The 72,089-nt window shown below is 30.6% G+C and overlaps 4 protein-coding genes across 5 annotated transcripts; 3 read left to right on the top strand and 1 right to left on the bottom strand.

Annotated features, from left to right (window-relative positions):
- Nucleotides 1-4,641: 4,641 nt before the first annotated feature.
- LOC133671240 (serine hydroxymethyltransferase 4-like) lies at nt 4,642-7,485 on the top strand. The gene is made up of 4 exons (XM_062091941.1): nt 4,642-5,403; nt 6,258-6,648; nt 6,735-6,836; nt 6,953-7,485. The coding sequence occupies exons 1-4, from the start codon at nt 4,726-4,728 to the stop codon at nt 7,195-7,197; spliced, it is 1,416 nt and encodes a 471-aa protein (XP_061947925.1). The 5' UTR covers nt 4,642-4,725; the 3' UTR covers nt 7,198-7,485.
- A 4,065-nt stretch (nt 7,486-11,550) lies between these two features.
- LOC133670586 (3'-5' exonuclease-like) lies at nt 11,551-15,524 on the top strand. The gene is made up of 7 exons (XM_062091107.1): nt 11,551-11,946; nt 12,530-12,709; nt 13,675-13,805; nt 13,916-14,077; nt 14,792-14,902; nt 14,984-15,060; nt 15,194-15,524. The coding sequence occupies exons 1-6, from the start codon at nt 11,634-11,636 to the stop codon at nt 15,056-15,058; spliced, it is 972 nt and encodes a 323-aa protein (XP_061947091.1). The 5' UTR covers nt 11,551-11,633; the 3' UTR covers nt 15,059-15,060; nt 15,194-15,524.
- A 15,304-nt stretch (nt 15,525-30,828) lies between these two features.
- Nucleotides 30,829-32,876, top strand: LOC133671242 (UDP-glucuronate 4-epimerase 6-like). The gene has a single exon (XM_062091944.1). The coding sequence runs from the start codon at nt 31,109-31,111 to the stop codon at nt 32,477-32,479; it is 1,371 nt and encodes a 456-aa protein (XP_061947928.1). The 5' UTR covers nt 30,829-31,108; the 3' UTR covers nt 32,480-32,876.
- Nucleotides 32,877-59,547: 26,671 nt separating this feature from the next.
- Nucleotides 59,548-61,898, bottom strand: LOC133670460 (glycine-rich RNA-binding protein 2, mitochondrial-like). 2 transcript variants are annotated; one of them, XM_062090958.1, is made up of 5 exons: nt 61,739-61,898; nt 60,841-60,976; nt 60,658-60,726; nt 59,929-60,035; nt 59,548-59,847 (listed from the first exon to the last, which is right to left on the bottom strand). In XM_062090958.1, the coding sequence occupies exons 2-5, from the start codon at nt 60,962-60,964 to the stop codon at nt 59,752-59,754; spliced, it is 396 nt and encodes a 131-aa protein (XP_061946942.1). In that variant the 5' UTR covers nt 60,965-60,976; nt 61,739-61,898; the 3' UTR covers nt 59,548-59,751. The 2 variants fall into 2 exon arrangements, with proteins under 2 accessions (XP_061946942.1, XP_061946943.1); XM_062090959.1 differs by having other exon boundaries at nt 60,841-60,969; nt 61,739-61,895.
- Nucleotides 61,899-72,089: the final 10,191 nt, after the last annotated feature.

The raw sequence follows: 72,089 nt of genomic DNA, 5'->3' as shown, positions 1-72,089 counted from the left end.
CGCTTCTTCACCCTCACAACGACACGGTGTGCACATCGTACAGCCTTCATTTAGAAGAGGCATTATGGATGCGTTTACGTGGATGATATAGTTATTTTTTAAAATAAAAAATATTAATTTAAAATATTTAAAAAAATATTGTTTTTTTAAATACGGTTAGATATCAACGTCAAAATATACCACGTTACAACCAACCAAAGATAGATGCCCTTACCTTGTCCATTACTCAATTTTCAGCAAAGAGAGTTTGCAAAGATTTCAACCCGAAGTTGAGGTTGTTAGGTCCATTCGTTGATATAATTCAGTATGGTGTGGTTTGTATTTTATTTTAAATATAGATTTGAGAATATTTAGTTAATTAAAGCATACTATAATTTTATATGGGTGCAACTAAAAACTCTTTCTTGAAATATTACTTCAAAAAAACTATAATTTATCCTTTTAATTAAATTTATATTTTCAAAACGTATTTATGAAAACTACTATGATATACGTGTTTATTTGTGTGACCAACCGCTAAATTGATCATGGAAACAATCTGATTTTTAGATCCTGTTTGGGGACGCGGTGCAAACCGCATCCCTCAAATTTTAATTTGTTTCTGTTTAAAATGATTTTTTTAATGTTTTCAGATCGTTTTAATGTGCTGATATCAAAAATAATTTTTAAAATATAAAATAATTTATTTTAATATATTTTTAAACAAAAAATATTTTGAACTACCATAATTACTGCTACCACAATCACAAACACATTTTAGATTCAAATAGTTATGTCATGACTAAATTTCTAAACGTAGGTCTTCTTTTCTTTTTTTGTTTTTGGAGTGGGGATGTTAAGCTTCACCCCTTTTATTGTTTACCAGATTGAATAGGAGTGATTTTTCCGATAAAGGTCAGAATTTTTCTCACTCATCTAAATCTATAAAATACGCTTTTTAGAAAGTGAGGTTTTTTCAAATTAAAAAAAAAAATTTCCAATAAGTTTTTATCGTAAGGATTTTTCATATTTGTCCTCTTATTTTTAACCATGCTTGATTAAAAAAAAATTCTTAATATTAATTATATTAAATTCAAATACTTTTGAAATATAAAAATAAACTAGTTATAATATTAACGAGGTCACCATGTTTAGTATCCATGGGTTGACATTTGTATTTTACATGATAGCTATGTGTTATGGTGTTGCATTTGAGTTGAAATTAAAAAAGAAAACTTAATATACATTTGGTATAACCTATGGAAAATAATTTTTTATTTTAAATCATAATACAGAAATATAAAAATAAGTAAAAGTTACTTTAAGTATTAGAAGATGACGTTATTAATTTAAATAATTGATGCGTTATTAATTTAAATATGACGACGTGGATCCTCAATGTGTCGGCTACTCGGCTTTGTAAATCTAGCCCCTAACATATCTACTTTTGTCCCCACTAGCTAGGAAGTCAAGAGTTAGATCTATAATTGTTGAAAAAAATTAATAATAATTGAGACACTAATACAGTAGATCGAGACCAATTATATTTAACCTGTAAAATTTTTAATTTATAATATGAATCCATGAAAATATTATAAAGTTTAAATTAAAACAAATTATGAATTTAAATTTAAATTAATTAAATATTTAAGACCTGAAATGAAAAAAAAAATCAATAAAAAAATAACTCGAGCAAATCTAAAATGGTGTCCTACACTATGATGTGGCTTGAACAATTAAATAAGAACGAAAAATTCAAAACTTGGGTGATTGACTTGACATGATTCATTAAGTTAAGTTAATTTAATAATATAATTAAAAAAATAATAATGAATGATAAATAAAAAGACCCGAGATAATTCATATCATTTTCAAAATGAATGAAATTATATAGAAACAAAAAAAAGAGTTTAATATTCAAATAAATTAAATGTTGACGGATAAAACCGAAAAAATATGAGCTTTAAAAAAAAACAAATGACTTAATACCTTATACTACGTTGTGGGTTAAATATTTTTTTTTTCTGAACTTAAAAAATGTTAAAATGAATGGATGGTGACATATTACATGATATATTTTTAAAAATACATATTGAGCAATTACTTTAATTTAATTCAAAAAAATTCTTCTAAAACAAGCTAAATATAATAAAAGAAAAAAATAATAAACCTTAGATAACCCAAACTATTTCTAAAAGCAATGAAAAACTTTGTACAAAGAAAAAACATTTATATAGTCAAATCTCCAATTAAATCAATTGCTAAATGAAGAAACTAGAAAACATGAGCTTTTTTTTATAAAAAAAACAACAACAAATGAACCCTTAGGATCAACAAACCCAGATGATTTTTCTAAACCTAAGTTAATTAAATTACCAAATCATCCTTAGGATCACTGATGATTACAGAAAAACCAATATAAAAATACCAACATGCCCCTCAAGCAAAGCCTATGACTTTTGTTAATTCTAAGAGCAATAAAGTAGCTACTCGAAGGGTTTAATGTGAAATGTTGCAAGGGCAATATGGAAACCAAGAAAGAAAGGGGAAAAAAAAGCCAATCGCGGAGAATTAAGTCACACGTGCCACATGAAAAGGTAGCCATTGCCATTGTGAATAAGAAAATACCAAGGAAGCTAATTTTTACTTGCCGAGAGCCATAACATACGCCGCTTGAAAATGACGGAGTGACGCACTCATTGGTGCTTTCCATGAGCGCACCAATAACTTTTTTTTATTATTATTTGTTTATTAATCAAATTACCAAATCACCCTTGGACCACTTGTTAATAACAAAAAAAATCAATATGAAAATATCAACATGCCCCTAAAGCAAAGCCTATGACTTTTTAATTCCAAGAGCAATAAAATGGTTACTTGAAGGGTTGATATGAAATGTTGCAAGGGTTGCAACATGGAAACCGAGGAAGAAAATAAAAATAAATAAAAAGCTAGTAGCTGCCAAACCTTTGAGAATTAAGTCACACATGCTGCATGCATGGAGCGGTAACCCTTGTCGTTGTGAATTAGAAGACACTTAGAAAGATGATTTTTACCTGCCATGAGTCATCAAATGCATTGCTAGAAAACGACGGAGTGGCGCGGTCGTTGGCAAATTTCATGATGTGCCAACAACCTTTTTTTTATTTGTTTATTAATTAAATTATTTAATCATCCCTAGAACCACCCAATAATTACAAAAAAACCAATATGCAAATATCAACATGCCCCTCCCTAAAGCAAAGTCAGTGACTTTCTAATTCTAAAAGCAATAGAGTAGATACATTACGCATGTCAAAATGAAATTCCAAAAAATTCCTAAATATTAGTTAATTTCCTTTTGTTTTTAAGGATAATCAAGTAATTTAACTGTATAAAAAATTATAAAAAATTAAAATACCCTAAACAATTCTAAAATAACAAATGAATCTAGCAAAAATATATCATTTTACACCTAAAAGACATTAGTGAGTTTTTTTTGAAAGAAAAAAACACTAATTCACTGTTATAATTAATCTACCATCAGTCGAGGCTAATGTACAGTGTTTACTCACATTAAGAGCGTGTTTGACAGTGTGGTTGCGGGTGCTTTTCAAATAACTTTTCGTGTCAAAATGCATGCCAACGATTTTTTTTTATTTTTTAAAAATCATTTTTGACATCAGCACATCAAAACGATCCAAAACATACAAACCATATTAAATTTTAACAAAAACAAAAAACAAAAAATTTTCAAATTTTTTGGGAACGCGACCGCAGCCGCGTTCCCAAACGGTGCCTAAATAGTTTATTTTAATGTGGTATGCTTTTAACGTGTGAAGTACATGTCATGCCATGTATTCCTTGGAAATAGCGAAACGGAAACCCGATTCCAACTAACTAATTTCTTATCCGAAAAACTTTTGGATTTTATTTTTGAGAAAGAAAAAAATAATTTTTGAAAATTGGAACACGATGAAGAAAAAAAAAAAAAAGTTGAGGTGCTGACCTCAATTGGAAGTGTTCATAAATATAATTAGGTGAGGTTTTTATAACCAACCTAACTTTTTTTATTTTACACCCATAGCTATAACCAACCTAATTTTTTATATTTTACACATGAAGTCTAATTTTTTACAAATTTAAATTAATATATTTGCAAAACCAAGCCTTTCAATTATTGCGGACAAAATTCGATTCTCTTTGTTTTTTTTTTATGTATCGCTATTTATTTTTGTATTTTAAAAATATTTTTTTAAAAATTAAATATTTTATTTTTTTTAAAATTAAATTTTTTTATGTTTTTAAATCATTTTAATGTATTGATGTTAAAAATAATTTTAAAAAATAAAAAACTATTATTTTAATACATTTTTAAATAAAAAATACTTTAAAAAACAAAACAAACACCAACCTAAACAGTAATAAATAGCCAAATTATCTATAGTAATGTATTAATTTTTTATTTTATTTTGGGTAATGGTTTCTTATAGTAAAAACCATTTGAGTCAAACCTCCAAAATGACGTAAATCACAACTAAGCCATACGTAAAAATAACCAAACTGGCTTGCATGAACTGGCGGTCCTCTTAGGCTCTTGCCACCTCATACCACCTAAACTAAATCAAATAAAAACCCCAAAACAGTAATTCCCCACTTCTCCTCCTCCCTTTATAAGCCCCCACAAGACCGTCCTCTCTCTTTGCCAGCCACGAAGCCACTACCCTCTGCGAAGTGCAAACCCATTCCTTCCCCCTTCCCTCGAACATGGATCCAGTAACTGCGTGGGGAAACTCCTCCCTCCAAACAGTTGACCCAGAAATCCACGACTTAATCGAGAAGGAAAAACGCCGCCAATGCAGAGGAATCGAACTGATCGCATCAGAAAACTTCACTTCTTTCGCCGTTATAGAGGCTCTTGGAAGCGCTCTCACAAACAAGTACTCTGAGGGTATGCCAGGTAACCGCTACTACGGCGGTAATGAATATATTGATGAGATTGAAAATCTCTGCAGAGCTCGGGCCCTTCAAGCTTTTCATTTAGACCCCACTAAATGGGGTGTAAATGTCCAGCCCTATTCTGGTTCCCCTGCAAATTTTGCTGCGTACACAGCAGTTCTCCAGCCCCATGACAGAATCATGGGCTTGGATTTGCCTTCAGGGGGGCATTTGACTCATGGGTATTACACATCTGGGGGTAAAAAGATTTCAGCTACCAGTATTTATTTTGAGAGTTTGCCTTACAAGGTGAACCCGCAAACTGGGTTTCTTGATTATGATAGGTTGGAAGAAAAGGCTTTGGATTTTAGGCCTAAGCTTATTATTTGTGGTGGAAGTGCTTATCCTAGAGACTGGGATTACAAGAAGTTTAGATCTGTTGCTGATAAGTGTGGTGCTCTTTTGCTTTGTGACATGGCTCACATTAGTGGCCTTGTTGCTGCTCAGGTATGCATTGCCTTTTCGATTTTTGGCTGTTGGATCTGTATTTTCATGTGATTAATCTGTCGTGCTAGATTTGATCGTGTTTTGTTCCTGGTTATCTGGAGAAGCTTAAGCTCTGAAAGATCTGTTCTGAGTTTGGTGTTTCATGAGCTGCATTTTAAAATTCTGATCCGGGTTCTTTTGTGGTGATCCAGAATGATTTAATGTAAATTCAGCTTTAGATCTGGCTTTGGCATGATGTGGTGCCACATGTGTTTAATGAATTTACTAGATTGGTTGGTTTATGGGATTGATTTTGTAGATTTTTTACTTGTCCGTCATTTCTTTGCAGTTTGTTAAATGCATGCAAAGCTTTTAAAAGATCAGAGTTTAAAATCTAATTGATTTGCATCTGCATGCAGAAGATGTTAAAGGAAATATGTTCTTAATGATCATGGAGTCAATTCCTATCTAATTAATCATCTAATTTGATTAAAGGAATTAGATTCGAGCCTGTTGTTTATTTAGGTGACGAGAGCTATTTTGAACTAGTGGAATTCTTGGATATGGAGATGTGTGTGCATGTATAAATGCTCGAAGCTTAACATGAAATGTTAAAGCTAATGGTATGCAATGTTTATCCATTCAATTGATGTTACGATGAAGTCTCTCCATGTAATTATCATTCGAGTTTAAAATGTGCTGCAGAATTTTAGGTTCTACTCTGATAATCCAAGAAATAAGCTTGCATTATTTATATGCAAGCAATTCTGTTGCAGTTGAAAGATTGGCGCTGTCACTTTTTTTTTTCTTTTAACATATTCAATGTAAAATGTCTAGATCCGGTCTAAATCTTTACTGTTCTTTTTTGGTTGTAGGAAGCTGCCAACCCGTTTGAGTACTGTGACATAGTCACCACCACTACCCACAAAAGTTTGAGGGGTCCCAGGGCTGGTATGATCTTCTACCGCAAGGGCCCTAAGCCACCCAAGAAGGGTCAGCCGGAGGATGCAGTTTATGACTTTGAAGACAAGATCAACTTTGCAGTTTTCCCATCTCTTCAGGGTGGTCCTCACAACCACCAGATTGGTGCTCTGGCTGTTGCATTGAAACAGGCCCAGAGCCCTGGGTTCAAGGCCTATGCTAAGCAAGTCAAGGCCAATGCAGTTGCCCTTGGAAACTACTTGATGAGCAAGGGATACAAGCTTGTTACTGAAGGCACCGAGAACCACCTTGTTCTGTGGGATCTTAGGCCCCTTGGGTTGACAGGTAAAGAATTGAATTGTAAAGTTTCTGGGTCATGCATGTTGGTTTAATCTGACGTGAAATTGATCCTTCAAATAATGTTCTTCCAGGCAACAAGGTTGAAAAACTATGCGACCTTGCAAACATCACTGTGAACAAGAATGCCGTGTTTGGTGACAGCAGTGCTTTGGCACCTGGTGGAGTGAGAATCGGTAAGAACTTACCCTACGGATGCATTATCTAGATAATGATGATATTGGACAATTTGAAATGAGAACCCTCTTCCTCTATTAGTTTGGAGCTATTAATTGGAGCTTTTTGTTGGCAGGTGCCCCCGCCATGACTTCTAGAGGTTTGGTTGAGAAGGATTTCGAGCAGATTGGAGAATTCCTCCACCGTGCTGTGACCATCACACTGAGCATCCAAAAGGAACATGGAAAGCTCTTGAAGGACTTCAACAAGGGTCTGGTGAACAACAAGGAAATCGAGGCCCTCAAGGCTGATGTTGAACAGTTCTCAGGCTCCTTTGAGATGCCTGGCTTTCTGATGTCTGAGATGAAGTATAAGGATTAGTCCAACTATTCAATTATCATTAAGCTTTTCTGTTCTGGTCTTCGCAAATACCATTCTTCCTGGAAAGAAAAAGCTTCCATCTTTGTCTGTTCTTATAGTTAGCTGTCAATTTTTCATTTGATTTTAATTTGTTGCTTTTGTCCTTATTATTTACCTTCTTGGGATGAATGGTCCTCGTGTCATTCGAGCTATGAAAATGTTTCACTATCTCAATGACTTGATGATCTATTATGATGTATCTGATTCAATAAATCAATGATAAGCTTTCGTGCAAGTGATGATTGAGAACGGTTCTGTGCCTTTGAATTATCTATGCCCACTGTCAATTATATATCTGGAAGCATTTGGGAGTTGTATATCATCTCATGCTACAGCTGTGTCTTGCAACTCCAGTTGAAGATCAAAGAGGGAAGAATATTTGAATTTGCTCAAGAACTTCCTAACAAATCTAGAAATAAAGATTAAAAAATAGACCAAATTAAATTGAATAGACATATAAACACACTATTCAAACAAGAATATGAGGTTGAATCACTACAATAATCAAGTAAATATTATGATTATTTGATTTTATATAAAAAAAGTAAAACAAATAAATATTAAAAAAACTATTAAATCTGTGTTTTTAAATCATAAAAAACTTAAATTAAAAATAAACAAACATGCATGATTACATAAGAACCATCAATCAACAGAAATGACTTAGAAAACAAAGAGCTAAAACAAGTTCAACGGATGAATGTCAACATAGAAAAATTAGCAAACTCAAAAACTCCAAAAAAGATCTAAACCTAAAAAAATGCAATAAAACTCATAAAAACAATCTAAACCTAGCAACCTAAGTTTAAACATGCTTACCATGAATTGTTGGAATCATCAAAACAATAAGAAACAAAAGACTAAAGACAAAAACAACAAGTAAAAACCGTAATGACATCATGCAGAAAAAGCCTCTTTTTATGCATAAACAATATTTTATTGGTCATAAATATTATCTTGAAACTTAAACAATATACCTATAACTTCATCAAACTCAATAGACTAACCTAAAACAATCTAAACCACAACAATATCAAAATCTAAAACATATTGTCATAACTTCAAACAAGATTAACCTAACATCAAAGCATGCAAAAATAACATTCTATACTAACATTTGTCATTCCATAATTATATTCCAATACATTAAAACAATGTAATAAATAAAACTTGAGCATACATTATCTATATTCAAAGCATGTTTAAACATTTCAAAACAATAATCATTGCTTTCAAAATAATAAATGACTTCAAAGGATGTATAACAAACATCATAAATGATAATTTTAAAGAAAAAAAAATAAAAAGGGAGGGGGTGTGCTCATTGAGCTCTACTCCCTATCAAAGTTTGAAGGTTTACTTAACAATAAAACAATTGATTCTTTCTCTTGATTTTTAGCTTCTTTTCAATCTTAGATTGATTTAGATTCCCCCATTTCTTTTTAAAACACAATATTTGTTACCTTTATTTTCTTTCTATTCTATTCTAAGTATTTTATTGATTTTTATGTATTTTCTTTCTTTTTTCCCTGTAATTTTATCAATAATCTTTCCCATGATCTTTTGGTGTGCTCAAAAACAATTTTTTATAAGCTTAACAAAACCTGAAATGGCAAAACCATGGTGGTTTTGTTGAGATTTTGTTAGAAAAAAATGTTGCTCATTCTCTCCTTTAACCTTCCTAGAAAGGTGCATTCTAGTTTGTTTTGTCTTTTTATAAGCTCAAACCTGTCAAGAGAAGATAGCCACGAATTTTAAACAATCATGATGCTTTTTTTCTTTAATCATAATTGACCGAGTAAGGTACTTTGGAGAGATCATTTTGACAAACTGGATGTAAATATAGGATAAACGTAATTGATTCTTGTAAAGGGATTGTATATCTACCATAGAGATCAATTCTCATCTGATTTGGAGGTCCAGAACTCCATATTTATTAATAAGAAACTGAGCTCTTGATCAGTCTAGTATAAAGCAAACCCAACCTTTTCTTTTGATTCCTCAGTAGTCATAAACACAATGTCTTCTCTCCTCAATCTTTAGTCTCCACCCATCAATATCCTCCATTAAACCCGTACCAAAACAACCACCAATCTCACTACCAACAACCACTATTGACTCAACCACCATCCAAGCTTGACAACCCATCTTGATCCTCTCTCCATAATGACATTTGAAGAAAGAGAAAATAAAAAACAAAGGCAAAAAGTCATTTCCTTTCCTCATTATTGAAAACCATCCTTTTTTTTCCTCCACAGCTGACCATCCATCCTCCTTTTATCGGCTCCTCCACTGTCAACCAACCAACACCACACCAATAACGACATCTCTCCCATTAATAGCCATTGTCCAACCTATCACAGTCTTGATTGTCATTACAACTAACAACCCTCACGCCATAGTAACTACCAACTTGAAATGGCTAGAAGCAGCCAACAATAACTATGCACCTTCCAGCCGTCTACCATAACAACGTTGTCAACAATTTTCTCTGAGTCTAGCCATCCAACACAGTAGTGTTGTCAACAATCTTCTCCAAGTCCAGCTGTGGTAGCATCCCTCATCTTCTCAAACGGTAACATCCTCCACCATTAGAAAAGTTCTATCAACCTAACTTTCCCTAACCAATGTTTCACCCACAGATCTAAAACAACCAGCTCTCCTGTGACGACCAACAACCTTTCTCTTAGAATATAAACCACAACCACACACTCCACCATATACTCGTCACTTGCCTACAACAAACCCTTTGTTTGCCTGAAATAAAAAAGAAAGGAAAGAGGAAACTAAGAGAAAGATAAGAGAGATAAGTAGATATGAAAAATAAAAAGAAGGAAATGACCTAACCTTCAAGTCACCAGATCACTCTCTAGGATTGGCGTTGTATGACTACTAATTAGGAAGTGAAAAGGGAGCAAAGGAGCTTAAGATACAACAACTCACGCTCCTCCAACAGTAACAGCGCATGAATCCACATGTTAGCAGTGGTGGAGACACATGGTACATGCGCTGCCACTGTTCCAGTAGTCTTCTAATGTCTATTTCAGTATATCCTGGACATTTCAAACGCCTAGAAAAGTCAATATACAAACTCAAATTATTTTTGGATAAATTGCTATAACATTGAGAAATTTGGGACAAATTGTTTATTGTTGTGTATATTTTTGGACTATTTGGACATTATTTGATTTAAATTCATGTGTGTTTTGGGTTTGATTATTTGCGTTAAATTACAAATTTATTTTTTGGGTTATAATTGCTTTTTGGACGTTAAATGTTGGTTTATGATTTATGTTTGGGTATGTGTTGATTTATTTGAATTAACATGAAATTTAAATAAATTTCATGAAATTAATAAGATTTGTGTAGATGTTTTTTGTTATTTGGTTTTGAGTTGATGAATGATAATTTGCTTTAAATTGATATCATGGTTAAAATAACATTGATAAAAATATTTTATTTGCATATTGCCAAACATGATATTCATCTAGTTTTTTTTTATATAAATTTTTGAAAGATCATTTTGCAATTAATTTTGAATTTTCCACTTTTTTCTACCCTCACATATTTCATATTTGAAATTGTGACCTACATGCGAGATATTTTTTTGGTATTAAACGAATCGGTTTCCTTCCACAAAAACAACATAAAATCTTTATTTTAAAAATACAATTTTTATTTTAATTTGCATATGACTAAGTTTCTCAAAAATTAAAAAAAAATCATATTTCATAAAATAAAAATAGATGACATGATTTAGCATCTTTAAATAAAAAAATCAAGAAAATAGTTTTGTTAATATATTTGCACATATTTTTTGGATTTAATAATTAATTTATGAAATCCATGAGAATAAAAAAATTATATTTCATAAAATAAAAACAGATGACATGATTTAGCATCTTTAAATAAAAAAATTAAGAAAATAATTTTGTTAATATATTTGCATGTATTTTTGGATTTAATAACTAATTTATGAAATTCATGAGAACTCAGTTTATATTTTAAAAATAAAAAAATTATTTTATTTGTTCTAATATTAAGAATTACGAATTTATACGTAAGAGTTTTTGATATTAAAAAAAATTAAAAAAAATGTTATAAGGACTTAACTTAAATTTTAAAGACATAAAAAAAATTAATTAATTTATTTATTTTAATGTTAAAGATTATAACTTCCATGTAAGATATATTCTTAATATTTTAAAAAATAAATACAAAAATATATTTTAGTTTAGAACAACTATCATCCGTTCTATAAGGTAGACCAACTTTATCTAAAAGATCAATAATTTAAAAAGCATAACAATATCTTATTAATAATCATACAAATAAACAATTTACCTTCCTTGTATATTGTTTAGCAGGGGTGAACTCAACTAACAACAGAAAGTCCCATGAATTCCAGACAACACGAGACGAACAACAACTGCAAAATAAATTGGAGTCCAATCCTAGATTGGGACCAGCCTCTGACAGACCAAGAACTTGAAGCCATTGATGAAATCGAAGCCTCATTTCAATCCTCCACACCATCTTCATCTTCATCTTCATCATCATCAACTCCTGCTGCAACAACTCCTTCCTCTTCTATAATCAAGAAACGACATTCAAGTCCACAAAAGGATCAAGAACCTCCAAAAACCCGACGCCAATTGCCCAATTCTATTTTCTCTCTCTCCAAACCTTTTTCTCTTTCTCCTTGTCAAGGTAACTCTTTTAGGCCCATCTTTTCTTCTCTTTTTTCTTTAATTCTCATTTATAATTGAATTTCTTTTCTTTCTAAAACCCGTTTTTCGATTTCTGTAAAAACATTCTGGGCTATGGTTTCTCCTTTTAGATGTTAACAGTAATACGTTTTTTTGTTTGTGGGTTAAGTTATGATGTTTATTGTTAGTATTTTTGCAGTCCATTGTTGTAAGGTTCGTGTGATAGTTAAGGTTTAATAAGAAATAAATAGAATTTAGGATTTAGAAATGATGCAGTACTTCATTTTTGGCAGCTGATTATGTTAATGTAATGATTTCAATGTGGGTTATGTTGATATAATTTTAACCAAATTTCTGTTTACATATTATCATTGCTCATATTCTATTTAAATAATGTATGGAAGCTCCCTCTTCTATGAGCATTGCTTATGAATTGTCACTGGGGTCCATAATTTGGTACAAAGCTTTAAACTTTTCAGTAAGCTTTAACTAACACGATTTTTTTTTTATTCTTAACCTCAATTGGAACTCAAGTTGATTATTTTGTGGGACGGCAATGTGTTTGTTGTGTTTTGTGTAAGCAGGTAATGTGAAGATGAGATACCCGGCAATGAAGTTTGGGGGTCAAATTTTGTATAGCAGAACTTCTATAGAGGTAGAAAAAGCTGCAAGGGAGCTTTTACAGAGTCTTGAAGCTGAAAAGAGAGAAATGGATCGAGTTATCATTGGTTTTGATATTGAGTGGAAGCCCTCATTTACAACAGGTTTGTTTGTTACTCATTTTGGTAGTTGTTTTCGTCAATTTAAGCCAGGCCTATCCAAGCAAGTTCATGGATTCATGTTGTTTGAGTTCTGATAAACCTATGATGATGCATTATGCTCTGCCATAACAAGCAGTCCAAGCTGGCAGTGTTGTAAATATTCTGTTTTGGAAAAAGGGAATTACAAGATAAAATGCACATTCTCTTACTCTATAGAAGCTTTTTCACTTTTAATTTTAGATTTATTCAGGGAACAATTGAATTTGCCTGTTTTTCTTTCCGTTTTCTTTTAAACATCCTTGTCACTGATTTTGTGTTTGCTCTCTCTCTCAATTATGCTTATGCAATTATGATTCATCAAATCTATGGGAACATTTTCTTCTTGTTTAATGTTTTATCCTGCAGCTTCCTTGGAGTCGGAGGAGATCTTTGGGAATGTGAACTTTAATTACAAACTGATTAGGCTTATTGATTATTGTATGCTTAAATTTATTCTCCTATGGATTTTATAGTTGTAGACTATGTATGTTTACTATTCCATTTGCCACTTCCTCTTTTGCTTGATGGAAATTTATCTCTTATTCATATGCTGCAATCTTGTTCTTTGTTGATGCTCAATTTTTATCATGGATTGTAGCTTGGTATAAACACCTTCAGAATACACCAGAAACATAAAACTCATGGCATCAAATAAATGCAGTTGACTTTTGCTCTTTCATTTCAACCTTATGTTATGTACCCCATTTTCTTACAACCAGAGTATTATTACTTAGAATATTAGTTTTTTCTTTCTTGATTTCCCAGTGCTTCTGGAAGAGAAAGGTAGGGTTCCATAGCATTTTGTTGTAGTACTTAAACTAAATTAATGAAAAATAAATCAAAATCTTGTTCTCTGCAAGCGTGTTCCTTCCCATGCTGCCTCTCCCTTCATGAAATATATTTTTCTTGGATAATCTTGGAATCTGCAGGCGTGTTGCCTGGAAAGGCTGCAGTTATGCAGATATGTGCGAACACTAGTCTTTGTCATGTGATGCATATTTTTCATTCTGGAATCACTCAAAGCCTGCAGTTTCTTCTAGAGGATTCTAAACTTGTAAAAGTTAGTGAGATCTTGCACTGGCTTCTGTATTTTCTTTTACATTTGGTTTCTTTCCCCCTTTTTTTATGACAGATTTAATTGTCTACATTGAATGTGTGGCATATGTTCAGGTTGGAATTGGCATAGGTGGTGACTGTGCTAAGGTTTTCAGAGATTATAGTGTCTCAGTTAAATCAGTGGAGGACCTTTCTTATCTTGCAAATCAAAAGCTTGATGGAAAACCTAAAACTTGGGGTCTTCAAGCTCTGGCAAAGATTCTTGTTTGCAAAGAGGTATCCATTACATTTCACTGGATGCCTAACAAGTATCTTTGAGTAATATATTTTCAAACGTATTCCTCATTGATTATGTTTGTCTTACAATTTTATCAAATCACTGGACTCTCCCTGGACCATCAACAGTTTTAAAATTTTGGGAGCGCAAATTGATGCCCATACTGTGCTTTGGCAGTGTTGGATCAGCCTATTATAGTGATAAATCCAAACTTGTCTTTATAGGTCAGCAAATACAGATCCTATGCAGTTCTAGTAGAAAATTTTGTTGCGTTCTCCATAAGGGGAAAAAAATATGAAACAGAAAGGAAAAGCTTTGATTGTATTTCTTATGCAGAGTCTATGCAACGCATCACTAAAGATTTAAGAACTACAGGGCATTGTACCCTGTCTAGAACACACATATATTGGCTGAATGTTACATGCACATTCTTCTTTCATCCATATATTTGTTCTTCAAATAAAAAAGTTATGGAGTTACCCTAGCTCTACAGGTCTTCCTGCTTTCTCATTTTTGTTTTATCCTCTTCTGGTCTTCTATTTTCCCCATCTGACCTTGGTTTGGGGTTTTTCTGGTTGACATTGATCCAATACCACTTTCTCATGGTCATAAACAAGCGCTTCATTTACAATGTAGTTTACTGGCATTTAATTTTCTCGAGTTACGTTGTTGTGTTTCTCAGAAATTCTAAAAAAGTTGTTGAAACTTTGCAGCTTCAAAAGCCCAACAAAATCAGACTTGGAAACTGGCAAGTTGATGTTCTATCAAAAGAACAACTACAATATGCTGCTACTGATGCTTTTGCTTCTTGGCAACTATACCAAGTAAATATCCGTGAATCTTCTTTCACATTTACCGCTGTTGTTGGTGATGTTGCTGACATCAATTTTCTTGTTGTCACACAGGTGTTAAAGAGCCTCCCAGATGCAAAGGATGCTACTGACTCTACAAGTAAGGAGCTGAAAGTTGAATCAACATAATGGTATGTATACAACTGTACAAATGACCGCATTGAGTTAAATTCTTTCTGAATTTTTTGCACCATTATTTGTTTATCATTAAGAAATATTGCCTCGAAAGGAGTTTACTCTCATCATCCCATTTTTTTTTATCAGTCTCAGTTAATAAGCTTAATTCCTGGACTGACTGCATCCTTCTATCTTTACTTCAACTGGGTGGGACCTCCATCCGTGCCTAGCTGGGCCTTGGAGTGGAAAACTGATGGGACATAAGATCCGATACATTATTTACGCACGTGTATGATTATCGACGATGGAGGGTAGCCTAACCCGTTGTTTTTTGGTTGGGAGATTGAGTCCATTTAGACCTATTTCATTGTTTTATGTTATTTATTTGAGTTATTTATGTTAGATAATTTTAATTGATGGGTTGAGCCTAATAGTTAAATTTTCTAGGGGTATACTATTTATATGTTTTTCTTTGACAGATTTTTTCTCTTGAGTTCTCTTTTCTTCTTAACTTTTCCCTTTCTATGCTTTTAATTCTTTCACTTTTCCCTTTATATGCTTTTAATTCCCAGCAGTCAAGATGGATTCGTCTGTTACTTTACTAGGGTAATAGTTTTTTTTTATTATTTATTTAAAAAATCATATATAACCATTCCATTCCGACAGTAATGATGATTTGTCTCTTTTTTCAAGTGTAGCTGTCTAGTGTCTTCTCTCAAATTATACATTTTTGTTTTCACGTGTCGCCATTTTAGCAGTAGTGAAGATGAATTTCTGTGCCGTTTCTTCTACCCCACTGCTCTAGATTCATGGTTCTTACCCCCCTCCAAGGGATAAATCTGGTTAGTTTCCACTTCTGGACTAGACTGTTCTCTTTTATTTCTCTTGGATCATGAGAGATTTGCATAGAACTTCTAACCATGCGCGCTCTGAATACAGACCTCAAGATCTCCAATTTTTTACAAAAGAAATAACCAATCTAGTTGTGTTCCAACATCATCACAAGCCATCAAATAAATTGAGTTCTTGAATTTTAAGTTCTGACAGTCGCATTGTTAATCACACGCTCAACAATAAATTCAGAATGTGGTTCTCATAAGGTTTATAAAAGGGGTGGAAGGTCATGAAATCCTCCTAGTTTTGAGTTCAACTAGTGTGGGAGAGATGTAAGAGAGAGGATTGTAAGAAATTAGGAGGCCTTGTATCTATAATTAGCATGTAAGAAATTAGTGAGAAAAGGACATGACAACAAATCAGCTGACTTTTTGTATCCCTTTCATTCGGTGTCAATATATTTCTCTTGACAAGATGATTATTATTGAGGTGTTTTTAAGCTTTAATATAGCTAGAAAATGTATATTAAGGTTTAAAATGATTTTTTTTCAATTTAATTTTGTGTTCTTGGATATCTGTTTTGAGTTGATAAATTAATTATTGAGATTCCATGGGAGTTTAATATGTGAGAATAGGTTGGAAAAAATAGTTTTTAGGTCCAAAAAGCCTCAATTTGATTTTTTGATCACCTGAGGATGATTGAAATCTAGGTAAGTAAATGATCTATTTTCTGCAACTATAAACGACACGTCACATATTTATTTATTTATTTATTTTTAAAAAAAGGCAAGGCACACTGACCTTTTTTTAGCCTTTGTTTTTTTCCCATCAATCTTTATTATTGTTCATTGAAATAAATTGCTTAGAAATCTATTTTGGATATTATTATATTAAATATTATTTAATTTTTACTTTCTTTTCTAATAAGATTATAGCATTCTTTTTATTACATTAACAAATTCTTTTTTTGTGCATTTTTAGAACAATAGCAATATCCTATTGAGATGAATTTTTTAATTTTTTTTGTTAAATTTTTTTTGATAAGTTTCATGATCATGTTTATTTTTATTATCTTGTAATTAAATAAAACAATAAATTAAAGATTCATGACTTGGATTAAATATTATTTAATTTTTACTTTCTTTTCTAATAAGATTATAGCATTCTTTTTATTACATTAACAAATTCTTTTTTTGTGCATTTTTAGAACAATAGCAATATCCTATTGAGATGAATTTTTTAATTTTTTTTGTTAAATTTTATTTGATAAGTTTCATGATCATGTTTATTTTTATTATCTTGTAATAAAATAAAACAATAAATTAAAGATTCATGACTCGGATTGCGAGTTAACTAAAGTTGGATATATGAGATCGATGATGAGATAAAAGAGTTTTAATTAGAGATATACATTTCTTATCCTTATTCTAAATGGTCCAATTTTCTTTTTATATTTGTTTTTATTGCTTTTGATTTTTATTAAATAAAAAACATAGAAAAAAAATAATAAGAAAAGAAGAAAGTTTACTAGCAAATCATTTTGTTTCAAAATTTCTTCAATTAATTATCACTCTACTTAAATTTTTTTTTTTAATTGTAATATAATTAAATAAAAAGTTTAATTTACAATTAATTTTTTTTTGACCCTAGAAAAAACGTGTTGATGGTATCCATGCATTACTTTTTTATGTGACCCGCATAGAAACAGAGGCCAACTCGCTAGTAATTTCCTATTTCTGTGCGAGTAGGAATTTCCTATCTCCCATACGTGGCATCTTTTTAGACCCTTTCTACAATACTTGTCATGCACGCTACAAACTTGTAATAAACTCTCGATCCAACCAAAGCCATAACTTAATTAGCAGTTAATATCAATCACTTCAATCTCTTGTTTTCAGTCTATTTCCTCCTTCATCATATCATGATCATTTGTTATAACACAAAATCTCTTAATATTCTCTCTGATTTTGTTTTTTTATCAAGAAAATCTTGTTCTTTCCCCTCAAATAATTAACGGCTCCATAACGAAAGGGATCTTGGTAGGGTTAAAATGCTGTACGTAGTAACTCACAAGATGAAGAGAAGAGGAAAAAAGGAGGAAGAAGAAGGAAATTATTAATGAAGAAGAACCCTAACCCAGAAAACGAGAGATTAAGGAAATTGCTACGGCAGTAAGCACTTTTCTCTGTGCAGCATTCTTGCACAGATACGAAACACATGCCTCTCATCTGAAGTTCACCATCTTTGTCCTTCGAAATCAAGGCGGAAAATGCAGGTGATGAGCTCGTCTTCACATGTGCTTGCCGGGGGGGCTCCATGTTATCTCATTCAATGCAGCTTTCGCGCTCTTTTAGACGTTGAGGTTACCATGTGACTGACAGCACGAGATGCCATGCCTCGATGGGCAAGAAACTATTATGACACAACAAATTAAGAAAAAGAAAAGTTTCTGATACAATATATCAATCATAATAGAAAATCAAAAGCAGCTTTTTCTCTGTATACATTCATCCAATGAACAGATTATTATCATCCCAATTTCTACCAGGATTATATGTTTTCAATGCTCTCCTCCAATGGAAACAACATTTTCTAATGGTTATGACACTTGTTGTGTAAATCCATTCCATATTTACGCACGGTTGTTTTTGATTTGAAAAAAATTTAAATTAATATTTTTTAATATTTTTCAATAATTTTGATATGACATTGTTAAAAATAAAAAAATAAATATAAAACAAATTATTTTAATATATTTTAATAAAAATACTTTTTAAAAAACATTATTCACACAGCTTCCCACAAATACTTAGATTATAAACAAGTTTTTATTCTTTAGGGTGGATGTATAATAGTTTGAACCAACATATGCAAATCATCATACCCTTGAACTAATCCACAAAATCAAATGCATTGATATGATTTCAGTAAAAATAAATAAAAATAAACAGATCGAGTATATTAATATCTTGAATTGTTGGTTATGCCCACCTAGATTTCATTTCCTTTTTTTTTCTTTTTTCTGCAGACAATTCCTTGCTTTTACAGCACTAATTCAAGTATCAAATGTACATAATGACATGAAGTTATATGTAAAAATATTGAGCATTAATGTGTATATAATAACCCATTCCATATCTACGGATCACTTGTTTTCGTGTTTAGAACCGTGTTTGAACAGGTTGGGCTTCAAAAAAATTAAATTGATTTTTTTTTGTTAATGTGTATGTAATAATGTAAAGCCACAAGGATTTTCAATTGCATGTTTTTATAGCCAAATCCTATATATTATGGACACCCATGCCACCACCATTAGTGCATATATAGCAGCATACTTCGTGCATAAGAAGGCTCCATTGCCATTTTACATAGCTCAGCACACGAAAGGATCAGAGGCATCTGGATTCTGCCATTCTGGCTGTTTTCTCGAACCAAGCATTTACGATAGTTAATGTTCTAGCTCATGTGACAGGTGGACTAAAATATTCTCCATTGTTAGTGTTTCAAGCACGAATCCAGCTCTCCATATATTTTAATTTTCCTTTTCAATTTTCTAGCATCCATAAATCTTCCAAGTCAAAGGAAGCTCATCTGTTCGGCCAGAGTGCAACGACAAGAAGGCTTCTAGAAGTGTGATTAACTTGCTCTTCAAACAAAGAAAACGTTCTATTAATCTTTCAAAATAAGAAGGCAAATGGTCAACATAAGTATGTGTTCATATACGTTGATATGCAGATCAATATGCTAGTAGGAGAAGAAACAGCGTTCGGATGGGTTCAAAATTAGCAGTCGTGGGTGCACATTCCACTGGGGAGGACTTATTTTATTGAAAAAAATAAATAAATAATTGTAATGGAGTCAAACTATTTCTTATAATGTGAAAGTCAAACTATCCTGCTGCCTAACAAATTCCAGGCCTTGAAGTTTATTTGCAGGTAGCTTTGAACTAGCAATAGAACGCGGATACAACACATTTAAAACAAATATATATGGAAAGAAAGTTCATAGCATTACTAGCACTAATAGGTTTTTAGAAATGCGGTAGTTGTTATTTTTTAAAGAATTTTTTTTTAAAAAATACATCAAAATAATCTGAAAATATATATAAAAATATTTAATTAAAAAAATTCAAAATTTACTCAATTCCCATTTAGATAGAAATACCAAACGAGGCTAAATTACAAATATGAAACATTTTCATTGAATCTCTGTAAGAATGTCCGATTGTAAGGTATTTCTTTCTTTCACATTCAAGGTCTACTTTGCAAATGTCAGCATGCCTTCTCAGTGTGATAATTGGATCGAATACAATGATCAAGAAACATGAAGTCTTTGTCTTCGGAATTTAATATAACAAGATCTAGAAAGACTCTCAAAGGAATGCTGCGTTGTGGTAGGGGGGCGAGAGAGAGAGAGAGAGTTCTCATTTGCCTCACAAGTAAGTCTTCAATTGAGATAAGAAAATGACTTGCGTCTTTCAACTTTCAACTCTTCAAGTGCAACTTTGACGCATTTCATTTACAAAAGAGAATAATTAGGTCATTTTCTGTTTCTCAATTACGTTTACTTTTACTGATATCATGGCTTGGATGAAAAGAAGGCATCCGAGTTAACAAAACCAGCAATTACGCTCAAGATAAATTGATGGTTTCATCATATCTTTTGATTTGGATGTCTGGTTAGGATTTTTAAATCTAATTTATAAAGCTTATTTAGAGTCCTACAGTTGCATACGTTTACAAGATTTGTTTTTAATTTTTTTTACCTCATTATCCATTTAAAAATGTGTTTCCAAGCCCTTTTTTCATTCACTCTATAAAACTTCTTATTTTATTTACTTTCCTTATTCCGCCATTTATTTATGTTGGTTACTGATAGTATACAATCTAAGAAGATAAAATCATCTTTATCGTCCTGTTCTTGTTTGGGCCCTGAGCCAAGACCCATCCGAACAACTAAACCTGGCCTGACCTGACTGGGCTAGGTTTTTCCCTTCTCCTCCTATATTTTCAACACACAAGTCAATACACACATACTGGATATTTTTTCAAGTTCCAAGAGGTTATAACATGGTGTCGCACACCGTCCATGAACACAAACTTTTCTATGCTTTAATGATAGATTCTTTGAAAGTATAATTTTTTATGCAAGATAGGCACTACATTTCTAACCAATGGTCGCAGTGCAACTCGAACCACATTCTATGCAAATTAGACACCTCATTTCTTGACCAATAGCTATATATAGTCAACGTGTTACTAATATTTACCTATCTCTCCACCAATAACAATGCAAGACACTACAGCCAATGATAGACACCAACGTTTTTACCAATTAACTGTTATGTGGTTCTTCATATTCTGAGGTGAGCTGATGTGACTTAGATCTATAAATATCTTGAGTCATCATGTAACATATTGAACATTTCAAATGCACTATACATTTTCTCTCAATTGTCTCATGCATTATTTTTCTCATACACTTACTAGCTTAGGCATTAGAGAATCTCTCGTTCTATGAGGGACTTATTTTTTTTTAAAAATAATCAATCCAAGACATAAAGCTCAATTAAAACCCACATGTCTTGGCATAAGATCGTAACCCATGATAAGTCAAATCCTTGTATGAAATGTTTTTATGACTTTATTAGTAGCGTCGTCATCTGTAGAAAACTAAACAAAAAGCTTTCTCATGTAATTTGTTAGCTTTACCACTTCAATGCATGCACTATGAAGGATGAAATATCAATTGATACATGTTCTCAATTACAAATTGTTTCCAATAATTTGTATATTTCCAACACTTTAGTACACTCAATTTGCATTCATACATCTTTATGTTAAATTAATAATTTTACCCAGTTGAGCTAAATTTTGGTAGAGTTTCTCCTATACGGGATCTTATCCAAAATTTCATCCTGTATTATCATATATGAAAACAATACCACAATCACAACCATTCATCACTACATAACACAATCCATCTGTCACCCCACAAGTGGCTTTAGACATGCAAATGAGTAATACTTACACTCCTATTCTCAGAAGGAGTTACACCCATTGTTCTTATATGAGATTATCTAAATTCACCATCAATCTCCATTGAGTCTCACTTATCAACCCCTCATAGAAAAAGATCCATGACTCTATAAGCTATTGAAAATAGCTTTTATCAAGTGGGAGAGTACCTACTTTATCATAGAGTATTGCACACTTGACTCTTTAAAAACCTTATCTCCGTAAAAGTTAACTTAGACAATTTCGAGGCACTTACAAACCCTTAAGAGAATATATAAAATATGGAAGCTTGTCACATAAGAAAGTGATGCTATGTGCAAAGTTTTTTCAAGAACACTTTATGGATTTATGCATGTGTAATACCATAGCCTAAATTTTAGCTTTATTCTTCATTTTCATGATCTCATCTCCAAAATCATATTTTATTTTAGCATAAGCATTCCAACAAAAAAAAAAACATAATTGAGCTCTTCACCATCACACAATAAGAAGATAAGAATACTGGGGCCTATTTTCAAAGGTTCGATAAGAAAATGCTCAACGTGGAAAAACCTTTTGAACCCATTATCATCAAAACCTTAATTAATGGAGTCTATAACTATTTTTTTATGAGAAATGTTATACACTCTCCATGGTAGAAATATTATCATTGTTAAACAAGCAATAAAAGATTATATTGAGATGGAAAAAGCCATCTTGATCAAATAAGAACACCCTCATTTTCACTCACAAACAGAGTCTCTCCAACATTATTAGTCTCCCATAAAAGCATCCAAAAGAAGTATTAAGGGGCACATTCGTAATCTCCTGACATTCCCCAAGCTCTTAACTACCTCTATTATTTATCATATATATTGAGGTGATAATTTCTATCAAAAGAAAAGCGTTTATGTAATATCCTCATCTCATAAAAGTAATGTAAACACAACTCTAATAAGTTATGCATTTTCCACCGTGACCACAGACATGATAATGAGGAATGCTAAGCCTTAAAAAAAAACAATAGAAATATTGATTGCTAGAGGTTATCTCCAACAGTCTATGAAGAAAAAAAAATGCAAAGTAATAAATGAAATAAATCTGCACACTTATATGAGATTAGATAATCTCCTGATTATCCCTAGAAATTGTGTCTCTATCTTTTAAACTTTTCAATAAAAGCAATAATTTTCCTTTATATCTCCAATGTCTCTAACAAAAGTTTCCATCAAAATCTCCATGATATACCCTCATGAAAAATATCCACAACGAGATTTCTATGTCACCAAATGTGTCTCCATGAAAATCTTCATATAAGGTCTCTATGTCTCCAAATTTATCTCTATAAAAATCTTTATGCAAGGTCTTTTCGTATCCAAATTTATCTCCATAAAATCTCCACGATGAAATCTTTATGTCTCTAATTTTGTCCCTATTGAATCTCCATACGAGTCTCCAAAATCACGAAGAGAACTCTCGTGCAGACACTTCCCAGGACATAAAAGGAAATCATTCAAAGGCCTATCCATATTTTTTTAAATATTCTTCCCTATTTTTTTTATTTAAAATCTTTCAAACATATATAAACTTAATGGGATGATGGTACATAATTATTTTATAAAAGAAAATTCACAAATTTTGTTGTTTAGGCCACAATCAAATGTATACCTAGCATAACTTGACTTGGTATTTTGCTTTGCCTCCAACCTTTCTCAACAACTTTCTAATTTGTACACACTTGATATTTTTTCAGGTTTCGAGGGATCATAACATAGTGCTACGCTCCACCTATGTACACAAATTTTTTTTATATTTTAGTGACAAATTCTCTCGAAGCACAAACTTTTATGCAAGGTGAGCATCAAATTTCTAGCTAATAATCACAGTGCAACCACATTTTATACAAATTAGACACCTATTTTTAACAATTAAGTTTTTTTTGTCTTGATAACATGAGGACACATCAGAATCTTTTTTTTTCCAATAAAATGTTGAGTAAACCTCCATATCTGCACCACAAAATCAAAAGTGATTCTAAGAAAGTTGGATACGCACACATTGGCCCTTGTTTGGACTCTTCCCATTTATATGTTAAATTTCCTCTCCTTTTTTCGGCAAGCTATCCATGAATGATTCCAACGAGATTAATCAAAAACCTGCATAATTGGCTCCCCCTTTAAAAAGAATGATCGTGAAATTTCCATTAATTTCTTCATAAAAACAAATAAGTTCATAGATGTGCTGACAACTAAAACTCAATTATTTCGACTTTAAATGAACGCAACTACTTGGATATTTTCACCAATAATTCATGGCGGGTTTGCTCTAACATTGTTTGGATAATTCAGGAAATTAATTATACAACGGCTTGTTCCTTAAATGCTAAGATTATGAGGGCTAATGTGATGATGACAATTTGTTTGTTAATTGGGGAGTCCCCACCAATAAAATACCATGCTTCAAGTCAATTTGGAAGAGGAAGAGGAAGAGGAAGAGGAAGAAGGAAGAGGTGGCCAAAATGAGGCTCCCAACTGGCATCTCTGGCTTCCTTTCGGCTCTTCATGAGCATAATTCCAAGTCTTGAAAGTCTATTCTCTAACCCTACCGTTGCCTGTCGTATGTCCTGGGGGGGAAAATGTAGCCACAAATTCTCCATAAACTGCTATTTATATTCATGAATTTGAATATTGTGCACTCGGAGAAGAGCAATCTCCACCGTATCAGCTTATTAAAGTTGAATCTTGAAATAAATTCAGCACTTTTGAAGCATCCATTTATTTGTATTTTATTCATTTAGATGGAGACAAATATATTTTTTTGTTTTTCCAATTAAAATACATGAATTATATCAGCTTTAATATGATTGGTAATCAATACATGTGGTTCGGTTTAGGTGGATAAATATGAAGTGATTGATACTTTTAAAATAATAATAATGGAGGTATTTTCGTTAAATTTGATCTCTTATTCCATTAAAAAAAATCAAACTACCACACAAATGGGTCATGATGTGTCTTTAATTAATGCCTTTTAAATCATAATATTCAGCTAAAAAGGGGTAATTCTTTTATTTTTTTGCAAAAAAGAATAAGAAAAAGAATTTTGGATACAATATGTTAGAATATTTTTATAAAAATTCAAAATTTTAAGTTGTTATAAAAAAAAATTGCTATTTTAATTGCACGCAATTACAATACTTTATATGTTTTTTTAATGGCATGCATGCATTTACAAACATTATATTCTTTTAATTACAAGTTACGAAGCATTATATGCTTTTATTTACATATTACAAAATATTATACGCTTTTAAATGCAAGTTATAAAATATTACATGCATAACAATTTTTTTTTAAATGATATAAAATCCTTAACGGTTTAGAATTTAAATACTTGTACTCTCTTTCTATATATAAATATACAACAACACCTTAAATATTTGTTATTTTATAAACTACATAATTTTTCTTTCAATAAACAAAAGTCATATCAAACAATTTTATTTTGTTAAAAGTAGTTCAAACTCTCGTGAGACTAGGCAAGGTAGTTAACTTGTTATATCTCAAAGATAGTGTGCATCACTTTCTTGATTTATTGCATCATAATTTCTAGGAACGACATATATTATCTCAAGAAAACAACCTGGTTATGCCTAAAGTTAGTCATCGAAATAATTTTGGTAAAGTTATTTTTTGGTGTTTTCCATTAGTATTATAAAGTAATATCCTTCTAATCTCCAACAATTTAAGACAATATCAGGTATAGAGAACACTAATATTATCAATATGCAAAGCTCTGTTGGAGTGAGTGACCTTACCGAACCATTCTACTTCCATGAGTCTTAGTTAAGTCTTAACTAAAAAGGAAAAAAAGAATGAAAATATGAGTGAAGAAGAGTTAGTGAGAGAAAATTAAGAAATGGAAGAAAAATAATGATCATTGTCGCGGTTATTTATTAAGTTGTCATTCTGATGAGTTCTATAATTAAGTTTTACTTGTCTTTTCTTTCAATATGTTTTTTCATCTTTTCCATCTTGTTTTTTAGATTTTTTTTAAAATATATTTATAAGGATGAAAAGTTACAATTTTAGTTTAAGAGTCGAGATCAGAAAAAGATATTCTTAATATGCCTCTATAATAACATCCCTATGAACTATTTTCACTTTATATTATAACATCCTTGATACGAATTATGTTAATCAATCATGAGTTACCCAAATCTCTTGTTTTTTTTTCCCCTCAAAATCCAAAAGGATCTCAAGTAGTAAAATGGGTCAAAACCATTTCCACCTCTATCCAATATCCATGGATGAACGTAGCAAGCACAAATTGGTCAAATACATGGAACAATCCAAACTCCACCCCACAGACAAAAAAAGAAAAAAAAGAATAGATGACACTTTGTCCTTAATCTTTGTTTCCTTTGGTAAAGAATATCTATCATATATTAAATTTTGATTTTCTGAAATGTCTGCCTTTTTTATTTCTCTTTCTTTCTTTCTTCATCTTCCCATGTGAGCAGGGAGACCGATCTTAGACGTAAGAGGGGATTGGAGAGCGACCCAATATAATAAGGTACCCTACGAGCTTTCCCCTTCCCTTCCTCCTGTGGGTTTCCCCTCCCAGCATCTCCCATCGATTCGATAAGGACACGGTATCTAGGGTCCCACAAATCCGCGTCACACCCTTATTTTTGAACATTGATTTTAGGGTTTATCCATATTGCATTAATCAACTTATCTAAAATATTTATATTCAATATATTTTTATCAATACCTAAAGAGAGAGAACTATAAGAAGAGCATAAAAAACTATATATTGTTTTTAAAAGACATAAAATATCTTTATCTACTAAAAAATTATTATTTCTTAAATATTGGTAGTTATGGCTTAAAATGTTTTTTTTAAATAAAGTTTTATGAATTTTTTTTGGTTCATTGGTATGAAAAACATATCTAGGTATTAATTTTACCAAATTTACTGATAGTTGAATATTTAATTCTTCATTAATGAACAAAAATGATAAAATAAACAATCAATAATATATGAGAGAAATAATCCATCAAACATGTGTTGAATTGTTTGTATCATTTTCTATTGCATTCTCTTTCCTTCGATCATCTTAATTTCATACATTAAAACTATAGTTTTCGAGTTAAATTTAAATCTATTTTTAATATTAAAGATAAACCTCTAGCTAGAGGTAATTGGATAAAGAATTAATGATAAATGCAATAATGATCATCGTATTCCAACTCACCCATTTAGATGCATAATTAAGGCCACCGACGAGTGTGTAGATTCATTCCTTGCTGCAGAAAACAGCTTGCGTTTTGCAAGTTGAATACGAGTGTATTTTATTTTTTAAAATATTTTTTTATTAAAATATATTAAAATAATATTTTTTATTTTTTAAAAATTATTTTTAAAATCAACATATCAAAATGAGATAAAATATAAAAAAAATTAATTTTTTTTAAAAACAAGAATATATCTATATTTCCAAACTATCACCGGAAAAAAGAAAAAGAAAAAAAAGAAGAAGCTTTCACTCTGACTAGACTGATAAATGATAAGAAACTCTTCATTAAATACGTCCCGAGTTAAAAGATAGCATGGATTGCCTCAGTTCATCGTCTACAAAGGACAAAAACATAAATGTAATTAAAGGATGGTTAATTATAGGCTTTAAAACTCCTCCTCGTCGGCACCAGACAGCCAGACAAACACAACATTAATTTATAATCAACAAAAACTTAACCACGTGGATTTTGTTTCTGTGATAACTCTTTTCTTTTCTTCCCAAAACCTTGATCTTTAATTGAAAGTAACTCCAAGCTTAAATCTTCTCATCAACTAACCAATCTTTATTCATTCTAAATGACTAAATCAATTAAACAGGAGAAATTATCTAACCTAAATAAATAAATAAATAAAAAAGCGTAAGAAAGATTACAAAATATATATAAAAAAACTTTTTGTTTTTAGAAAAATCTAAAAAAATACATCTGAAAAGCACTCAATTATCAAAACCTAATTTGCATCGGAAAATTACTATTTGTTCAATGGAATATTGTAATTTTTTTTTGCTCGTTCACCTAAAAAACCTTTGCACTGGCTTACAATAACATTGAAATCTTTTCACGTGGCTCATTTGTCATTTTCAAATTAATTAAGAACAAATAAGTATTTTTACGTCTTGATTGCATAGTGAAATAACTAGAAAACCCTTGAAAGAAAAACACAATTAAACTTGGTGTTAAAGGATATCTTCGTATTTTCACAATGGTTTTTTTGTTATTACAATTTAAATTGAAGGGAAATTTGTTATTTGATCAAATATAAAAAATAATAAACAATTAAACTTGGTGTTAAGGGATATTTTCGTATTTTCACAATGGTTTTTTGTTATTACAATTTAAATTGAAGGGAAATTTGTTATTTGATCAAATATAAAAAATAATAAACAATTAAAATGCATAGTAAAACAATGAATTTACCCTTAAAATAAAAAAAATGCTTGAGGTCAAAGAGCGTTTTTGTTTTTTTACAACAATTTTTTATATAATTAGAAAGTCAACTCAAAGATACTTTTGAATGTAGCTAAATAAAGAAAAAAAAGAACGTGCTCGTGTGGTACACTTGAGGGTGCGTTGGAGGTGTCCACGCCCTTTAAAAGACGTGTGTGACGTCTCCCAACATCTAAAAATGCCCTTCTATCATGCTGTTGGAAATGTCGTTATTTTCTCTTTCTATTGGTGTGGTGGGTGTCTCTGTTGGTGGCCAAGTATGTTGTTGGTGGGCCTTTTATTTTATTTTTTTCTTATTCTGTCTTCTTTCATAAAAATTATAAATTTACCCTCTTAGTTGTTGATAATTCAACTTCAGTTCCTATTCTTTTGATTTTTCTTTTTTGGTCTTGTCCCTCCTATAAAAGTTTTATTTGTTTTCAATTTCATAATTGAATTTCAATTTACCAAATATTATATTCTTTAATTTGATCCTCATTATTTGGATTTCTAATTTTTTGCCTAAGTCTTTTTGTAAAACATTTATTGGTTTACAATTTCATGATTCAATTCAAATTGATGGTATTATATTTTTTAATTTAGTCCTAATTGTTTTGAGTTCTATTTCTTGACCCTTTTTTAAAAATTTTTATTTTTGTCAATTTCACCATTTAATTACAATGTTGTTTTTATTTTTTTTATGTCAATTTCAAGCCTTATTTTTTTTATTTTACTAAATTGATTTTTGTTCAACTCACCCTTCAATTGAATATAAAACTTATTTTGTACTTTAATTTTGATCTTCATTCTTTCAATTTTTATTTTTAAAATCCTTTTGTATAATTAAATTTTTTTTTCAATTTCATCATTCAATATATGATTGATTGAGAATTATATTTCATGGTTTTTCTAAGTTGGATGTTTTAGGTCTAATGACTCAGGTCACATGTTTGAAAAGTTAACATGAGTTTTTATTTAAAGAAAAAAGAACTTTATAATTCTCTTTATTTTTTTTATTAGGTTATTCCAATCATATAATTTGGTCTGCGGATTTGGCGAGATATCTCAGATTGGCTCAACGCTAATTAACATGGTTACATGTTTGTCATGATTAGTTTTTTATGTCTTTTTTTTTTACTTTTTTTTCCAGAACCTGAACATTATTTTTTGCACAAAAAATAATCCAGCCCCGCAGCGAAGTGCATACACCAAGGTTAGTTTCATCTAAAATAAGAAAGGCCCTAATCAAGATCATTGGAGTTCTTTTATATTTTCACCACATGTAAGGAGGTGGTATAAAAAATCTTGATAGTGAAATCTACAATGAAAGGACTTACATAAAGATATTAGAGATTCACAAATGAAAGGTCTACGTAAAGGTGTTAACGCACCAAAAGGATGTTCGTGGTGAAGAAAGCTTCTTAAATGAGTTTTGAATTCGATGACGAGTTATTTCAAACCTAGGGATACTAATTATAATGCAAGAATGTTTTGGGAAAATAATTATTTTTTAATTATTTTTTTCCCTTTTGTTTTAGGAATTTTTTTCCATTTTCTATTATTTTCTATATTTTTTTCTATTAGAGGAGAATAATCTTTTATTTTTATTTTTCCATTTATAAAAAAAATTAAATATTTAGTGTTTTTGGTTTTTAATGATTTTAACCTGTAACAAACTTCCTGCATCATGAACCTACCTAGCTAATACCAGACTAGTCACCCCATCCATGAGGTGAATATTAACCAAATTAAAGACAATAAATTACTCATTACCGGTCTTAATTGCTCAAATTCATGGGTTAATCTGTATGAAACCCAGTTGACCACAGCAACCCAGAAAATAAAAGGTAAGGTAAGGAGGCACTTTGTCATGTCTAGTACGCTAATAATGTCGAGGGCCAAAAAAAAAAAAAAAAAAAAAACCCAAGTTAGTTGCATTACATGGGAGTGTTCACATCAAATCCTGGACCTGAACAGGAGTAAAAACTCACATGGGAGTGAAGTTTTTCTACAGTCCAAGTTAGCTGGCAATCTCTTTTATTATTATTATTATTATTATTATTATTATTATTGCAATTTATGAATTTTTAGAGGTAGGTGAATTAATAAGATTTTGAGTTTGTTTATTAATAATTATAAGTTTGAGATAAGTTTAAGTTTTCTTAGAATTATTAGAGATTTATATAGTTTTTATTTTTAAAACTCGTGAAATTAGTTAAAGTATATGAAAATTAGTCTAGATATTTATATTAATAAAAAAATAATTATTATAATTTATGAATATTATTTGTAATTGAAACTGAAATAAGGGTATTTTCTTGAATATATATATATATATATATATTTTAATACTTTGCCGACCTTTCCATCTGTAAGCGAGTGCTAGTAGTGTATAGAAAGAGCGTGTGTGATAAGGGGAGAGAGAGAGAGAGAGAGAGAGGGAGAGAACGTGGTCTCCAACCACCACCAACCCCACTACCTTCCCTCTCTCTTTCTTTCCTTTATAATCTTCTCTATGCCCACTCCTCGGAAATTCAGGGCTCTACCTCAGAATTCAGCTCTCACTTTGTTTCTCTATCCAACAACACCCACACGCACACATTGAGCCCTTTTCTTTCCCTTAAAACATAAACAACACCACCATTGTTGATTTGTTTTACTATTGTTTTCTTGAACGATAACAGGATTGGTCATTTCTTGATCTCTTTCTTTAACACAAAGAAATGGCTTCACCGCCCCACACAAGCAAGACCCTAAAGCTAGAGCGTTACAATAGCTACCTTCGCAGGCTACATAGCACAAAGGTGCTGAATGCCTCTTCAAAACTTATCTTCCGTGTTACGCTTCTTATTGCTCTTGTCTTGATTCTCTTTTTTACCCTTAATTACCCTCCACTCTCTGATAAAAATCCCAATCATGCCCATCTCCACCACCACAGCTTCCTTTCCGCTGCCCTTTTCACCTCCTCAGCCGGCGGTGATGCCTGGGAGAAACAAGTCCGCCACTCCTCCACTCCAAAAAAGCCAAATGGGCTCTCGGTTTTAGTAACTGGGGCAGCTGGTTTTGTTGGCTCTCATTGCTCTATTGCTCTAAAGAAAAGAGGTGATGGGGTTCTTGGTTTAGACAACTTCAACAGTTACTATGACCCTTCACTTAAAAGAGCAAGACAAAAGCTTCTATTGAAAAACCAAGTTTTCATTGTTGAAGGTGACTTGAACGATGCCTCATTGTTAACAAAGCTTTTTGATGTTGTTCCCTTCACGCATATACTCCATCTTGCAGCACAAGCTGGGGTTCGTTATGCCATGCAAAACCCACAATCCTACGTGAGTTCAAACATTGCAGGTTTTGTCAATCTTCTTGAAGTTGCAAAAACTGCAAATCCACAGCCGGCTATTGTGTGGGCATCTTCAAGCTCGGTTTATGGGTTAAATACTCAGGTTCCTTTTTCTGAATTGGATAGAACAGACCAACCAGCAAGTCTTTATGCAGCTACCAAGAAAGCAGGAGAAGAAATTGCACATACTTATAATCATATTTATGGTCTTTCACTCACTGGATTAAGATTCTTTACAGTCTATGGTCCATGGGGTAGACCTGATATGGCTTATTTCTTTTTCACGAAAGATATCTTGCAAGGCAAACCAATTGATGTGTATCAAACTCAAGATAAGAAGCAAGTAGCTCGTGACTTCACTTATATTGATGATGTTGTCAAAGGGTGTCTAGGGGCTTTGGACACGGCGGAGAAAAGCACAGGAAGCGGTGGCAAGAAGAAAGGACCTGCCCAATTGAGAGTTTACAATCTTGGCAACACCTCGCCGGTTCCTGTTGGGAAATTGGTGTCCATATTAGAAGGCTTACTGCGTACAAAAGCAAGGAAGCATGTGATCAAGATGCCAAGAAATGGGGATGTGCCTTATACACATGCTAATGTCACTCTGGCATACAGGGATTTTGGGTACAAGCCTACCACAGATTTAGCTACTGGGTTGAGAAAATTTGTAAAGTGGTACGTTGATTATTATGGGATTCAGACAAGGGTAAAGAAGGATAGTGATATCAACAGTGAGCATCCCGAGGAATCAGTTTAAGGTCCATGATCATCGCCATCATCACATGGTTTTGTCTTTTCTCTTTCTTTTTCCCCTTTTTGTGAATTAAATGAACTCTACTTTTTTTCTCTTCTTCTGGTCAAGGTATTGTTCTGGTCCTTTGATGTAGTAGATCAAATTGTGGCTAGCTGTTGTTGATGTTGTAGCATATAGAGATAGATTTGACACAAAGGAAGAAGAAGGGGAGAAACAAAAGACTCAAGAGAGTGAAAGGGGCAGGGGGGGACAAGGTGTAGATCTGTGAATTCGAGGGTTGTAATAATTTGGCATGAGACTGCTCAAAAGGGGATGCAGATCTCAGCCATCAGATTCATATGAAAGAAATTTGTGATTGGACAACAATGATCAGATTAAGATTCTTTCTTCTTTTCAATTATTTCGATGCTTTATTGCCCTTGCATTTCTTTTCTTGGTCATAATTAGGTGTGTTCTTTTTGAAATGCAACTTCACGATATCTTTTTTATTTTATTTTATTTTATTTCTCTTCTCAAGGTGCCTTACAAGCATCATGAATAAAGGGGGCAAGATTGTCCTTTTGATGTTAAATCTTTTACTATATTATAATCTTTATAATAACTCCGGTACCATACTATATGCCACGATGGAACAAAATATTTAGATTTTCAGCTTTTCAATAAAAATACCAAAATGTTTCCATTAATTAGATCATATTTGCTTTTTATATTTTAAAAATATTTTTTAAAAAATTTAATTTTTTAATTTTTTTCCTTTAAATTAATATTTTTTTTGATATTTTCACATCATTTTAATGCACTGATATCAAAAATAATTTTTTTTAAATAAAAAAAATTATTTTAATATATACTTTAAAAAATAACCATAATCATATTCTCAAACAAGCTCTAACACAAATATAAATCTTATGTATTTTGATAGGAGCTATGTAGGATTGCATATATTTATTTTAATAATTACATCTATATAATTATATTTTATTTCAACTCTAATATTATCTCAATAATTTTTAACACAAACTCTACTATCATGCTACATAAACACACGACTATTGATTGATTACGTAGAATACTTTTAAAAGTTTAAAGAATTTAGTTTTTGTTGCTCTAAATTGTTTTATAGTTCCTATTTAATTAGTGTAGGATAATATTATTTAATTAGTAATAAACCACAACACTTGAATTATTGGCTAGTTCGTTATGAAATGGATTTATGTGAATCCAATTATTTTTTAATGACAAGGAATACTAATCAATTATAGTAACTTAAAAAAAACAAATAAAGACATTAATTTCTTGATTCGTTTATAATATGTAATTCAACATTTAGATTTCAGGGAAGGTGATGCAACCGAATCAAAATATATTACGAATCAAAGATTATGGAAAATAGAATTTCTAAAAAGGATCCCATCAACCATTCTAATTGTGATTTTTATTATAGAGTAATTTATTCTTAATATTCTATTATCTAAAAAGGGATTACAATCCTTTAAATAGGTCTGAAACCAATCCTTGCAAGCAAAAAATAAAAATAAAAAAACAAATTCCTTAAACATATAGGAAAAATAAAAACAAAATTTAAAATTAAATCTAGAAATTTAAAACTAAAAAGAAAAATAATACAATTAACAAAATAACATCTTATGAGTCTAAGTACAAGATATTCCTGACATGAATTGATTATAGTGAGTCAACCTATTATAAAACTGAACCTGTAAAATCTTCTTCTTGTGAATATATTAACAAAATAACCTCTTATATATGAGGGTCATGAGCAAGAATTTTCTTGTGAATATATTAGTTTAGATATAAACTTGCCTCGGTGCCCGCGCTTCACTGTAGAGCCGAACTATTTTTTTGCATAAAAAATAATGTTCACATGCTACAAGTGTGTTTAAAATATATGTGACTCAGGTCATAGACCTAATTGAGTCGAACAAGTTGGCTTTATTTCAATTACAAAAAAGGAGAAAAATGATATATCTTAATTCACAGCCTATTAAATGCAGAAGAACAAATGGGGGTAAAAACACACATAAAAAACATATCTTAGTCAACTTAAGTTAGCTTGAAAAACCTTTAACTCTAATAATCAGGACCAAGCCAAACCACGACATAGATCATAAGATTAGAATAACCTAATAAAAGAAATAAAGAGCATTATAAAGCTTTTTTTTTAAGGAAAAAAACTTGTGTTAACTTTTCAAACCTATGAATTGGGTCATTAGATTCGATGCACTCTATATGAAAAAATCATGAAATTCAATTTTCAATCAATCAAATATTAAATGATGAAATTGAAAAAAAAAATCAATTATACATAAGTATTTAAAATATAGCAATTAAAAGAATGATGATTAAAGTTGAAATACAAAATAAATTTTATATTTGATTGAAATGTCAAATTGAAAAGAAAAATCAATTTAGTAAAAGGACAAAAAAAAATTAAAAGAATGAAGATTAAAATTGACATAAATAACAAAAAATAAATTTTTGATAGAAGAGTGAAATTGAAAAGAATGTAACTTTTACAAAATGGTAAAAAACAATTATAAATCAAAATAATGGGAATCGAATTGAAAAATATAACACCATCAATTTGAATTGAAGGATTAAATTGAAAACCAATAAATTTTTTACAAAAGAACCAAGAAAAAAAATAGAGATCAAAAGAATAAGGACTAAATTGCAAAAATATAATATTTGGTAAATTAAGATTTAATAATGAAATTAAAAACAAATACAACTTCTACAAAATGACCAAGAATAAAAATTAAAAATCAAAAGAAAAAGAAAAAGAATTGTAGTTGAAATACCAACAACAAAAAGGATCAAACTGTAATTTTTGGGGGAGGAGAGAAAAAAAAAAGTTTTACTAGCAATAAACCGAATCATCACTATCAACACACGTCGTGCAATGAGGAAAAGGACACGGTGACGTTTCCAACAACATGGCAAAAATACATTTTTGGAAAGAGGGGTGATAAATTAGACCACCACCTCTCACGTGCTTGTTATTTTTTATTTTTTATTTTTTATGTAGCAAAATATCAAATTACTCTTGAGCTGATATGGTAATAACAAAAAGATTTTTGTGAAAACAAGATAAAACCCCTTAAGGCCAATTTTATTTTTTAACTTCTAAGGGCATTTAATTGCTCCACTGTGCTTTTAATTATTTTATTATTTATTCTATTTGGCAAGACACAAGATTGCCTCTCATTTTACATGATACTAATGAAAAAATTATTTTTAAAATATCAAATTGCCATTTAATGCTAATATTGAATTTTTTTCTTTTAAGGATATTTCGATCTTTTCATTGCGCTTTTGAAATGAAAAAAGACATGCTTGCCACTAAAATTTAGCAATGACTAATAAACCATTGAAAAGATCTTAATGCTCCCAATATCTTGTTTTAAGTCTTTTTGGTGAAAAGAACAAAAATGTCATTATATTGTTTAAGTGAATAGTGCCATTGAATATGCATGAATAATATTTTTCAATCCCCATTTAGCTTTTGGTAATGATTTTCTTAAAATATGATAGGATATTTCTAATTTAATACAAAAAAGTCAATTCAAACAAATCCTCACCAATATGACAAAATGTTGCGATGTCGCGGTCGCACAAATTAATTACCCTAACTTAAAATAAACAAGATAGTATAGAGAAAGCAAGGGGTCGATCCCACGAGGAAGTTTCAAGTCAGATTTTTATGTTGTACGTTGTGTAATTGGGGGGATTTGGTTTGTGATTATCTAAACTATGGCAGCAATTAAACTAGCAAACAAAATCAATTAAAACTGAAATATATCAAGAAAACAAACCTTGGTCGCAAGCACACATCCACCAACAGAAATCAAAACCGATCCTTGAAACGAAACTCCAGTTTATATTCTGAATTTTTATCTTTCTTAACATTGGTTAATTAACGGATCCGCCGTATAACTAACCCTAACCAACAAACAATCACAGTGTCCGCACTAATGATTTATTCCAATGGCAGCCTTAAGATCTAGATAAATTCATTAATCTTAACAACCAAGTTGTCAGCTTGTGTTGCATTTGATCGAATGTTCTCCCTAAGTTTAATAATGTAGTTCCACTACAATTATCAATCTTAGTTGCTTCACAAGTTTATATACCACAACTCTGGTTTTGATATCAAACTTAGCAATAGATTGTTCACAATAATAACTTAGAGTCCGCTCTAGCAATTAAGATAAACAATCATAGAAAATATGCATAGGAAAACAAACATACTCATTCATAATACAAACTGAAAATAAATGGAAGAATCAATCTCACAGTTCTTGAAATCTGAAGGTGTTTGCGTCCTTGCAACCAAGAAAACGAGCTTAGCCTTGCATATCTATTGAACAATTACTCCTAAAGATGAAAGAATACATAATTTTTGGGTTGTAGAGGGGAGAGTTTGTGTTTCTTCTCTTATGGTTGCTACCCTTCTTTCTTTGATTCTACTGCACTCTCTCTCCCTCTCTCTTGGCTCTCTTAATAGCATAAACTTAGCTGCCTATTTATACACAAATTGTAAGTAAGAAAAATCAAAGTTCAAGTGTGAACATCAATAGATGGTGGTAGTGTGAAGGCGGCTGGTGGCTGGCAGCTGGTTTGTGGTTGGTGGTTTGAGGTTGGTGGTTGCCTTCCTTAACCTTCTGGATTGATGTTCTTGAGGAGCTAAATTGCTGAAATTAAAACTTGGATGTCAGTTTTGATGCTTCAGGATGTAATTTGGATTTGTTTCTTCACGAAACCTGTTTCCTGGCAGAATTCAGTTGTCATCTTTGAAAACTCATATATCCCTCATATGACATCATTTTTGGCTGAAATTTGGAGCGTTTATAGACCTTTGAGTCAGGAATCCAAAAAAATTGAGTTTGCATCAATTGGATATCTACAGCTCCAGATATTGAATTTTGAATGGACAAAGGTCAACATTGGCAGAATGCGAGTTTTGACTTTGAAGGATGTGATTTCCATGCTCTTTGTATTTTTATTTTTCTTGAGTTAGATTTCCAGAAAGGTATGGATGTTAGATTTCTAATGCCACTGGAATCATTTCATTTCGACTTCTAGAACTCACGCTCTGCACAAAATATCGATTGAGGGTCAAATCTGTCAATTACCTCCAATTTACTCCTTTTTGCTTCTTTCATCTAAAGGTGCCTTCACTTCATTTCGACTTCTAGAACTCACGCTCTGCACAAAATATCGATTGAGGGTCAAATCTGCCAATTACCTCCAATTTACTCCTTTTTGCTTCTTTCATCTAAAGGTGTCTTCAAAACATAAAACAAAGAATATCAAGGCATTTTATATATAAAACATAGGCAAAACACTAGTTAAATGTGGGTGAAACTATCGAATAATATGGTTATATCATAAAAAATATATATTATACATACTGGAGTCAAATTTAATTTTGCATGTCTGGTTCATAATTACAAGATTGAAAATGAGCGAGGGGTAATAAACCATGTAGCAATAAGTTGAAAGTTGACATGTACTAAAATTCAAAATGGTTATGAATAAAATTAATATGTTAGATAACCGGTTAATCTCTTGGTTCAAGTAATCTAATCAATTCTCTCTAATCAAGGTATCTAGTGGCTTGATATGAAAAGTTAAGGTTGATAGCTGGTGGTGCTTGATAAGTCATGGTGGCTAATAATTGGAAACTGCAAAAAATCTTTTTTTTTTTTAATGAATGTGGAGACTTTTACATGCTTTAAGTCGGTAACTTTGTAGAGAGAAAAAATGTAATAATATTTTAGAGAGATATATTCTAAAAATATGTAAGCAGAAAGTGTTAAAAATAAAGAGATTGTGAACCTTGAGTTTGAAGGATTCATGGTGTATTTATAGCTCACGAGTCTTGTCTTTTTGTGGAGAGAAGTGACTAAAATATAATCTTACTCTTATGTTATTTTGAGTTTTTTTCTACTAAAAAAAAATATACTGGATCAATATAGAATATTGAGGGACCCGCATGGGTCCTGAAAAAATTTTCAAGGGAATGTTGGGTTCGAACAAAGTGCTTGAGTCCATTAGAGATGAAAGATAGATCAAAACACATTGTATGATAGCTCGAGCCCATAGAAGTGTTAGGATGTATGCCTAGCATGCTAGGCGTACACCTAGATGGTGGACTCAGGCTTTTGTGCCTGAGCTCGGGTAAAGGTTGGACTTAGACGTGGTAACCCGAGCTCATAAAAATATTTTTAGGTATTTTAAATGATTTTTGTGCCTATTAAATTTAAGTTTGTGAAAATAGGTGCAAATGCAGTAGTTGCAATTATTTCATAGAGAAGTAAAATTAGTTGTCCATGTGTCCCTTTCTTGTTTATCTCTTATTCAATTCCGTAACCGTTACATGTTTAATCTTGTACTATCTTGCATAAACTTCATATTCTATTCGAATTAGAACTCATCTTTGTCCCAATTCTAAAACTTTAATTAATGTTTTTCTTTCTTTTTGTCTCAAATTTGTTCAACTTAGCTCCTTGCCATTAAATGCTCAACAGGAGCTAACAAAGTGCCCAAACTTTTTTCTATTTTCCTTGTGCTTCTGATATCTTTTTTCCTTCCAAATCTCATATATGTGCTCTCTCCAAAGAAACCTTAAAACAAAATGAAAATGCTGATACAAAGAGAGGACCAGCTGTGTTAGCTGCGGTTGAGTATTTAACAGCAGGGGCCAAATTGGAAACTTTTGGAGGCATGGAGGTCGGCATTAGGAAATTCAAAGAGAGGACCTGCTTTAGAGTGAGGGGATTGCACTGCACAGTCTGATTTCGATCCCTGCCTCGGACAAAATACCCAGAGGATTACATGCTCAGTTAACAGAAGAAAAAAACAGAACAGAAAAAGCTTGCTGAGCAAATAGCAAGTCCATGAGAAAAATCCTTGATCAACTTCATAAATATGATCAAACCATGTTGTTTTCCTTAAGATTATCATGAGAATGGATCGTGTGGTTCGTCCTTGAAGAATCCAACGGCCATCTTCCTTCCTTTCGTTTGTATGGAAACAAGAGGCAATGAGCTTGTTGGTTATATTGTATGAGCTAGGCACTTTCTGATTAGAAATATTGATAAAGACAATTCATAATTCCTTATCATCATTACTTATGCATGAAGACGCCATCTATACGTTATGATAGCTGGGACTTTCTTGTTATGTGTGATATTGAAGCTTTCAAAGCATTTACTCATCAAAAGAACTTATGCTGGAGGCAAAGAAATGAACATTACAATTATTACTTTTATTTTTTATTAAAAAAAGAAGTTTAAATTCGAGAATTTTGAAATATAGAATCTTATCATTTGTACTAAAAAACTAGGACTTTTTACCCCTTTTAATTTCATCCTCCATTTCAACATTAGATTCTTTTGTTAAGAGTCGTGCATGTTATTTTTAAAAAAACTAAATCAACTAGATCATGTTGAGGCGATTCCGATAATATCTCAACCCAAATATTTTTGGGTTAGGGTATTATAAGTACCATATTTATATATAATTTTATTTTGGACTAAATAGAAAAAAGAAGAAGAGAGAGCCCATGTAGTCCTATATATCTATATATAAAAAATAAGACCCTAAAGTTATTTAATGTAGTTTTACAAACTTTATAACAGTTTAGAGAAAACAAATCTTGAGAATCACTTAATCTTTAATAGATGCAAAGAAGAGAAGTGAAGCAGATTGAAAGATTGAAGTTCCATTATATTTTCTTGATTTTAAGGTAAGAAATATGAATTCTTTTATTTAGAAAGGTTTTGGATTGATTAAGGTTTTTTATATATGAAAAGTGCATAAAGTTAATGAGATTTAAATGGTATTTTCATGGATGGTCAAATGCAATTAATATGATGGATTATATGATCTTTTAAGATGGATTAAGAGTGCTTAATGGTTGTGTAATGGTTTGAAAGTATTAAGTTAACAATTAGATATTAAAAGTGAGAAGTTGATAGTTTAGGTATTTGATAGAGGCTACTTTTTTACTTAAAAACTATATTGAATAACTGTATTTTTTTACCCCATTTTTATATGTAGGAAAAACTTATTCTACCTAGTTTCTAACACAATAAATGGTTTATTAGTCTGATTTTATAAAGAAAGTCATGGTGAAAATAGTAAAGGATATGCAAACTGTTTAGCAGCAGCGCCTAACAATGATTTCAAGGCTTATTATAAATTATATAAAAGGAATTAATTGGTGAATCATATATCGATGAAAAGATAATGGAGTATAGTTTACAACCCAAAAACAGAATGAAAGTTTGAACTTTTTAGGAGTAATGGTTAGTTTAGTAAACATTGTACAATTGACAAATTATCATAGTTAAGTGTCGAAGGAACTTTAACATGTTATATACTTGTAAATAGGTTGTTTGAGTAGAGATTTTGGACTTTAGTTATAAAGTGATGTTGAAGCAAGGGATGTTTGTGAATGCAATTTTTGTAAGAAAGTTTTATAAAGTGATTTATGAAAGAAAGTGTTTTCTAATGGATTTGCAAATGGTTGCTCAATTGCTCTAAGGTTGCTACAAACTCTGAGGTTGCAGCGAATGAAGTATTAACCTCTAGTGAGTAGGGTTGTCGACATTAGAACTAATTCTAATTGCCCATCAATGGTTTATAATTATTGGAAATGGCCCTGGTTAATGGGTTATAATAGTTGGTTAAAAATAGTCGATTAATGGTAGAGTCACGTGTATAATTTGGCGGTAGCAATTTAATTTGAATATAAAGTAATATTTATGGAATTAAATACAAAGTGAAAGCATATGCCAAGAGTTTAAGAGTTTTCTCACTGATGGTCCCTATTGATTACAATTAAATGCCAAATAATTGGATGGTTTGTGGCTTCTAACAATTCTACCTTAAAGCAATCAATCAAAGTCTAAAATAGCATTTGATCTTTAAGTAATCTTTTAATAAACCTTAAATAACTCTAGATTTATCTAACATAATCTTGGGATTCCTAATTGTTTTTTAAATTTACCATTTTCACCGTGTGTAAGTGTTTTGAGAAACCCAACAGTGGTATTAAAGTCATCGTCAGACAATTAGAATTGTTGATTGCATATTTTAATTGTTATTGGCATTAATTATGAATTAATTTTACGAGCAAAAATAAGTTTTCTAGAATTTTGATTTCACATGATTTTTCACAAAACAAAAAAATAGCTACCGTTCCAACTATAATGTGTTTTAAAAACAATTATGAATGTTACACATGCGCCAGCGGTGGAATTTGTATAGCGCACCTAGCTGTGCTATGTTCACAACCAAAGCACAACCAGTAGTTGAGGCAATAGTTATAGGTTATTGCTGGAAGTCTAAGGCGAGGCTTTTGCCTCACATTGTAGCTACGTAGTGCGAGGGGCAGTCCATCGCATTGCTGGTTGGTTACAATAGCGTTAGCTACTATAACCACCGGTAATAGGTATAAAGCCCCTTCTGACAAAAAATAAAGGTAGATGAGGAGGCAAAATTAGGATTTTAAGCATGGAATCCTACTTTAGACACTAAGAAAAAGATAAGGGTTTTTATTATTATTGTGGTAAATAAAAATACTAAAGAAGGATTTTGCAAGACTATCCTGTAACTATAAAGGATAAAACGTTTGTTGAAGCTTTTGCTTTATATGTGTTTATGATTGAATAAAGGTAAAGTGGATCTACAAGTAGGTAATAAAGCAAGGGTTACTGCATTAACTTTGTCAAGTGAGCTAACACTAGAACTTGATAATTTTTTTTGTTCTAACACTTTTTAGAAACATCATATCAATTTCTAAATGGATTTAAATTTATTAATAAGAGAAAATGTTTTCCAAGCTATAATAAAGATGTTTATCATGAATTTGGTACTTATATACAAATGGTTTGTATATACTTAATTTTAAAATTCTTAAGTTTAATATAAATAACAAGAAGAACAAATTAGATAATCAATATCCATATTATTTATAGCATTTTAGACTAGGTCATATCAATGAAACAAGAATCACTAAGTTATATAAAGAAGGATATTTAATCCCTTTGACTGTGAATCATATGAAATTTGTAAAGCTTATTTATTAGATAAGATGACTAAAACACTATTTACTGAAAGAGTAAAAGATCTAAAGAGTTGTTAGGTCTAATGCATATAGAAGTATATGGACTAGTGATGATTCATGCTATAATGGATATATATGTTTTATCATTAATGACCATATTGGATATGGTCATGCATATTTGATGAAAGTTTAAATCATTTGAAAGGTTCAAAGAATTCAAAAATAAAGTTAAAATACAAATTGAAAATAATATTAAAATACTTTGATCGGATCAAGGTGGTGAATACTTAGCTAAATTTTTTAAGATTATCAAAAAAATAAATAAATATGATTCTCTCATAATAAACACCTATTGGAACACCATAACATAATGAAGTTTCTAAGAGAAAAAATTGTACCTTATTAGATATGGTGTAGTCCTTAATGAGCTTTACAAGCATTCAATGTTCCTTCTAGAGCTATGCTCTATAAACTACTACTTACCTTTTAAAAAAGGTCCTATCAAAATCTATTGATAAGATTTCATATAAGATATGGAATGGTAAGAGACTAATCTTATCTTCCTTAAAGATTTGAGGTGTGAAGCTTATATAAAGCATATTGTATATGAAAGGTTGGGAGCTAAATAAGATAAAGGTAAGTTTGTATGATATCTAAAAGAAATTATTGGATATAAATTATATCATCTTGTTAAGAAAAAATGTATGTCTCAAAGCATGCTACATTTTTAAAGAAAGAATTTATTCTTGAAAGGAGCGGTAAGAGGAAAATAAAACTTGAAGAACATCAAGAACCATAAAATGATATCTTAATGGAACTTGAGCTTAAGTATTTAACATTGGATGTTCAGCCTAAAGCTCTAGAAATATAAGAACTCCGTAGATCTGGTAAGACATGTCATAAACCAATGATATATGGATTTTTTATGTAAGTTAAAAATGATGACTTGCTCATACTTGATAAGACTACTAATTACATAGAATTAATATTTGATATTAATTCTAATAGATGACTTGAGGCCGTGAAATCTGAAATGGATTTCATATACATCAACCAGGTATGAACCTTGATTGATCCATCTTAAGAGATAAAACTCATTGGATATGAGTGGGTCTTTACAAGAAAGACTAACATATATAGCAACATACAAATATACAAAGCTAGATTAGTTGTTTAAGGTTATAGACAAAGAAAAATATGTTGAATTTGATGAAATCTTTTTGTTGGTAACTATGTTAGAATCTATAAGGATTCTGCTTGCTATAAATGCATATCATAATTATGAGATTTAAAAAATGGATGTCCAAACTATATTCCTAAATGAGAATCTTTAAGAAGATGTGTTTATGACATGGAAGCTTTGAATATAAAGAATTTTCTAATAAAGTATGCAAGCTATAAAAATCAATTTAAGGACTTAAACAAGCTTTACGGAGTTGGAATATCCATTTTGATGAGATAATCAATTAGTTTGGATTCATAAAAAATATGAAAGAGCCTTGTGTTTATAAAAAGATTAGTGAGAGTGGAGTTGTTTTTCTAAAATTATATGTGGACACCATATTATTAATAGGAAATGATATTTATTTACTCTAGTTTGTAAAGATCTAGTTGTCGTAGAATTTATCCGTGAAGGATATGAGAGAAGTAACATATATACTGGGAATAAAGTTTTCTAAATCCATGTACATAGACAAGATGTTAAAATAGTTTAACATGGAAGGATTCTAAAGAGGATACTTACCTGTTTAGCATAGGAATCTTCTCTCCAAGGATATGTGCCCTAAAATATAAATTGAAAGATATAAGATGTAAATGATTCTATATACTTTGGATATATGATCCATAATATATGCAATGTTATATATAAGACCAAATATATCTTATGCTTTGAGTAAACGAATACATACCAATCTAATCTAAGTAAAGGTTACTAAAAGATAGTTAAAGATACTCTTAAATACTTGAGAAGAACTAAGAATGTTTTCTAGTCTATGAATGAGATAAGTTAGTAATCCATGGCTATTTGAATGCTAGTTTTCAATCAGATATTGAAAATAAAAAATTCAGTCTATTTATATTTTACTCTAAATAATTGTGTTGTAAGTCGAAAGAGTTTCAAATAAGAGACAAAAGTAGATTCTACAACTAAAATTAAGTTCACCTCTACAATTGAGAGGACAAAAGAGGTTGTTTGGATCTAAAACTTCATCACTGAACTAGCTTCATATCATTGTTGATTAATAGCCTTGTATTATAATAACAATTGAGCCATTGCATAAACAAAGAAACTAATGTCTCATCATTGATCCAAAAATATACTTAAATAATTTCATTTGATTAGAGAATCATAGAAAAAAAAATAAAGATAAATCAAGTACATATTAAAGAGAATCTTGTAGATCCTCTTATTAAGTCATTATCCCAATAAAAATATCATCGTCAAGTAGAGCAATATGGTATTTGATACATGAGTGATTGACTTTAGTGCAAGTGAGAGATTGTTAGCATATATGTCTTGTAGCCAATTGGTTAGTTACACGTGACATTAAATTTGTTCATGTTAATATATTTAATTATTAATAAAGATTTATTTATATTAAATATTTATTAAATATTTGATTAATGAATCTAGAGTAAAGATAAAGTTTTAGGAATAAAAATGTTTTGCAAATGAAAATATGAAGTTATAATTATGAGATTCATATTGTATTAAAGCAATTGTTATAAGTGTTCCTGATTAATACTTTATTAAAACTGGACATTAATTAGATTCGTTGAGACTTGTACATATTATATTTTTTCTTTTATGAAAGTAAACAATTGTTCTCATAAGATAAGATATGAATACCTAAAACTGATATGTAGGTGCTTGTTAAGTGAAATGTATACTGAACTGACTTGCACGAGAATTCCATATGGAGAGATTACTTGTGTTTATGGAAAGGTTCACACGATGGTTGTGTAAGTAATCTTTATAATTGAGATCATTAAGTTATCGTATATGAGGAATGCTATGTTTTGATCTTGCTACACATTGTTTCATCAAAGGTAACAAATAGACATATATTAGGTATAACATGAACTATATGAATGTATTTAAGTAATCAAGAAAGGATTCATCATCTTAAGTGAATTAAGAAAAATGTTTCATATGTTCTCAAATAGTATTTATTATAAATCCTTACGCATGGTGGAGTGAGATTTGGAAAAATTTTTGAATCTTATTCAAATAATCAATACCTTTGATGTCGAGAACAAACATGATTTGATAGAATAGATACACTTCATGTCATATTGTTTAAATCAGAACATTATTGATGATGAGATAATAATTACATTGAGAAACTGGTCACCGAAAAGTTAAGTAAAACCACTTATAACTTTTCTAATATTTGGAGGATCATAACAGGTTGTTGGACGTTTTATTTGATCATCAAATATAAATAAATTAATTATTGAATTGATAATAAATTAATTTATTTAATTTATTTAATCTTATTCTATTTAATATTGTGATTTATATTTGGGCAAACTTAGTAGAAAACCTAATGGGTCATATACATAAGAACTATTGGTCAGAAATGAAAATGAGGTAATTAATCAAGTGTGACTTGATTGTAAATAAGTTTTAGAAATTATAGACTTGAATGTAATCTATATAGGGAATTACAATTCTAGATCTAAAAAAATGAAGAAAATAATATATGTGATATTATTCAAATGAAAAATTGATATTTTATCATTTATAAGGTTTTCAAGTTTCTTTATAAATAGAATGTTATACCTCTTATTTTATGTACCACAACACACAGTACAATGTAACAAAGAAAAATGTTAATATTCAAAGGCATAACAATCCTTCTCTCCTAAAAGGGTTTAAGAGATTTTTCACTGGTGGTTCGTGTAGATTACCGTTAGAGGCTGGATACTTGGATGACTTGTGGTTTGTGATAACCCAATCTTGAAGCAATTATTCAAAACCTAAAAGAATATTTGTTCTTCAGGAATTCTTTGTATAAACCTTAAAAAACTCTAGATTTATCTAACATGATCTTTGAAATGCTATTCTTTTTCAAAAAAAATTTCCATTTTCATTATGTTTATGTGTTTTTGAAAACATAACACAATCGTCTATGAAAGTAAGATAGTAATTTTCTACCTCTACTATGCACAGAATTTAAATAAATAATATTCAAATGAATTAAATTTAGAGGTTCACTACTTCTTTTAATTATTTGAAAAGAAAGTTTTATGAATTTTGATTTTACATGAACCTGACAATAATGATTTTTTTAAAAAAATCATAATTGATAATAATTCAAGATTGACTAAACTTTGTATAGAACCATAGCTTACATGTCCTGCCATACAATATATCACAAGCATTACGTAAGGAAGGAAAACAATCCTTATTTTTATTTTTAACTTTCATTCATAGTTATAATAATCATTACATTCATTTTGAAGAGACCATAATAAAGACATATTTTTTCTACAAATATTTTATTATTAGAAAGTATAAATTTGTCACTCTTATAGACTATCTTAAAACTATTTTTGCTCAACAATAAACTATACACTAAGTTCTTTCAAATGTTAGTAATATAAAGCACATTATTAAGTGTGAGAAGCTTTTTTGGAAATCATCTTCTGTATGATCTTTCTAATTTCTAGTACATTGGAGGTTTATAAATTCTCTATATACAAGTGTTCATCATCCACTTATGTGTAAATGTATATACCTTGTAAAACCAGTATCAACTCACTATTATTCATGATTATTAATCAGGTTGACTTTGAAAATAACAATAGATAAATTTATTTTTGAAACTTTGTTAATGAAGTGATTGTCCTTAGTGATTTTTTTTTAGCAATCCTTTCTCTTTTAATGTTTCCTTGTTAAACCTTATTTCTATTATATTTGGCTTGGTGTTCAATCCTATTGTCAGTGAAGCATTTGACATTAAACTTTTTATAATTCCTTTTCCTTTCACATTAAGCTTTTCTTTTAGTTTTTATTTTGGGTCTTAATTAGTTGTTCTAGTGTTTTTTTTAGGGGCTATACAATAAAAGTTAGCTCTTTTTTCAAATAAATTATTATCCTCTTCTCTAATTAACCTTAAAATAAGGTCTTCATCTCCCATTTTAATTTAGTCCCTAATTAGTTTCTTTCAATTATTTTTGTGCATTTTCTCATTGTTTTAATTTTTTTTATTTTAAATTTTTATTTTTTTATGGTTTGAAATTTTTCTTTGTTTTTTTTTCATGTTTGCCTTTTACAGGATAATTTCAGTTTCATAATCCAGTCCGCTAATTTCAATGATGAACCCGGTTTAAGTCCAATCTTTTTTAGGGTCTTTTTTAATTTTTGTTTTTAATTTTCATCATTTAACATTGAATTGTTGAGCCTTGAGCTTGTTGACTTGTTCTGCTTTTCTTTTTGTTGAGTTATCCATGCCTCATATCTCAAATCGAAAGTTAGTTGAGTTAACCTACGCTGACTTGGTTTTTTTATTTCTTTTAATTTTATTCTTTTATCATTGAATTATTGACCATTGAGCATGTTGTATTAAGTATTATTTAAAAACAAATGCACGCGTGATGGGTTATCTTTAGTGCGGGGTGATAAATTTAATTCGAGTTAGCTTGCATTTTCTTACTAAGTTTTTTTTATTTAACTTTGGTACTTTTTGCCAAGTGCTTCTTTTAGAGGTTTGATTTTTTTTTCCATGATTTTTTTATGATTTTTTTTTTTAATTTCATCATTTTGTATGGAATTATTTGCCATTAAGCTTTTTCATTTTTTTGGTTTTCTTTTTGTTTGGTTATTACGATGGCGGGTTGGTAAAGTTAACTAGGGTTAGCTCAGGGTTTTTTTGAAGTTTTTTTTTGTTGAGCTTATTTTTTTTTCTAGGTGCTTCTTTTGAATTTTTTTTATCCCCTTCTCATATTGTGGGTTGTGAGTATATCAAGTTAGGTCGAGTTGACTCAAGTTTGCTTCTTCGACATTATATTTTTAGATTTTTTTTTTCATCTTTGACATTAGGTTATTAGATCTTGAACTTTATGATTTCTTTTTGCTTTTCTTTTTGCGGATTGTTTCGGTCGTATATTGGGAGTCACGCTTTAATGAATTTAACCCAATTTGTCTCAAGTTATCGTCGTTTGAATATTATTTTTTTATCTTGAAAAAATTTAGACAGGATCACGGCATAGCGCAGGTCACCTGTCTAATTACTTCTACACTAAAAAACTTGGGAGTCGTTATGACATTGAAGCTCCTATCTCTTTGGGTTTTTTTTTTTCAATTTAGCCTCTTTCTTTTTTTCATTTCTCTCTCTTTATTTTATTTTTTAAAATTTTATCCGTAGACTTTTTTAACAATAGTACGGGTTGCTTTTGGATTGGCCAAGTCAACTGAATCACGTTAAGAAAACTTTCATATGATTTAATTTTAAATATGAGCTAAGCAAGGAGTCGAGTTAAAAGGTTTTTATTTTGTCAATTTTGTACCTAGACTTTGTTTATAGGTCGGTCAGGTTGCTTTTAGACCGGCCAAGTCGATTAAATCATGTCAAAGCAATACACGGTTTAATTTTAAACCTGGACTACGTGAGAGAATATGTTGAGAGGTTTTTTTTATGTAAATTTTATTATTTTTTCTCAATTTTATACTCGATTTTTTTTTTATTGAGTGGTTGGGATGCTTTTAAACCGGTCAAGTCGATTAAGTTATATCAAAATAATTCTCATACAATTTAATTTTAAAACTAAACTAAATAAAAAAAAATTAAATCAAAATATTTCAATATTTACGGAAGGATAAATTTAATAAAAATTATGAAATAATTTTATATAATCTAAATATTTTTAGTTACATTTAAGAAAGAAAAAAAATCCGACGTGCAGTATAAACTAAGACTCATCTTAAAGATTTTGAGGAATGTACAGCATATGACTAGTTTGTCAAAAGCTAGCTGGCAAGGAATGTATCTCTCTCTTACAATCCTCTATGCTACCTATCTAGCCGAGCTTAAAAAGTTGAGGAAATTAAATAGGAATTTGGGTGAAATTATTGTAATGTCAGCAATAATTATTTCTTCCATTAGGAGCAATTGATTAAATTTTGAGGATTGGTTAAGGAGGCAGGATGGTATATTTTTCACCTTGTCAATCAAATTCTATTTTTAGACCATGGATGATGATCTTTGTCCAATTAAAATTGAGAATTGGATTTAATTAGATATACAAAATGACTCAAGAATATCATTTGATTGTGTCTAATAACGAGAGAAAAAAGCAAAAAGTATTTAAAATCTGAAATATCTTTGATGGAAAATATCAGATTTAGTAAATAAGAAGAAGTTAATGTTTTGAAAGTGTACACTTTTAAAGAGTGGTAATGATTGATTTTTAAAATGCTTTATTTTTTGAAATGTATTAAAATAATATATATATTTAAAAAAATTTATTTTTGATATCAATACATTAAAACGATCTAATAACATAAAAAAAATTAATTTTAAATAAAATAATTTCAAATTTTACCCAACTCTTATTTAGAGTACATATTAAACAACAAAGAGACATGAAGAGGTGAATTCAATTTCAAGCACTAGGAGGGGGGGAAACAGACAAGTTAATGCTTGCTTACAAAAAAAAAATCATTTAAAGAGTGTGTATTTTAAAAGTGTGACAGTGGTTATTTTTTAAAGTGTTTTTCGTTTGGAAATATATCAAAATACTATTTTTTTTATTCTTTAAAATTATTTTTTATATCAATACATTAAAATGATCTAAAAACATAAAATTTTTAATTTTTAAAAAAATATTTTTTTAAATTTTACCCAATTCTTGTTTAGAGCACAATACTAAATGAAGAGACATTGCAAAAAGGTGAATCTAATTTCAAGCACTAGGAAGGGGGAAAATAGATAAGTTAATGCTTGCTTACAAAAAAAAATTATTTAAAAGAGTTTGCACTTTGAAAGTGTGGCAGTGGTTACTTTTCAAAGTGTTTTTTCTTGAAAATATATCAAAATAATATATTTTTTATTTTTTAAAATTATTTTTTATATCAATACATCAAAACGATCTAAAATTTTTAATTTTAAACAATTTTTTAAAAAAACATTTACCTAATTCTTGTTTAGAGCACAATACTAAAATAAGAGACATTGCAAAAAGGTGAGTCCAATTTCATGCACTAGGAGGGGGGGAACAGAGAAATGGCACTGATTTGACCCCAAAGTTGAACTAGTTTATTGGGTTGCAAGCCTTCTTTTCACCTCACGCAAATGTTCCCTAAATGGCATTATTATCTAAGATGAAGGGATGATAAAAAGTTAACATAGAGATGTCATTATCTTGCGATATAATTATGTAAAGATTGAGTAATACAAAAGGCATAACTTTGAAGAAGTGACACAAAGTAGACATTGCATGGCCTTGAAGAGAAAAACAAGAGAAAGTGGCTTTGCTTTTCGTAGTTGTACTATAATGTAAGCAAATGGATAATTGCATGACTATTGTAATGCAAAATAGGGACTTGCCAATTACCTTTACCATATTTTTTTACCCCTTTTTGCATAGCCAGACCACACATTTTGTGTTGTCTAGTTTCGATGATGGGTGCTCACCGACATACATCCATGAATCACGGGAGATTTGATTTCAAGCATCTAATTATTAATTAATTAATATACACTCCAAACAGAGTGAAAAATGAAGTACTTTTTAATTTTAATTATTTTTTAATATTAAGTTTATCAAGTATAAAGTTTTATAATTTATTTCAATTTATTTTGTATGAAGTTATCTTAGTTTCATGATTCAGATCACAAGTTTTGTAGATCAGTCGTGTTGACTCAAGTTATTTTTTTTTCAATCTCATCCTTTAACATTGAGTTGTTTAGGAATCGAACTTTATAAAAAAAATTTATTTGCTTTCTATGGAGTTATCCTTATCTTCTAACCTAAGTTTGACATGTTAATCGAGGTTGATTTATGTTACTTTTTTTGTCTTTTTTTTAATTTTTTTTTTCAATTTAATCCTTCTGAATTTAATTGATTGAGAATTGAGATTTATAACTTTTTATTTTTTTTCTATGAGGTTATCACGATCTTATAACCCGAATCTCGGGTTAGGCCGGTTGACTTGGGTACTTTCTTCTTTTTTTTAGTTGGATTTTTTTTTAATTTCATCTTTCAATATTAGACTGATTTTAGGCTTCATAATTTGTTTTGGTTTGATTTCTATAAGGTTATCCCAATATTATGATCCTAGTTACGAGTTTGGTCAATTGACTCAGGTGGTTTTTTATGTCCTTTTTTAAATTGATTTTTTTTTATTTCACCTTTCAACATTTTTTTAGGTTTTTTTTTTTACATTAACATGTCACACATGGGTCATAAGACTTGGATAACTCCATAGAAAGAAAATCAAAATAAATTATTAAACTCAATCTCCAATCAACTCAATGTTGAATAGTAAAATTAAAAATAAAACACAAAAACCACTTAAGTCATGAGACAAAGATAATCTCCTAGAATGTAAATCAAAATAAATTATAAAGCCTAATTCTCAATCAATCTAATATTAAAAGATGAAATTCAAAAAAATTCAAAAAATATATTATAAGTCTCAATTCCCAACCAACACAATTTATTAGATAAAAAATCAAATAAAAAAAACAAATAACCCAAATCAACTAGGGTTAACTTGTAAAACTTGGGTCAGAAGATCAGAATAATTTTATAAAAAGTGAATAAAAAAATAAAAAGTAATGTTGAAGGATACAATTAAAAAATAATTATTTAAAAAAATAACCCAAGTCAACACGGGTAACTCATAAAACTCACGACCCGAGTCAACACACCACATTCTAGGATAGTGTTGGGAGCGTCTCGTTATGCTTTTATGTTGGCGCTTTGCATGTACATGGTGGGGGTGGTAGTTGGGCTCTGGTGGACTTTTTTCTTCTCCCTTTTTTATCTCTCTTCTCCTTACCAAAATATAAATATGTCATTTAATTATTATTTTTTATCCACTTTGGTCCTTATTATTTTTATTTCTATTTGTTTTGTTTTCTTATCTTTTTTTGATTGATTTTTTTCTTCAATTTCGACCCCCATCATTTGGTTTCATTTAATTTTTATATTAAATTTAGTCCTCATTCTTTTGATTGTTGTTTGTTTGTTTGTTTTTATTATCTTTTTCCTAATTGATTTTTGTTTCAATTTCATCCGTTGGCATTTGATTTCAAATTATTTTTTTATTAAATTTAGTCATCGTTCTTGTAATTGTTATTTTTTTTTATTGAATCCTTTTGTATTGTATTTTTTTCAATTTCATCTATCAACATTTTGATAATTTAAAATTTTATTTCATTATTTTTTAAGGTTTGCCTTCTATGAGGTTAGTCTCGGAATCATGATTGGGGTCATGAGTTTTGAAGGTTAAAACATACTGACTTTGGTTTTTTTTTTTTGTCATTTTAAATTATTTTGTTTTCAATTTCACTCTTCAAAATTTGATTTTTTGGGGATTGATCTTCATGCTTCTTCTTTTTTCCAATTTCCTTTATATGGAGTTATTTCAATCTTGTACCCCTAGTTGCAAGGTTAGCATGTTAATCTAGTTGACTCAAATCATTTTTTCCCTTTCAATATTAGGTTGTTTGATAATAAACTTCTTAGTTTTATTCAGTATACTTTTAACGGGTTACCTTAGTATCACTACCAGGGCCGCAATTTAGCATGTAAACATAAATGAGCTCGAGTCAATTTTTTTTACCTTTTTTACCTTTTTAGTTATTTATTGTGATTATATTTTTTAATTTGAATTATTTAAATTAATCGAGCTTATTAAACATAATTATGTTAATGACTTGAGTCTTGAATTTTTATTTTTTTTGTTTTTTTATAAATGCTTGCATAATCTTAACATCATTTTTTAACACTTGTGTCTTGGTATAGAGCAGGCCTTTGTTTAGTTGTTATACTATATACTCTTAGGTAGTGTTTGGTATGCTAGCAAAGATGGACCATATAAGATAGTTTTTTCATGAATTTGTTTGGTGCATATTTAGATTGTATAAAAAACAATTTTTATCTTATCTAGGGCTATTCTAGTAGAGAAATGTTTGTCCCACTAAAAGGGGTAGGACAAGCTTGTCTAACTCTTTGCATTGTTTTTATTTATAAAATAACTATATTGCCCTTGATGTGAAATCGATTTTTTTATAAAGGATAAAAACAACAAGAAAAAAAGGGTTTTTGACGGATTTTACATGGGTCACGGGTTAACTCAAGTTTTTTCTTTAGGTTAAGTCGGGTTAATCCTTTTTCTATTTTTTCTTAAACCCAAACCTTTGTTATTGACCTATCAATTTGATTCACATTTGATTCACGAGTGGTGACCTGAATCAAAGATTAACTATGGACAAGGTTCGGGTCATAGGTCAGAAAAGGCATCCCAGGTTCTTTCAAGTCACAATAAGGATAAAAGTGATTATTATCATAGTTTTAAAACCTGAATTGGAGATTGACTCGGGATAAAGCCTGGGTCACAAGTTGAGAGAGTCAACCTGGGTTGAGTTAGTCAATGTAAAAAAAAATAATAGTTATTGTCAGAGTTTAAAAACATGACTCGGGGTCGACTTGGGGTAAGACATGGGTTAAAGGCCAGGAGGGCTAATTTGGGTTGATATGGGTCAATGTAAAGATAAAAATAATAATTATTATAATTTTAAAACTCGATTAGGGGGTTGACCCGGGGCAAGGTCGGGGTCACAGATCGAGAGGGTTAACCTAGGTTTACCTGGATCAAGATAAGGATCCGAGGTTTACAAAAATAGTTATTATCATAGTTTTAAAACTTAACTTGGGGGTCCGGGTCATGGGTTGGGAGCAATGTTATTAAACTTGCGAGTTGACTCGTAAAATCATACGATTTTACGAGTCAACTCGTATATAACGTTTAGAATCGGGTTAAAAACTCGAAAATGAGCAAACTTGGTTCAACTTGGTCAAACTCGATCAACTCAGTCCGAGTTTACGAGTTTAACAAAAGTTACAATTTACAAAATGTACTGACTACAATGAACTTTCCCTGAGTCCCTCCCGAGTCCCCACTCCCCTATGCCCTTCCTCTTTCCACAACTTCCAGTCTTCCACACTCTGTTAATCTCTCTCTCAAGAGCAACACCCAAAAATTAGTCTTAGCTTTAGGTGGTTTTTTCAAGCTTGGCTTTGCTAGGCAGGCTTTCCCCGTTGTACCATTCGCCTTCTGTGAGGAGCCAATTCGTATTATTTGGATTCCAAATGAGAGAGAGAGAGAGAGAGAGAGAGAGAGAGAGGAAATGAAGAGGAGGATATTTTGGTAAGAAAAAGGCTGAAAATAGTGAGGCCTTACGTTTTGCTTTCCTTTTATACCAAGGCCACTTGGCCTTCAATTTGTATAGTTTTATTTTAAAAAACATTATTAATTATGATGATTTAATTTAATTCTTTAAATGTCATTTCAACATTTGGTGTCCTAAATTTTTTTCATTTAGGCTAATATATAATTAACTCCCACCTATTTAATATAAGACTTGTTATAAATTATGATATGAATAAATAAGTTATTTGATTGACCGCTGAAGTCAAATTGAATTTAAATATAAATATGTGTCGTAGCATTAACATTCACAATATCAATGCTGATATTAGTAGTAATAATAATAATTTTTTAAATGATAATAATTTTAATTAATATTTTAGAAATAACGAGGAAAATAAAGGTAATGAGGCTATGTTTAGTTACATGACACACCATTAGATTGTTTGTTTTAGATTTGTTAATTTTTAGTTAATGAAATTCTATGGACATAATTGTATTATATTGTATTTGTTAAGTTATTTAAACCATGTATGAATTTTTATTTGAATCATGTATTTTAAAATGTTTGAATATTTGTATTGTTTATTTCACTTTTATTTTGATTGTGTTATATTATTATTTACTACTTGATTGGAATTGTCAATATATAATTAGTTAAAATATTTTACTTATGATTTTACGATTCAAGTTTACGATCCGAGTTTATTTTATATATTCTGTGTCGTGTCAAAAAAACATTTTTGACAACCTTGGTTGGGAGGATCAACCTGAGTTAACCTATTTTTTTTAAGAATTAAAGCAACCTCGTGATCTCTGACACATTTGAATGACTCATGTGGCCCACTTAATTCGACGTTGGTAATCGTTTTTGGTGTCGTTGAATTCATATTACATTGGTAATCTTTTTTAGTGTCATTGAATTCATATTGTTAAGATCTTTTCAACAATACTGGTGGTGTCATTATCAAAGTTTTAGTGTGCCTCCAGGGTCTTTTTCTTTATTTATTTCTTTTTTTTCTCTCTCTCCTCTATCATATCTCTCTTTATTGTAAATTATGTTAACCTATTTTACAATTTGAGGGAGTCGTAAATGACACTTGTAGCTCGTGAGTTGTTATGTTGTCTTAGACGATTTAAGTTGTTTTTAAATTTATCAAGTTGACCAGGTCACATCATGTCAATCATTGTATAGTTTAATTAGTTTATTTTGCTAAAAAAATTATTATCAACATGAAAAAAAAAATTATGTTAAAAAAAATTATCTGACCCACAGTGGTCTACGTACAATGATCTAGTTTCTATATAAATGAGCTAATATATAATTTACTATGCTTAATCCATAAAAATAAAAAATAAAAAACAATAGTGCAAATGGTTAAGATTTCTCTACTATACGAGAAGCCTCGGGGTTAAGACCAATCCTTGTATATTTAGTTTATAAACTACATTATTGTTCTGCGTTACGCTACGAGTCAAATGAAGTTTTTTTTTAATATAAAAATATTCAAACTTTGCTAATATATTATCTTATTTTTAAAATTGATATATTTTAAAGCTATTATTTTCATGAAATTTAATTAAAAAAATTTAAAAACAAATGCATAATAAGCCTAATATATATAGGCTAGACGTCTAGGCCTGGGAGGCTTAGTTGCCCTAGCCTATTAATGAAAGGCCACGCACACTAACTAAACTCGCATTTGTGGCCTTTTTTTGTTGGCAAAAGGAGTGAAGAACATAACTCACAAAATACAAAAAAAAACACTAAATATGTTTTTCATATTAATGAATAATGGAGTAGAAAAAGAAATTTTCTTTCTTTCTTTTTTCATGTTTTCCACTTTTTTTAAAAAAAAAAATGAAAGTTGACGACATGTTGTCTACTTATCCAATTTTTTACCACTAGATAGTTAGTCAAATCAATTCTGGATTTTTTGAACCTAAAAATTCATTTTCAACCTAATTTCACATGAAAACACCCAAAAAACATGCTTGTTATGTTAATAAATCAATCTCTCAACTCAAAACACCCTAAATCATTTTAAAAAAAATCAAACTGAAAAAAATTCTTTATACTCTCTCTATACCAAAATTTTATTTGTAAGATGAAGGTCTAAAAACATCTTGCTAAATGGAACCCGTTGATACCAAGATTGTTTTTTTTTTTTCACTAGAATGTGGTTTACCAACAACTTTCTTTATATTTTTCCATTCTCAAATGAGTTTTCCTCTCCTCTCTTAAACCCAAGGATTGAAAAATGAACTTCTTTTTTTACCAAAATTAGAATTTCAAAAACTAAAGCAACTAAATTGGATGAGAAAGAAATATAGGTGGACTGAAAAGCATTTGTTATGTGAATTTAAGATTGGTCATGCATTTTTCTCAAGGTTTACATTATGGTCCGTCCTGTCTTTTATTTTATTTTGTCTTTCTACCACAATTTAAAACTATATTACAAGAAATTAGGTCATAAAAAGACTAAATTAAAAAAATAAACATGAAAACAAAAAAAAAAGTGTCAAATGAAAAAAAAAAAACAATGACAATCACCCGAATTCTTTTGATATATTAACTAGCCTCAGTGCCCGCATTTCACCACAAGGTTGGACAATTTTTTGTGTAAAAAATGAAGTTTAGGTTTTGAAATCAGGTAAAAAAAAGGACATAAAAATTGTTCGTGACAAACTTGTAACCATGTTAATTAGGGCTAAGCTAATTCGAGATATCCCATCAAACTCGCGGTCCAGATCATGTGACCGATAAAAAATAAAAAGATTTATAAAGCTTTTTTTTCTAAAAAAAACTCATGCTAACTTTTCAAACTCGTGACTCGATTCATTAGACCCGAAACACCAAATTTGAAAAAACTATAAAGTCCAATTCACAATCAATCATAAGTCCAATTCTCAATAAATCATATTGAAGGATGAGATTGAAAAAAAATATATAAAGAAGGATTTTAAAAAATAGAAATTAAAAGAATGAGAATCAAAATCAAAATACAAATAAATTTTATAGTTAATTGAAGGGTGAAATTGAAAAACAAAATCAATTTAGTAAAAAAAACAAAAAAATAGAAAAAATGAGGTTCGAAATTGATATAAAAATAAAAACAATGTTGTAATTAAATGGTGAAATTGAAAATAAAAACTTTTATAAAAGGACCAAGAAAAAAATTAGAAATCAAAAGGACTACTTGAATTGAATGATGAAATTGAAATCCAATAAACTTTTACAAAAGAGCTAATGCAAAAAAAATAATTAAAAGAATGAGAACTAAATTGGAGACTATATTATTTGATAAATTGGAATTTAAGGATTAAATTGAAAGCAAATAAAATTTTTATAAAAGAACCGAAACAAAAAATGAGAAATCAAAAGAATAAGGACTAAAGTTGAAATACCAACAACCAAGATGGACAAGTTGAAATTTTCAAAGAAAGAGAGAGAATAAAAAAAAAGTCCCACCACAACAGAACCAGACCACCATCGGAGACAAGTCGCACTAATAAAATGATAAAATGAGAACACGACACTTGCCAAAAGATACTACACGTACAGCCTAAAGAGCAAAGACACCTCTAATGCATCCTTAGATGTGCCACACTTACATGGCCTCCTTTGTTTTGTTTTATTTGCCTAAATATAAAATTACATTTGAGTTGATTATAAAATATTATTGTGAAAAAAAACCCTGGTTGCTTTATTGAGTAATTAAAATGAAAAAATATATATTTATTTGTACTAGAAAAATTTAAAATAATAAATAAACCATGTAAGAAAACTTTAATTCTCTTAAAAATCAATACTAGAGCTAATGGTTAACGGTCCCAGAGGTTAAGTAATTTTTCAAAAGCCAATTAGGTTTTGTTAATTAATAGTGTGGCTCAATTTAGAAATTGTAGATAGCATTGGTTTTTGGGTCTGTGGCTTTTACCGTAGCAAAATACAAGGCCTATGGAATATGTCAACGACCCTTAAGGGCCTTTTAAAATACGTCTATTTTTTTCAATATATATATATATATATATATATATATATATTAAATTAAATTGTTTCTAAAACACATTTTAAAAAACATTCGAGCACATTAACGATGGAGCTGATAGCAGTTGCCATGCATAAAGGGCTTCCAAAAGGAGCCATGAACGTTCATTGGTTTTACTGTAACTTAATCTTGTAGCTTATCAAAATCTATTAATTAACCCCTACAGCATCTTAGATAATTAAATAACTCCTTAGGATCTGGTTCATCAGTCTCCCATGGCTTCGACAAGGCTAATTTGTTTCTTGCAATTTTCGGCTATTCACAGCACAGCCAAAAAAGACAAAAAACACCATTTGGCCCCCAGTCCCGATCGCTTTCCAGTCTCCCTCTTCTCTTTGCTCCTGACTACACCACCTCTGCCTAGACAAGGTAGCAAGCAAGGTACTGCCTTTTGTTTGACATCCCATAACCACCCAGTTAAACGAAGAAACAATGCTCATGCATGCCTACCACCTCACTCGATGACTAGCAGAGGCACAAAACATCAGAGCAACCATACATGCGACAGACCATGCCTCAATCCATAACTATGAAAATGTAATATGAACAGATGCAGCTCCACCCAGTCGGACTAATTAATAGCGTTACCGGCACATTGTAGTGCCGAAATAACAAGATAACATCGCAAGTTATAGAAAACTCATTCAAGGAAAATAAAAAAGCAATCTCAATTCTTACTAGTAACAACTAGCTAAAGAAGCAAAGCCATTTCAACAGCCTGTAACACTGAAACTCAACCACTTCAATAATCTGGATTCCTACCATAATTGCTATTGTAAGGTTGTGGTTGTCTCTTGTCGGTGGCATAACTCACGCGAATGTTTCTTCCTCCCAATTCCTGCACCATCGGTATGCAACAATCAATATATCATTCAGGAATCAGGGCACTTAACCCCATCAAAATCGCTAAATTTCTGACCTGGCCATCCATTGCTGACAATGCTTCACTGGCAGATTCAGTGCTTTCGTAACTAACAAAACCGAATCCACGAGACCTCCCAGTGTCTCTATCAGTGATAACTCTTGCTGTAAAACAAAACCAGAATGTTAATCACCTACACTGACAACACCAAGTGCACCCAGCCAAGCAAAGATTGTTTTGCAACAGCTACAACACTATAAACTATGGATGGTGAGAATATCACAAATTCTATTGTTAAAACTCTAAATATCCAACCAAAAAACACTTCATCTTTCTGAAAATATCATAGTAGAATCAGATTCGGAAAACTTGACATGGAGTATAATATATTTTTGGAATTTAATAATCAAGCTGAACTGGACCACAGTCGTTTCACATGTAAACATGCATTGGCACCAATTCACATCTTTGAACTAAAGTAAAACCCACAGGTTACAGGACAACTCCAAGAAATTGATACTTGTCATTCTAAGGGTGGATGAACAGTAGTTAACAATTACCAATTTACCAATGAGGTTACAGTTAAAGCAGGCGTACAATACTCAAACCACCAAATTGAATGATAACAAATCGAAATGTCAAAGATTAATTTCAAAGATGCATCAAATGAGAACACAATCAACCAGCCTCAGCAATCATTTGACAGCAGGTTACCTAGAGAAAGAAATCGTGTCCATGTTTATTTCAACAGTGTGATTTAATCGAAGTACACATGCAAAAACATACCCTCAGTCACTTCCCCAAAGCCAGAAAATGCATCCTTGAGCGATTGATCATCAGTTGACCATGCAAGCCCTAAAAAACAGACGATATAGACAACAGCAGAGCATTAATGCAAATGGATTTCCAACATTCAAACAGCATTTGTTTATCAATACTAGCATTAAAACAGCATCTACACATCAATACCTCCAATGAAAAGCTTTGATGAAGACATGCAGCGAATAGAGTTCAGCATAGATGCCATTGGAACTTGCCCATTCTGGGAAATTGACTGCCTGACTAGGCTCCCAAACTTGTTAAAGAAAGCCATTTCAACTATGGACTAAACCAAAACCCATCATTGCATCAGTATCGAGCATTAATAATATTCAACCAAAAACAAAAAATCTCAAAACATAACAAACCAATCACAATCATGCAACATCCCCCAAAGCAACATTCAAAAATTAATCTAAAAAAAATGGGGTCAATTTTTAGATTCCTTGTTTATTAAGAGATCAAATTGATAGCTTTGATTAAAGAAAACTCAAAACCTAAGCCTTAAAAGCACAAAACATATTGTTCAGAACACAAAAATCCCTCAGAAAGATAGAGTAGAGGATTAAAACTCTAAAAGATTGTTTGACCCTACACTCACACCACACACACTCCATAAGCAGCACCAGTGAAAAACAGAGAACAACAAAGAACTCTAAAAGCTATCATTAATAATCTACAGAATTAATACCATACAACTCGAACAGAAAAAAACAATTATATGAACACGATAAAGAACCATTCATGTGGCTAAGAAAACAGAACATAACCCAAAACCAAAAAAACACAAACAAAATCTAAAAAAAACCTTTAAGAAAACAACCCCAGTAAAGTGAAACCCACTTTGGCAAACACATAAACAATATCTAAGACCAAAACAGAAAGAGCAAAACTTTACTTCACCAAACTATGATCCACAAAACATCATAAAAAACATAACTTTTCACATAAAAACACCAACACAACAGTACATTCAATAAATGAAGAGAAAGGGAAACAAGAGAGAAATCGAAATTTTGGGTTTAAGCAAAGAGGGTAAAGATTGTACCTTTGAAGAAAAATGAGGGGAAGGCCGGGTTTCGGCTTGGGAGAGCCTGAAACGAAGGAAACGGCTAGGGTTTAAGAGAGCGATTGCTGAGTGGCACTTTTGTAAAGTATCTTGCTTGCTTTATAGCGTTGAGAATTTGATATGACTCTGTTTCGGGTTGTACGTTTGGATTTTTTCTTTTTTTTTTTTGGTTCTGTGGAGGGTTGTCTTGTCATTATGTACAAGACGTTGGAATCGTGAACGGTGCAAGCTCCAAATTAAGGGTAGCAACTTGGATGAACTCCAGAGATGATGACAGGGTTTAATGGAGCTTGATGAAGGAATGAGGGAGAAAGTGAGGTATTGACATGCCAACAGGTGGTGCAAGTTTACTAGAAGAAGAGAACGGGTCTCTAGACAGAAGGAGAAGAGAACGCTTGTAACATATTCTAGTATTCCATCATATTTTTCATGCTCATTCTGAGCGAATTGAGGGAACCTTAATTCCAATTCATCAACCATCTCCTGTTCTAGAGTATCAAAACATTCGTAGCAGCTTGATTGTTTCTTTTCATTAATGCCGAGCATTTTTAGTTCGGTTCGGTTTTGAATCAAAATAAACAACCAAACCAAATTATTTTTTTAATTTTTTAAACCGAACCGAACCAAAAACCGGTTCAAACCGATTAATTTTGGTTCAGTTTGGTTTATTTTCCTTCCAAACCGGTTCAAACCCAATGGTCCTCTCTACTTCTCCTGTAGCCTCGTACAACAGATCCCAAGTTGCTGGAGGTGAAAACCCATTTGGGCTTCTATGGCTAGACCCTTGTCCACAACCGCAACAGCATCCAACTGCACATAACATTGATTGAGACGATCCAAACAAAACTCAACGCCACAAATCAGGCAAAAAACCCAAGACCCGAACATTAGCTCCAAAAAACATAATCACAAAAACCAGAGCAGGTTGTCTTACTTTAAAAAAAAAACATAAAGGAAGCAATGCCTTGGTCTTTTCGGTGTTGCAAAGGAGGTCATTTCTCTTGAAATTATCTTCAAGGGTGGAGTGAGCCATTTGACAAGTTAACCTAGCCAAGTAATCTTCTTCGTCACTCTCTGTCTCAGTAGAGCCAACCACACAGTCTGTGAATGAGTTATGTTTAGGAGACCTTTATGTGATTTGATCAGCAGATTTGATGGACGTAGATAGAAATGAGTTTGATTCTTCGAGGGAACGTTCATTCACTTCATTGTAATTAATCAAATGGCAGGGGGATGTAGAAATCCACGGATATGAAAAACAAAAGAAAAGGAATGGATCTACTATTCCAATTCCATTTGTGGCACAGATTCAATAGGAGAATTAAGATCCGAAAAAAAACCCATAGGAACCAAATCTATAAAGGAGGGGAGGAAAATCAAAGCAAAGCAGAGAGAAAATGAGAGTAAAGACAGAGAGATGCAGAGAAGGGAGAGGGAGGGGGGCGGTGGCTGATGGCTGATACTCTAGGGTTAGAAAACAATGTATTTATACTTGTTTTTTTTTTCTAAGTGTTGGTTGGTTGAACCGGTTCGGTTCGGTTCAATCGGTTTCAGACTTTAGAAATAGAAACCAAACCGAACCGGAAATTTTTTGTGATTTTTTAATCGGTTAATTTGGTTTTTTTTGTTCTGTTTTTTTGGTTTTTTTTCTGGTTTTCTCAGTTTATTAGTTTTTTTGCTCACCCCTACTTTTCATTATCCTTTTGCCCAAAATAGCTAGTGGTTGAAAAATGGGGTGCCTCCTTGTTTCCCAATTGTTTCTTCAATTGCGACACGTGAAATTAAGGGTGATCATTTTCGATTTGGTTCGATTTTTATCAAAAAAGTAACCAAACCGATTTATATAAAAAAAGGAAACTGGTTCAAACCGGTTTGGCTAGGTTTTTTTGGTTTGGCTCGGTTTGTTTTCCACTTTTTTTCGGTTTGGGTTCAGTTTGGTTTCAAGCTTATAAAACTAAAACTGAATCGGTCAGTTTTTTCAAAATTTTAATCGGTTTAATTGGTTTTGTTTCACGGTTCGGTTTTTTCGGTTATTTTTTTATTTTCTCGGTTTAATCAGTTTTTTTACTCACCCCTACGTGAAACAATCATTTCCATACCTTGGAAAGGACCATTGTACTTAGATGCTAGTTTTTATGAACTTCTATGAGCTATTGTTTTTTTTTTTGGTCTCTATGGCTGTAATTTGATGTTCATCAATGTTGAATGCCCTCACACTCTTCTTCTTGTTAGCTAACCGAGTCATTTTAGGGGTTTAAATGGTAATGTGATAACGATTGCGGTTTAAAATGTTTTTCATTTAAAAATATTTTTTTATGTTTTTAAAATTATTTTTTATATCAGCACATCAAAATGATATGAAAACATTAAAAAATTAATTTTAAACAAAAACAAATCAAATTTTAAGGGAACGTGATTTAAACTGGGTTCCCAAACATATCCTATATCAAATTGATATTAGATTTTCTCTAATTACCTTGAGCATGTGTTCCATTTTTGTCAAGTAGTCATCTACTCATCTACTGCTTTAATAGGCGAGTCTTTAGGAAAATATGGAATATATATTAAAAGAACAAACTTATACAAGATCTCATAATGGGTAGACTTAACATGTAATAATTGGTGTTATATCACCACTTTAGATAATGGTAGTCACCGATCGGTGTTGTATCATCAAATCCATTGAGTTGGGGTGTTAATGGTCATACACCTGAAATAGTCCTTCAAACACTTATTGACAACTTTAGTTTGTCTATTAAACCATGAGTGATAGGTAGTTAAATAACATAAATCCACTTATTGACATGAAAATAGGTGTTGCCAAAATTAACTTAAAAACACAGCATCTTTGTCATTGACTATGGTGGCAGCAATTTGTAAATGTTATCCATGAAAGCTTTAACAACTATGATTGTAGTATAGAGATGTGTAATAGCTATAAAGTAGACATACTTACTGATTCGGTCCACCACCACCAGGTTAACTTCCTTTGCCTTTGATTTAGGAAAGTCTTCCATCAAAATCCATGCTAGTATTGGTAAAGGGTGTTTGAGGAAAAGTTAGGGGTTGTAGCAGCTTTCGGGTAAGAATATTTCCAAGCTTGTTTTTCTAACAAATAGAACATTCCCTAACATATTGCCTTATATGCTTTTTGTTGTTTCTTCTAAAAAATTAAGATGCCTACTCTCTTAGTAGTAATTGTAGCTCTTGAGTGACCATTTAAAGTAGAATTATGGCATAAGGCAATGATCTTATTTTGTAGAGAAGAATCATCTCTCATTATAATATTTTCTTTTCTACTCAATATATTGTTAACCTAAGAGTAATGGAGATATGAAGCAGGATTAATGATTATATCTTGGAGAATAGCTTGTATAACAACATCATTCTCCCAAGTCTTCCTTGTCTTATCTATAATGTTAGTGAAAATTGTTGAGACTGCCAATGGATATAATTCACCACTTGGAATCCTTGTGAGAGCATCAGCTACAAAATTTTCCTTTCTTATATTCAATCTCATAGTCAAAACCCAATAATTTAATTAACCAAAAATATTGAGATGAGAAAGTAGCTTTCTAATCCTATAAGTACTTCAAACTAATATGATCATTTTGAATTTTGAAATGTCTTTTCCATAGGTAATGCTTCCACTTGTTGATTGCCTGTAGGATAGCTAATGTATCCCTCATATATATATAAATAATGCTCATTGTCTAGACCCAAGAGATTTATTAATGTAAGCTATAGAGTTCTTCTTTTGCAATAGTACTGTCTCATGCCATTACTAAAGGCATTAGTCTCTACTATGAATAATTTATTAAGATTAGGTAGAGCTAACATTGGAGGGTTAGTCATGATTGATTTGAGATGATAAAAAGTTTTTATTGCCACTACGGTCTATATATAATTATCCTTTTTTAACAATGAATTCAAAGGCTTACAAATTAACCCATACCATTTAACAAACTTTCTATAATACCATGTTAGACCAAGAAACCCTCTTAACTACTTGATGTTTCTAGTTAGGGGCTAATATATAATTGATTGAATCTTCTATAAGTCAACAGTTACCCCTACCTTGGACATTATGTGGCCCAAATATTTCACATGATTGTTGCTAAACACATACTTGTTTTCTTTAGCATATAATTGATGAGCTTTGAGTAATTTAAACATAAGCTTCAAGTGTTCTAAATGAGCTGACATTGACTAACTATATACAAGAATATTATCAAAGAATAATAATATGAATTTTCTAAGATAAGTTCTGAACATTTCATTAATCAAACTTTGGAAGGTTACTAGTGTATTAGTTAAGCCAAAAAGCTTAACTAGGAACTCATGATGACCATTATGAGTTCTAAATGCAATTTTAAACTACTCTATAAGTACCGTTCTTATTTGGTGGTAACTAGACCTCAAATCCACCTTTAAAAATACAATAACCCCTCCTAGTTCTTATAGTAGCTTATCAATTAAAGGTATTGGAAATTTATCATTAACAGTGAGGTTATTGAATGCCCTATAGTCCATACAGAGCCTCTAAGAACCATTTTTCTTTCTTTTTTTTTACCAAAACCATCAGTGAGGAAAAAAGACTATTGTTATGTTGGATTTATACTAGATTCCAACATTTCTTTTACCATTTTTTCCACCATATTTTTTTGTAAGCTTGAGTATTTGTAGGGTCTGAGGTTGATAGGTTGAACTCCTTTTTTAATGGAATAGTATGGTCATGAGTCATTTTATGTGGTAATTCGTTCGGTTCCTGAAATAACTCATAGTACGCTTCATTTAATGTCTTGAAAGTAGCATTATTTTCTCCATTAGGTTGCAATATGGTATATAATAAGCTTAATTCTCTGTCATTTTTTATGTAATATTTCATAGATTGTATAAACTTGTCTTAGCAAGTTAAGAGGAATTATCCAATAATTTATTGAATTGTTTAAACCTAATAGTTTAAACTAGAACATGGTTATCCCCCTTGAGAGTTACTTTATGACCTTGCCACTAAAATGACATCCACATCTCCTTGTAGTTAGACAAAATATTTCCAAACATAGCCAAACAGAAAGCATGACAATCCTTTCGCACATAAGTAATAATATACGGCGACAATAACAATATTATTGGAATCTAAGTTTGTAACAAAAACTAAATATAAGCTAAATAGCTCTATTTATAATAGGTAAAAAAATCCTAAACAAGGATGGAGATTAAAAAAGTTCTAAATAAAATAGAAAAAGGAATCTAAATCAACTAGAAAACCAATACAATTCTCAAATAGTATCTTTTAGACCTTATCGTAAGGTTGTCCTAATATCTGGTCGTTATGAAATTTTAACCCTAAATAAAATAAAGCCTCTAAAATTGTCTGGTAAAATTTTAGTCTGATCTAATAGTTGGATCAAATATTATGATTGCTAGTGTAAAACTATGCAATAGAAAAAATAAGTCCAAAAATCATCTTGTTGTCTCCTTGTAAAAAATGGACTCCCCGTTAACTTTACTTCCACATCAAATAAGAATTGATGAGCTATCAAACTAATCCAATATGAACTCTTTTACTACCATAAATTTTTATTGCAAAAAATAAGACTTCTAATGTTGCCAAAGTTGCCAAAATATTTTCTTGTTGAAGAAGGATTGTTGTTGCATAAGGAATCCTTGCACAATAAGGATTGCTTGTTGGCATATTTAGAGCTTGACTTTAAACATGTCATCCTCTCTCATCTTGATGAATTACTAAGCCTACCATATATGGATGGAAAGCTTGAAAAGTCTAATTTCTAGTCTAATTAGAATGTCAATAAATTTCCACATATAGCTTTGGATATAACCCAAATAATACACAAATATCTAGTCTAACATATTTACAACTTGTTAACCCAAATATTCAAAATCAGCCCAATCAATTCATCTTGGATCCTCTTAGTTTTAGACCTTCTAATAGGCTCCATTTGTACTTCTAATAAATCCTTTAATGATGCTTGTTGATTCGCATCATTTCTCCTCTCCTCAAAAGGATTTGTCATTGAATCAATAATAGAAACACCATTCATGGGTAATACATCCTCATAATCATGCAACAAAGAAATAAAAATACTAGTTTACATAGGCTTTTTAATATAAAGATATTTTTCACAACACTTTCTCTTCTTTTCTTCACAAGTTTCCCCTATTTTATTTTTCTCTTTTCGACCAACTCACTAAGTTCTTTTATTTTGGCCACTCTTTTCTTACAAGTTAACCCCATTAATATATTTTAAAAGGTTACATTCTTAACTAGAGTTTCTTCGCTCTTATATATACAAATAGGCACACAAACCCCTTGTCCATATATTAAACTTCTATACTAAGATCTATAGTACTCTCTCCTATAATCATATAAAGGAAATAGAGGTATTAAAGGCCAATACTTCTAATTATTATTACTTATGTGGCATCTTGAATAAAAACTATTCTCTCTTTGTTGATACAAATTATGCTATTTGATTTATAAACTCAATGCACGCTTAACCACAAGTGACTCACCTTAAATCAAATATTCTACCTCTTCATCACTAGCATCATTAAGATTAGAATCAATGATGTCATCTTTCTCAGGATATGAATCTAATAAACTTTTATTCGTTGAAGCATCCATTTTATTAGCATCTTGTTTAAGCCTTTAAAACCTTTTTTTTTTTACTAATTTTTTCCTTTAATGATACTATATAAATATAACAACTTTTCTCTCTCACTATGCATCTTTTTTATGTTGAACTAAAGCTTTTTAATCATTAAACAATTGTTTTGTTTTTGTAAATAGCATTGTAATTTCCTTGCACTAATTTATTTAGCTCATAGAAGCCCATTTTCCATTAATCTTTGGAGTTTGAAACCTCAATTTCTCTTGCCTTATAGCATTAAGAACCTTTTGAGATTGTTCCATTTGTAATTTAGCTTTCCTTTTCTTGCCCATTTAAACCATTCATTAAATCTCATAGTCATCATTTCAAGTTGTTGTTGTTGTATGACCCATAACATAAAAGTTTGATTCTTTCTCTCTTTCGTGGGGATGTTTCATCTTTAAAAGACATCATCGAAATATAAAAATCATATTAGTAGCAAAAAAATATATCATCACATACTCTCTCACGTGTTTACACTCTAATAGATGTCACTCCTCTCATATTTCACTTGAATATAGCTTTTCATGATAATTTGCTCACCTTTTCATCATTTACCTCTTATACCCATCTTTTTTGCTCGTTAAGGAACTAATCTTATAAAACCAAAGAGAAATAGTTTAGTAATGAAATCCATAGTATTTTAGCATCAAGAAATAAAAAATAACCAAAAACTATAAAGAAAACAAATTACAAACACGAAAACACTAAAGATTATGAATCAAATACAAATACAATATGAAGATATGAAAACAAATGTGTAAGCAAGAAAAATAATATAATACGACTCAATCAACCCAAAAATATCTTTAAAATACTTATATGATTGAAAAAAATAAAGAAAAATTATGTTGAAATCAACTGATCTGATATGATTTATTTTGTAATTTTAAAATTACTCAAACCTAAGTATGACCAAATAACCCTGCAATTAAGGTTTGACGCTAAGAAAACAAAACCCCAAAGAATATCAAATTGTAGGAGTATATCTCTTAGTTTCTAAATTTAATCTTTTAATGATTTTAATTTGTGGTAGAATTTGTAACACTTGTGATTTGATCTCTTTTTTCCTTTATTTATACTTCCGATCTTGATAGCAAGGAAATCAAATAATTTTATTTTCCCCTTTTTTTCTTTATATACATGCCACATATTGGATTTAAGAAACAATGAAAATAATATGGAAACATAAAAATAGATTGATATAACCTGATTTTAAAGCCTAGCTTTAATACCAACTGATGTTAACTTAGAGGGTAAGAAACTAAAACCCACATATAAGAAAGAACAAATCCAAGAAAGCTAAAATTAGATTTGGTTGATTAAAGCTTGACATAATGATTACCTAAACTAAGACACCAAAACTATTTGAATCAAACCCCCACCTAACGATCATCGAGAATCGCAAATAAGAAGTATAAGGAAGATTCCACGAAGATAATTTTTCTATGATAAGTGAAGACAACTCAATGAAGAACTAGAAGTATAAGAATCCTCTCACACACAAGTAATAATATGCGGCTACAACAATATTATTGGAATCTAAGTCTATAAAAAGCCTAAATACAAACTAAATAACTATATTTATAATAGATAAAAATCCCTAAACAATTCCAGAGAAATAATAAGAGAGCTCTAAATAAAATTAAAAAAAAAATCTTAAATCAACTTTTCAATATCCAATCACTATGAAATTTTAGCCCTATATAAAATAAGGCCTCTAAAATCTTCTGGAAAGGTTTTATCCCAATTCAATGATTGAATTAAGAATTACACTTGTTAGAGTAAAATTATGTATTAGAAAAAATAAGCTCAAAAAACCCCTCTTAAATTTCTTAGAGAACACAAACTCTTTGTTAACTATATTTCCACACCAAATACAAATTGTTGAGTTATCAAACTTATCTAATATAAATTCCTTTATTGCCATAAATGTTTTTTTTAATAGGACTTCCAATGCTGCCAAAATTTCCAAAATCTTTCCTTATAGAATAAGGATTGTAGCTGCATAAGGAACCTTAGCATAATAAGTATTGTTTAGTGGTAGATTTCAAACCTGAATTCAAATGCATCATTCTCTCTTGTTTGAATAAATTATTGGGCCTATCATATATGGATGGAAAGCTTGAGATATCTAGTTTCCAACCTAATTAAAATTGTATCAAAGTTCCACTTGTAGCTACAGATAAGACCCAAACAATACACAAAGGTCTCATCTTGTAGATTTGCAACTTGTTGACCCAAATATCCAAAATTAGCCTAATAAATTTCTATTGGATCCTTTTAGTTTAAGTACTTATAATATGCTCAATTGGTACCTCTAATGAATCATTTGGTGATACATACTAATTCACATTAGTATTATGCCTCAATCATGTTTTTTTAACATTTAACTAGGTAATGAGATAAGAATTTCATAATCGGTGAATTTGCTTGAATTTCAATATGTGCGGAATGTTAAGATCACAAGTATCACTTGTATGGCTTGTGTTTAAATATTAATATCATGTTTGCCTTTTTATTTATATTTTACATATTAATATCATGTTTGTCTTTTTATTTATATTTTATGTATTATTTATTTAAATATAAAATAAAGGAGTTTGAATTGATAGAAACTTGTATTCTAACAGTTAGGTTAATGTGTCTTCTAATTTTTAGTGACTGATGTAAGTCTAGTGCGATGTTTTTTAACCTTAAAATAGGTTCAATAATGAGTCGACAATTTTTTATCAAGTTAACATCATGTTTGGATTAATAGTTAGCTCGATATGTGTTCTAGTTTTTGGGATCAACATAGGCTTAGCATAATGCTTTGACAAAAAAAATCAATGTCAATAACAAGTCCACAAGTCTTCTTAAAGTAGAGACTAACATGGGTTAAATATAGTATTCTGTTCAATTTATGTTTTCTAAAAATAATAAAATAATAATAATAGTAAAAAGAGTCCAGAGATATTAAATAAATCATAAAAAGTAAATAAAAAAATCATCAAGTTACGAGACTCTTTACACAAGGCATAACTAACTTGATGAACAACCCCTAACAATAAATAACTTGTGAATAATCTTTGAAAGTCATTTGAATAAATATAGGTAACCTTTCATTAGAAAAGATACGGTAAAAGTGGTTTTTATCTTCCCTTAGACATAACCAACCCATTACTTAGATTTCTAGAATCAATGCATATTTTAGGATTCTTAGTTTCCTTAAAAAACTAGGTAATAACTCTATTTTTCATTTTTTCTTTAATTTTTAGAGGTTCAAATTTTCATGTCGAATGTGATAATAATAATAATAATAATAATCATCATAACATTCATTTTGAAGAGGCTATCACAAAGATATCGTTTTTCTATAAACATCCCACTTGTGATGAGTATAAATATATCACTCTAAAATATCATCTTAAAACCATTCTTGCTCAACAAAGAGTAAAACACTAAGTTCTATTTAATGTCAGCAATATGATACATATTGTTAAGGGTGAAAAACTTTTTGAAAGTCATCTTCGGTATGACCTTGCTACCTAATATCTTAAATGTTAATGAATTTCTCATCTATAAATGTTTGTCATCCTTTTTTTTATAAGTGGAAAACATTCTCTTCTCAGTATATACATGTCTTGTTACACTAATATCAACCCACTACTACT

Source organism: Populus nigra, chromosome 13 (genome assembly GCF_951802175.1).
Source record: "Populus nigra chromosome 13, ddPopNigr1.1, whole genome shotgun sequence".
In the NCBI taxonomy this organism is placed as follows: domain Eukaryota; kingdom Viridiplantae; phylum Streptophyta; class Magnoliopsida; order Malpighiales; family Salicaceae; genus Populus; species Populus nigra.
The sequence above is the reverse complement of the archived record's forward strand: the minus strand, read 5'-3'. Positions and strand labels throughout refer to the sequence as shown.

Excerpts from the sequence above, each read along its gene's own strand:
- LOC133671240 (XM_062091941.1), top strand. The coding sequence starts at position 4,726 with ATGGATCCAGTAACTGCGTGGGGAAACTCCTCCCTCCAAACAGTTGAC. Across the intron at positions 5,404-6,257 it reads GTGGCCTTGTTGCTGCTCAG|GAAGCTGCCAACCCGTTTGA; the intron begins GTATGCATTGCC and ends TTTTGGTTGTAG. Across the intron at positions 6,837-6,952 it reads ACCTGGTGGAGTGAGAATCG|GTGCCCCCGCCATGACTTCT; the intron begins GTAAGAACTTAC and ends TTTTGTTGGCAG.
- LOC133670586 (XM_062091107.1), top strand. The coding sequence starts at position 11,634 with ATGAATTCCAGACAACACGAGACGAACAACAACTGCAAAATAAATTGG. Across the intron at positions 13,806-13,915 it reads AGGATTCTAAACTTGTAAAA|GTTGGAATTGGCATAGGTGG; the intron begins GTTAGTGAGATC and ends GCATATGTTCAG. Across the intron at positions 14,903-14,983 it reads CTTCTTGGCAACTATACCAA|GTGTTAAAGAGCCTCCCAGA; the intron begins GTAAATATCCGT and ends GTTGTCACACAG.
- LOC133671242 (XM_062091944.1), top strand. The coding sequence starts at position 31,109 with ATGGCTTCACCGCCCCACACAAGCAAGACCCTAAAGCTAGAGCGTTAC.
- LOC133670460 (XM_062090958.1), bottom strand. The coding sequence starts at position 60,964 with ATGGCTTTCTTTAACAAGTTTGGGAGCCTAGTCAGGCAGTCAATTTCC. Across the intron at positions 60,727-60,840 it reads ATCAAAGCTTTTCATTGGAG|GGCTTGCATGGTCAACTGAT; the intron begins GTATTGATGTGT and ends TCTGTTTTTTAG. Across the intron at positions 59,848-59,928 it reads TGTCAGCAATGGATGGCCAG|GAATTGGGAGGAAGAAACAT; the intron begins GTCAGAAATTTA and ends CCGATGGTGCAG.